The sequence below is a fragment of the Seriola dumerili genome, unplaced genomic scaffold, assembly GCF_002260705.1.
Source record: "Seriola dumerili isolate Sdu_G_001 unplaced genomic scaffold, Sdu_1.0 BDQW01001124.1, whole genome shotgun sequence".
Lineage (NCBI taxonomy): Eukaryota > Metazoa > Chordata > Actinopteri > Carangiformes > Carangidae > Seriola > Seriola dumerili.
In genome coordinates, this window is record NW_019175379.1 from 4,444,600 (window position 1) to 4,511,682 (window position 67,083).

General features: G+C 42.3%; 2 protein-coding genes, 1 long non-coding RNA gene and 1 pseudogene across 3 annotated transcripts; all 4 read left to right on the plus strand.

The window, feature by feature from the left end:
- The first annotated feature begins 8,500 nt into the window (after nt 1-8,500).
- LOC111237812 (serine/threonine-protein kinase H1-like) lies at nt 8,501-17,480 on the plus strand. Its single transcript, XM_022767051.1, has 3 exons — nt 8,501-8,772; nt 9,709-10,423; nt 17,103-17,480. The coding sequence occupies exons 1-3, from the start codon at nt 8,501-8,503 to the stop codon at nt 17,478-17,480; spliced, it is 1,365 nt and encodes a 454-aa protein (XP_022622772.1).
- Nucleotides 17,481-23,090: 5,610 nt separating this feature from the next.
- LOC111237813 lies at nt 23,091-30,667 on the plus strand (annotated as a pseudogene).
- Nucleotides 30,668-32,234: 1,567 nt separating this feature from the next.
- Nucleotides 32,235-35,389, plus strand: LOC111237906. Its single transcript, XR_002665792.1, has 3 exons — nt 32,235-32,523; nt 33,310-33,430; nt 34,364-35,389. It is a non-coding gene; the product is annotated as an uncharacterized LOC111237906 (long non-coding RNA).
- A 334-nt stretch (nt 35,390-35,723) lies between these two features.
- On the plus strand, nt 35,724-59,168 carry LOC111237936 (enhancer of polycomb homolog 1-like). Its single transcript, XM_022767254.1, has 14 exons — nt 35,724-36,103; nt 42,782-42,941; nt 45,111-45,256; nt 45,599-45,805; nt 46,073-46,221; nt 47,503-47,656; nt 48,871-49,029; nt 49,281-49,370; nt 49,571-49,719; nt 51,282-51,706; nt 55,533-55,654; nt 56,136-56,277; nt 57,248-57,659; nt 58,469-59,168. The coding sequence occupies exons 1-14, from the start codon at nt 35,951-35,953 to the stop codon at nt 58,539-58,541; spliced, it is 2,541 nt and encodes an 846-aa protein (XP_022622975.1). The 5' UTR covers nt 35,724-35,950; the 3' UTR covers nt 58,542-59,168.
- The last annotated feature ends 7,915 nt before the right edge of the window (nt 59,169-67,083 follow it).

Consider the following 67,083-nt stretch of genomic DNA (forward strand, 5'->3'; position numbering starts at 1 on the left):
CGCCTGACTGCATGAGTCCACACCCCCCCGGAGGCATATATTCCACGGTCGAGCTGTTGGGAGATGATAAGACCATGGAGAGATAGCGGCTTTCGGTACGGCGTGTTATAGCACCTGAGAGGGCATTCATTACTGTGATTATGGGTTTGACAGCAATGCTGAGAGGTGAGAGGGACAGCAAGGTATTGTAAGCAGTACCAAAGTCCCGCTATCACAGGTTATGATTTCTGCATGCTTCAGCTACATGATGGTGCGTCATCTGTGCACATCGCAAAGCAAAGCTGTTCAAATACTGTTGAAACTTGAAAAGAAAGAGAAGGAAAAGGAAGACTCATACACGCTCCTGAAAAACATACGCATTATTGGTTTTTCCCATTTCCCTCCTTCACCGTCATGTCCCGTCCTGATTTTGGTTATGTTTTCTGTTTCTTGTCATTTTTGGTTTTCACTTCCTGTTTTATTTTGGTATGTGTCTAACCTCTCCTCACGTTCCAGATTTCCACTTCCTGCCATCATGTGTTTACCCGCTCCTGTGATTGTCAACCCCGCCCCTAATGTGTTGCACCTGTGTCTCATTGTCTTCCCTTCCTAGTGTATTTAGTTTGTCCTGCGCTCGTTCGTCTTTGTTCTTGTATCAAACGTTCCAGCAGTCTCTCCGTGTTCTAGCCAGTGTGCTTTTGACCAGCTTAGTTTTTTGACCAAGAGTTTAGCCTTAGCCCATTGGATTTGTCTGCCTGTTCTGATTGATCACCGGTGTACCGACCTTGCCTGAATTAAAGACCCGGCCTTTGATCACTGTCTCTGAGTCGTGCATAGTGAGTCCTTATGCAGTGGTTCTGTCACTTCACAAAAAACTGATGAAGTAACAAATTAAGTCTGGTAAATGTCTAAATTTAGATATAGACCAACTTTGTTATCAAGTGGCAAGTTAGTCCTTAGTGACAAAACTGCTGCAAACTGCGTGTTTGAATCCCAGGGGTGTTTGTGTCCCATTTCTTTTCTGGTTAGTAACCTTGTGAATGTGATGCACCACATTCATATTATACACTAAAAAGCCAGGAAGCAAGGAAGCAGCTGAAAAGATATTTTGACTTATAGCTGTAAGCGTATCGGCAAAATAAAATTTTTGCTCTACTTTTAGCAATTATTTCTAAAAGTTATGTTAACATTTTACTCATCAATCATGATAAAGAAAAAAGAAGCATGGCAAGATTTACTAATTAGCACAAAACACAAAATACAGCTGAGGCTGAGAGGAATTTTTGGAATGCTGTTTTCTAAGTAATTAGACATAAACCAACACATTTGACAAGTTCAAATTTTAACCGCTACATGAAAAGTTATGCGATCACAAAAGATATTACCATTCATCCTGAGTGGGGTGTGAATGTCTGCACTACATTTAATGGAAATCCATCCATTAGTTGTTGAGACATTTCTCACAAAAAACACCTCTTGGTGGCACTTGAAGAAAAGTCAAAGGATCACTAGGTTTCCTCTGGAAACCATGAATGAAAAAAAGTACAAAATGTGGTGCCAATCCAGATGCAATGGCAGATGTTGATCAGCTTTTGGCACTAGGGGATCACCAAAGTCATCAGGATTCATCCTCTGGGTACCTTGAATATCTGTTCCTAATGTAGTGGCCCTTTAACCAGAACATGTTTCCCCTCTAACCTTAACCAAGTGCTGCAAGTGCCCAAACATAACATAAGAGTTTAATAATGCAAATAAGTGAATATTGTATTGCGAGATGGGATATTTTGGCTGAGTAAATTACACAACCAGTAGGAGAGGCAAAATATGAAATCACAAAGCTTATAAAAAATTAAATGTTCCTTTTAAAGAATGTCCTGAGGGGTTTCATGACTTTTATACAAAACCTTGAAATGCATGAGTACTGACTGAGAACTTTTTCACTAAGTAATAAAGGAGAAAAAACAAGTGAGAACAAGAACAATTACTGAATAGCTCCCCAGTTGGGGTTGGCATGGCAACAACAAAGCACAGCTCTCTGTGCTCTTTACAGGAATTATCAACACAGCTTGGGATCCTTCCTTCATGTATCAATCCCATACTTAAAGAAAACTGTGCACTGAAGGAAGGATTGCTGTTGTGTATTTTTGTAAATCGGGGACAGGCAAAAAAAAGTAAATTCATTAAACTATAATATAAAAAATAAATAAAATACTTGTTTTTTTGGAGTCATATCTACACCCATAAATGCACACACTCTCATAAATGCATTCACATTGTTGATCCTGCGAGATTTGTCATAAAAAGAGATTATCACACCAATAATCCATCTGCATTCAGAATCCTGATTGTGTTATTCTGAGGTGTTGATATGAAAATGAATGCCTTGTTTATTAAATTCTCATGCAGTGTCCAGTAACACCACCTAAAACCCACCACCAATACATCAATCAATGGAGGGAGGAAAAAAAAAGAAAAAGCAAAACCTTCCTTTGCTTGCAATATAATTACAGCCACTTGCATATTTCTGTCTGTCATTTAAAAATGAGTGTCTGGGAGCTGGATAATGGGAATAATCCTGCTGCCCATTTTCAAATTAAATTTTGGTGTTCATGGTGAGAGGGGTGTGTGTGTGCTCATCTCTTGGAAGCAAATCCTCCGTTTGAATAACTTCCCTCAAGGCTTGATGGATGTGATACAGATATTAGATTTCCATCACTTCAAACTCTGAAGTTTCTGCTACTGGGTGACTAAATAATTGAAGACTTCTTCCATAAAAACGCAATATATCTGCTTGAGAAAAATGTTGCTTCCTCAAATTTATCCGTCAATATTTCAAAAGTGGGGATAAGTCTTTCCCCCGCAGTATAACCATTCTGTAAGCAGAGGCTGTAAAATGACTCACTTTTCCACCAGCAATTATTTTCTAAAAGTATGTCTCCGCTTTTTAAATGAAAAACTTTCTCATTATATATCATTATAATTTCGTATATTTTAATATTATAAATTGTCTGATTTTTTTTAAATGTTTTTCTTGAATGTAATTTAATTATTCAATTCAAATCAAACAGTTTTTGAACACATAATTACAAAAGAAAAAGACTGAAAAAAAGACTTTCTGACAGTTATCAATATTTATAGTGAAATGTGCCAAAAAAGTTTTCAATTCAAAAATGTTTCAGGAAACCTACCATTACGAAGAAGGTGTGAATTAATAACATGTTAACCACATTTCACATGTGATAAAGCAACCTCAGCAAAAGGTTCATTTAGCAGCCACTCTGGAGTTTTCACTCATATCACATGATCATCATCAGCAGATGGACTTTACGAGTTGTCATAGATGGTGAGATCATTTTTTTACCAACATCTAAAATTCCATGATAACTGGGTAAACTCTATCTGCTAACAAAAATAATGTCATTTGATCAAAAGCTCCAGAACAGCAGGACAGCTACTAAATGGACCTTGCAGTGAGATTGTTTTCTAAACTGCTGTTTTGGATATTTCACATGAGATGAAATGAGGTTTTCAGGAATTTAACAAGTAAAAATATTGATAGCTGTCCTTTTTTTCTTGTTAGGGACTATATATTGATAGCTTTAGAAATGTGCACATATTTTATGGAACAGTCTTTATTTTGGGAAGGGTTTTCACATTTTGTCCTTGCAACCAGGTGACTTTAAAGGTCAAGCCTAATGGTTAGAAATGATCGTCTCTGAGTCATGGAGAGAGAAACGGCAGATGTTCACCTTTGGAGGTAAACCTTTCTCTGAGGTCAGGTTGTACATTTGAGAAGATATATCTAAAATGTCAAATAGTTTGTGTCCATACAGAAGAGTTTGTGAATATTTGTTATGTCTCAAATTTTAACACAGCATTATTCAAGAATGTTGGTCTAAGAAACAATTAACCACATCATTGATTTTTTATTTTTTTATTTAGGGGGGTGAATGAAGCAAATGTCTGCAGAGATTACTCAGGATATGACAGGATGTACAAGGCACAGCTCAGTGGCTCCTATTAGATCGCCTGACCCTTCTTCAGTTGTTTTCTTTATCCCGTTGTCTGCTGAAGAGTAATTAGCAGAACTGTTCATTAATTACACATGTGAGTCCATGGCCACACATCATGGTGCAGCCTGGGCAGGTGACTGTATCTGTCAACTGAATCCAATTTTGCCAACTTGCACGACGTCTGTGATTTGTTCAATCAAGACGTCACAGGCAATTTGTCTCGACCCCTGGCCACCTCTGAGCTCCTCACAGAAAAGAAAATTAGAGTATCCGTCAGCCATACCTAAGGGTCCTGCCTTTGGGAGATGTAGCATCCTCCCCTTCTGTTGACAGACCTGGTGCCTGCCTCACTTGTCACTGTAATTAGTTTTGTTTCGCTACCATTGTGCTCAGCAGCCCTGCTTTATTGCTGCCTAGCTGTGGGCAGCCAGGGCTCATTCCACAGTGTTGTATTAAAGTAGGCTGGGTTTACATGCCCTGTCATGAAAAAAACACATATTGTCCTCAAGCATTGATTCCTCCTGTTCCCAACAGCTCGTAATAAGCAAACATACGTCTTGTGTCCAGCTCTACGCTTATTTGTGTCATTCTCTTTCTCTGCAAAACAACAATTACAGGCCAGTGTTTCATTGATGAATCGCGGCTGGCTCTAATTAATCAGCTGTATAATGCTGCATGTGGGCACAGTGCAAATGAAAGAGGTCATGACGGGGCATGACCCATTACTGATGGGAGAGCAAATCTCGGCGATTGACCAACAGCAGTGGAGTTAGTTTATCAACCCACACACGGTCTCTGTGGAAGTATTTATCTGGTGTGCACTGGAACACTTTTGGACAATGGAATGGAAGACTAAAACCAGTGTTGGTACCATTCCTGGTACTATTCCGCTAATTTTCATATAACATTCTTGACAAATTCAAGTCGAGTTCATTACAAACCATGGGTCACTTCTCTTTAAACTACCAAATGGTTTATTGACTGAACACCAATTTTACACCACAGCTGTATGTGAAGTCAGTGCAAGGAACAAATGAATTTTGGAAGAGCAAATTGTGTTAAATGTTACAGCCTGAGTAAAGAATTTGCCATAAATGGCTTTATGATTCCACTTCATTCATGTTGATGGCCATGAAGAAAATAATAATCAGGAAAGGCATTTGTTTATGGATCTGGCTATATGTTTGTAGTGAATAAAATCTGACAGCAAAAGTCACTGCAGTGTTTTTCACAAAATTAATGCAAGGCAAAAATTCACTTTGTTTCAGTAAGATTGCAAATTTTTCTTCTGCGTCTCCTGTGGAGTACCACAAGGCTCTATTTTAGAACCTATTTCATTTTCATTATTTTCTATGTAACCTTTTCTAAATAGATTAACTTGACTTGATCTCATTTGAGTAAAGATTCAGCACATTGAAATTTGACCTGTGTATGTGTGTGTGCATGCGCGTGCGTGCGTGCGTGTGTGTGTGTGTATATATACATTGTAGGGCTATGTGACCAAACATTTCACTTATATCTGCTTATTAAACATATTAAAATTATAGGTATTAATATGCTACTGTAGACGCTACACACTTCTGGAACGTAGGTCCACTTGTTGGATGGGGTTAGGGTGAAATGGGAAAGGGCAAAACAAACAAATGATTTCCCTTAATCTGAACCAATGGGCCTAGGCCAGACTGCTTTTCAGTGTGCAGATTATATACTGGATATTAGTCCAGGTTAAGTAAGGACAAGAAAATCTTGATGAATTATGCAATCTATGGGAGACACGGCTTTTTATAATACGCTGTTTCCAATCATCCCTGCTAGTTATGATGTTGAGTGCACACCAGAAATAGTCTCTGTGCTGTCTCACCCACCTATAGCTTACATTTTCAAGCTTCAAGTGTTCATTGAATCGTCCTCGTTTTTAAAACTCAACTTTTTATTATTTAATTTTTACTTTCGACCTAGAAACAATGGCTCTTTTTCAGCCTTTCACTCACCTGTGCTTGTGAGCCACTTCAATCTGCAGCTTTCAGCTTGCTCTAGCTCCGGTCCACTCCTCTCACACAAAGGTATCACATCCTCAGACTACAATAACAACAGTAATGAACTGACTGGTAAGTGGCAGCTGCGCTCTGACCGCTCCTCTGGCCTAAACTGATTCACAGCAACCCATAATGGCTCTTACTCCCAAGGCCCCTGTGTTACCAATACCACACACATGTTGTGGGTTCATTTATAACCGAGGACAGCCTTTTAGTAATCAGATAGTGGTTCGATAAACGCTGAACTGCTGACTCCCTTGAGGAAGGCTTCTGAAGGGCGATTTACCACCTCAGTGCTGATGTGATGTCTATCCTCTGTTGGCTCGGTGTGTCAGTATATGGAGGGGCGTGGGGGTTCTCTGTCTCATGCTGTCTGTGTGTATATATGTGTGTATGTGTGCACATAGTCCTTCGAGAGGGGATAGTCAGTGTGTGACAGCAGAATAAACTGATAGGCCCAGCATCCCCTTTGGCTCCTCTGGATAAAGAAAAAAAAAAAAAAAAAACTGCAGTAGACAAGCAACTGATGATGCAGCCGGCTTCTCTGTCCTATGACAACACAATTTACACCTTTGAAAAGACACAGCGATGTATAATAGCATCTATGACATTTTTATATAAATAAACATTTCCTGCTCTTAACTGCCAAAGGATATAACACAATAGCGATTAAACCTCTACTCGTTTCATGAAAGCTTTTCCATTTGCTGCATCTAAACACTCTGCATCTGCTATAGGCCTTTGGTGGGAATAATCCTCCTGACGCACAGGAAATGCTGTATTTTTCTCACACAGCAAGAGCAGTGCTTTTTTTCTTTTTTTTTTTTTAAATAAATCCAAGTAAAATGAATGGAAGAAAATAAGTTAGCGTGAGCAGCAAAGCAATACCCATCTTAAAAAAAAAAAGCAACAAAATCAATCAATCAAGTGTACAACACAACACAAAAAAATAATTGTGAGTGTAGAGGTAGTACTTTTTTTTTTTTAAATATACTATGTCTTGTTTTGGAAAAAGGCCATGTACATCTTCCTAACTACACAAACATGCTGCACAATTTATTCATAAACATGAACTCATTATACAATACTCATATTACCACATTATTTCAGCACTGCTCAAGTGAAAAGGAATAATTTAAACCCGTTGTACAGCACAATACTTGTGGTAAAAAGGTGCTTCCTCCCTCTTTTTGATCCTTTGCTTCCTCTCCGCAGCCTTGTATGAATAAATATGTACGTGTTTTCAGTTTCTGCAAGGTTTAGCTCTTTTTAAACAATGTACAGGGCCGAGGCAGGCAGGGAGAGGAGGCTATATGTTATTGTTTTTATTTATTTAATTTTTTTTTTTTCCTTCCCTGTTCCATTCTCTGAGGATTATGGACACATGATGACAGCAGCACAATATAATGCAGAAAATAGAAAAAATAGTTTAGCACTATAGTCACAGGCTTGACAGGGACACTGTATGTAATGTACTGTGCTCAACCATACAAACAATACAGTGAACATGCATACCTATTGCGTTCTTTGACACAACCTGCAATCAGTTAAAAATGCAGTGGCATAGATGTGAACTACAAAATGTAATATGCAATATTTGTACATTATGTTTTGCTGCAATAAATACAAATGTGACTGTGGTTGTCAGGCACTTTGTCTGTAGGTGAAAAGCAAAAATCAGGACTTGTGGGCCGTTCCAAGTTCATTTTGCTTGAGGGAGTACATTTGTTGGTTTGTTTGTTACACGATAACACAAAAACCACTCAAATGATTTCCACCAAACTTGATGGAGGGGTGGCTCACGGGTCAGTGAAGAAGCCATTAAATTTTGGGGCAGATCAGAATTATTTACTATGAATTTGGATTTTTTTTCTGTGAAGTCTGGTGTGTGTTGGTTGACATTGGCTGCACTCTCTGAACACCTCGTTTACCTTGGATGATGGAAATGACCAGCTGCTTAAATAAAGAAATGTTTCACTTAAAAATTCGAAAATGTTTTCTTACACTGTGCCAATATCTAACTCCCATTATCCCATATAGAACAGAGTAACTTGTAAGCATTTTAGTGCCAAGGAAGTTGATTGAACAGCATACATGATGTGGCTACATGTGATGTTATAATGTTACTGGTGTGTGACTGGAACCTTCACTTTGTTGGGGGTCCTTCTTCCACACTAATACTTCTTTTGTCTGCTATCACTGTGGTAATTGACTCTGCGAGGAGTGACAATAGCTTCAAAACAACTTCTGTTTACCTGACACTTTTACCACAAGTGAGTGAGAGTGTGGGTTCACACACCTGCCGGTGGGTGGGGTCTGGTGGTGCTACTGTTTACACACTTAAGCATCAAGGTGCTGCTTTATCTGTGTACTGTAGCTGAAAGAAAGCTGCTGTCATGTTGGCTCGTTCTAGGCTACGCTGAGGTTACAGCAGAGGCAGGGATTGTTTGGATGGTTGACTCCTTCTGAGTGATGGGCTGTGGGAACAGTAAGGTGCTGCCTGAGGCATCCAAGAAGAGCTACGTAAGTGTGGTGCAATCACTTGTGGCCTTCAGCAAAGCACATGGTGGGGATGATGATGAGCCAAAGAAGCGTCTGGAGAAGCAAAGGGGCCCTTGGTTTTCCACAAGTGTCAAGTGTCATCAGCCGCCATCAAACAGCCAACAGCTGATAATCAGAGATGGACGACAACAGGACAAAGCTGCCAAGTATAAGGACAAGTTTGATCCACGTGTGACAGCAAGGTAAATGTTTTATAGTAATATTGATATACTAAAAAAAAGTTTTTTAATAGATAGTGTTAAAAAGCTGAGATAATTTCAAGTAAGTAATATGTAAAATTTCCTTGAATCCAGTTATACAGTATTATGTAACCTATTTGTGCAGTTAAAGCATCTGTAATAATATTTTTGCCAACTTCTGTTATGTAAGATTTGACTTTATTCTGGTAAAAAATAAATAAATAAATATTAAAATCATGAAGATTTTTATGAAAATGGCATCAGAAAAACATGCAGGTTTAATCATACTCGATGTTGGTGAAGTGACCTGATTTTGTCAAGTAACTTACTGTGTTAAAAAAAAGAAATGGGGAAGAGAAAAGAAAGAAATTATGAAACTGTTAACAAGTGATATTATCTCAGCCTCTGTGAGCTGCCAGTTTTTAACAATCGTTCAAAAATAGATCATTTGCAACACAAAGTAAGGTGATATGACTCGTTAAGAGCCTTCCAATTACTCATGAGAGCTTTTCTAATGTCACCTGCTTTCTCATTCCTGTCAGCCAACCACCAACCTTTGTGCAGTACACTTTATCAGCAGTAATAGCAGGCATTCATTTGAGAGGCCTTGTAATACCTGTAGACTGCCTTCCTGTACTTGTCAGGTGAAAACTTACAGACAATTAAAGCAAGGACTGCACGTCTCCTTCCACATCTGATTAGTCACAGCTTATGTAAAGTATTGCCATATTCATCTGTAAATCAGAATCATTGTGTGTGTGTATATATATATATACATGGATTTCCTTGGTTGACTCTGCTGCAGTCGCCTAAACAGCATACAGATCCCCTCCCATAGATCACAGCTGCAGCTGCAGTGAGAGACGTGAGTGCTTTACAACAGTGTATCATGAGATAGTTATGCTGTAATGAGTCATCTTTCCCCTTCTGCCCTGTCAGATACGACATCAAGGCTCTGATCGGTCGTGGCAGCTTCAGTCGCGTTGTGCGTGTGGAGCACAGGGCGACTCGCCAGCCCTTCGCCATAAAAATGATGGAGGTAGAGGCCCCAGAGGGCCGTGAGGTGTGCGCGTCAGAGCTGGCGGTGCTGCAGCGGGTGAGCCATGCTAATGTGATTCAGCTGATCGAGGTGTTTCAGTTCCCGCAGCGGGTTTACATGGTGCTGGAACTGGCGACAGGTGGGGAGCTGTTGGACCGTGTTGTCAGCAGGGGCCACTTCACAGAGCGGGACGCTACCCAGGCCCTCCGGATGGTGCTGGCTGGGGTGGGATACCTGCACGATCTGGGTATCACCCACAGAGATTTGAAGCCTGAGAATCTGCTGTACTACCACCCCGGAGCTGACTCCAGGCTGCTGGTGACCGACTTCGGATTGGCCACTTTTGGTGGCACAAGCATGGGGTCTGAGGTTTCTGACACTGACATGAGCAACAGGGGAGATCAGACATCATGGTCCCTGAGAACCACTTGTGGAACACCGGAGTACATGGCCCCTGAAGTGTTACTTAGGAAACCTTACACCTGTGCAGTGGACATGTGGGCGCTTGGGGTGATCACTTACATCGTGCTGAGTGGATCTATGCCATTTGAGGAAGACAGTCGCACGCGGCTCTACAGATCCATAGTGAGAGGAAAGTACAGTTTCCATGGAGATGTAAGTTTACTGGGCTTTATGTGCAGATTGGAATTTAGTGATGTAGAGTTAGTGTTTCTTAATAGCTCTGGAGGCAATGATAATAATATTATGCCTAGAATCACTTGGAAATACATGCATATTGGATAATTCCACGTCACACAATTTATATCCGATGCCAGCCAAGTGTGCAGAGATCATGAAGATGTATGGACATGTAGCACATCCAGCTACTGCAACACCTCAATGGCAAGGCAAGGCAAATATATTTATAAAGCACCTTTCATATACACAAAGGCAAGACAAAGTGCTTCACAATGAGAACGAGTACAATGAGTTTACAATGAGAAAACTGTAGAAGCGGCAGAACATACACAGAGTCAAGTGTTAATTAAAAGCAATGAAACAGATAGGTTGTGAGCTTGGGTGTGGAAGTGGTAGCAGCATAGAAGGGAAAGGAAGCAACAACCAGTAACCCTGAACCAGCCGACCTGAGAGGTCTGAAGGATTCGCACTGGGTCAGGAGAACAGATAAGATCTGATTTGTAATAGAAGTAATAGAATTCCTGAGTTGATCCTGTGAGAAACTGGAAGCCGGTGAAGTGATCTGAGGATGATGGACAGAACCAGGGAACCATGGAACTTGTGAGGTGCAGGCTTGCTATCTTTGAAAAACTTTAAATTTATATACAGTTGCGATACAAAGCCAGGTTTTTTTCCCCCCTTTTACACCAACTACATCCATTTTCCCCAAGAGGCAGCTTTTGATTTTATTGTTTGGGAGCTTCACACAAGCATTTATGTTTGTCCCCTTAAGAGTGTTTTTGTGTTGACGCTTGCAAAGAGTCAAAATAAGTATCCAGTGCAAAAACCTGAACTCCGGCTCCTGCAGCAGACACACGCTGGGGTTTTTTTTGTCAGGAATATTCTGTCATAGAAAGGTAGAAGTTGTCAGTCTGTTAATGCTCACAGATGCCTGCTCATAATGCCGACTTGACCTCCGCTTCTTTGACAGTCTTCACTCCACAAAATTCCCACCGCTGTGCCTGTCTGTCATGCGGTCAGAATGGAAACTTTGGGTCTGGCGTTGTGGATGCTAACCAGGAGCTCGCTCACACACGCAGTTTAGCACGAAAAGTTGGTTGTAGTGATTTGGCAGGCTGACGGTTAACCCGGTGAATGAAACAGCTTTAAGTAAAACTCCCATCTACCGTTTCCATTTTGACATGCAGCCCCATAATTTTCCCCCCACAATGCAGTCTGAGTCGCGTTGTGTTGTGTGTCATGTGCATGTTTAGGAATTATCACATCCGCTCGCATATGGCTGCTGCATCTCCTCGCTGCACAAGAGTGATTCACACCTTAATCATTATTATAACTTCCAGGAATAGCTCCATTATTCTATCCCTGCCGAGTATAAATAGAATTCAACAAGGTAACAAGGTGGATTTATTTTTTTACCCCTCTCTCTCTCCAGCATTGTAAAGCACATGAAGGGATATGTGAAAGTTTGTTGCGGTGTGTCGAGTTTCCGCTTGGATCGGCTCTTTGAGAATGCTTCGAAATGGGGTAAAGAGGAACCCGGGGTTTTTTTTTTGTGTGTTGTTGTTGTTGTTTTTTGGGTTTTTTTTCCTCTGTCACACGACTGAAGAGGGTATTTTTAACAGCCTATTCTGTCGAGCTCAGTGGCGAGTTTGGGCTTGTTCTTTCACGCTGATTACACCCAAGGCTGGATTATTCACTGGGCTTTAAGCCTGGCCCATTTCTCAGGGATGCAGTTTGACATTTTAGTCTGGCATACAAGAGGCTCCCTTACATAGGCCCTGGACTATTATCCCTGTGTTTACCGCTGCACTGACCACCAGCTGAACAATAGTGCAAAAATCCTTCTAGACTTTATGCAAGGGCTTATTTCACGTTTTTCATGGTGGCTTTCGACCGAGCTCATATGTAGGCCACACTGGTGGAGAGAAAATCCTTGGGAATAAACACACTTACATATACACTCTCACGTCCCAGTGAGATACAGTAAAGACATCAATCTGTAAATTCATATGATGACAATATGAAGATATCGTACATGGCTGAGCAGCGGTCCAGGGGCTTGATGGATCAGTCATCAATCACATTATCGTGGTGACAAGACACTTATTCTCTGTCATGTGCAAGTCTCCACCCTCTCCAGTAGACTGACAGCACTGCTACACACACACACATACACACACTGTGATAATAATGTTGTAATGTGTGACAAAGGTTCACAAGTATCCACAAAGTATCCTCTGCCATCACAAGGGTTCTCCATGGCGTTCAGGAGGGTGCTTCTCTGTGGGCCCAGAACACTTTCAATAGCCTGAGCAATTCCCTTCACATATTAAACTCAACTTGAAGAGTTTCATTTCAAATGAGCCGTCCAGCAGTTGAACAGAGTGACACGGCGATACTCAAAATGCACACACAATGCCTTTTATACTATGAATAGTAATGAGAACACTGGCTTCCACAAATCTTTTTTTTTTTTTTTTTCTTAATAAATCACAAGGATTATTGAAAGGACAAACCTAAGATGTAAGTTTGGCAGCAATGAACAAGGATTCATTTTTAACTAAAGGTGTCACAAGTAACTTGATTGGATGTCAATACAATACTCCTGAATATAGATGATATGATAATATGGGCAAATGCTATCAGGACCAAGAGAGCCAGAAAATGGTTCTGAGACTGATACTGGTAGTTAATTATTAATAATCATCATTTATATTCATATTGTATTTTTTTTTTGCTTGCTCTGGTTCAGTTATGAGCATGCACATGTGGCCAATATCGCTAATCCACTATGTTTTGAAATGGAGAAATTATTATATTTAACAATGCGCCGCCGCCCTGTTTAGTATGTCACACACCCGGACTACAAACTGCAGAATCGCTCTCATCATAGCCTGATCGCTCCGCTTAGTGTTGATTTATTACCACTGACGCTGGAACCATGACACTATGTGTCCTTTTTTTTTTGGAGGGGATTTACAACCCACAGTGCTAACCACTGAGACACCAAAAAAACCCATCTATATTTAACAATATATAATTACTCTAGAGTTCCATAACAAGGACGTATAAATGATGATAGCATTTGGTAAAAAGAGATGAAAATGAGAATATATATATTGAGTTATTTGTTTTGACTAAACAGTTAAATATGCCACTGGAAGAAATTTGAAATAAGCATTCAACAAAGCAGTGTGGTGAAAAAAGGGATTAACTTCAGGTGCTATCATTTCTCCAGATGGACGTATAAAGATTTTTCTCTTCTTCTCATAGTCTATGCAAATTAATTCACAGGGGCTGCAATTACAAACATTCCTCCAAAAGTATCAGTAACCTTTTGTGTTTATTGAAACTGAATAGGGACATGGAGTAAATGTGTGGGTGTGGGTGTGGGTGTGTGTGTGTGTGTGTGTGTGTGTGTGGGTGTGGGTGTGTGTGTGGGTGGGCTGGGGGGTTTTCAACAGTAAAATGGAGGTGAGACTCAGGAATGCAAACAGCCGCCAGCACCTGCCCACAAGCTGGGTCCCTCTGTGTGCCCGGCATCCTCCGCCCCTTCCCTACTCCACTTGCAACACACACACACACATGGACTCGCATTCACACACACACACACACACACACACACACGGTGCACAGGCACTCCCCACAGGTGCAACAGCCCTTGGCCTGAAGACCTGTAGTGCAGACTCACACTGATGCGTTTACTCACCAGTGGGAGGGAGGAAGGGGAGTTGGTGGGGAGGGTGGGGATTGAGAGGGAGTCAGGGATGGATGGCAGGGCGGAGGAGTTTGGTGAGGAGCAAGAGAAGGGAGGGAGGGAGGGAAAGAACGGGTGTAGCCTTGGGGGATTTTCGCACCTTATCACTCAATCCGTTAGCTGCATGTAGGACGGAGCGTGTCCCTCGCACGGAATCAGTGCATCTCATCTGATGTGTGTAAGTGGATTTCAGTGTAGGTGCGCGCGTGTGTGCATGCACGTGTGCTCCTGTCGTGGCAGCCTTTTGTATGTAAAGCACAAATCCTTGCATTAGTTCAGGCCAAACAGCAGCCTGGTAACCTCCTCTGCATTCTGCTGCTGTGTTATGGAAGCCGCACTTTCCTGACCCAACCCCAAAACATCTGCATCTTTCAGCAGCAGCAGCAGGGCAACCTGGGTAACGGTTAGCCCAGTGTGCCCCCTAGTGAGCGCCATGCAAAACACAAGCCCAGCCTGCACTTGGCCACAGTGTATTGTACATGACAGCCCAATCTCTCCTGCATCCGGGTATCGATATTGTGATTACTGTGGCTTAGATGTGACTTTCACCTGAATTAGCGACAACCCCCCTCCCCTTTGGACTCATTATGATGAGGCATATTTAAACTTGGCTTTCTTGCTGCCAGGTGAGTCAGATCTCATGTGAAGTAGTTCATTACTCAGACGTGCTTTATCCTCATGATCACATTAATCCAACCTTCTAGCGTTTTCTTCATTTGCTGCAATTAGGGCTTTGTCAGGTAAAGATGTAGCGCGCCGCAAACAGAGTCGGCGGAGCTTCTCATTCGCTCTAACAAGATGTTGCTCAATAAGCCAAGCCCTGTAGGTTTCTCCACTGCTTATGCCACACCACTCTCTCTCTCTCTCTCTCTCTGTCTCTCGCTCTCTCTCTTTCTCTCCCTCCCTTCTCTTGGGCTAGCTCTCTGCTCAACAGTAATGTATAACACCCCCTTCTTCCAAACCCAATAAAGCCTTTGTGTATTTTGACGTGAAAAATGTTCGAAATAAGGGAGGGAGATAAACTTCCTGCAGGTGGCTCGGTTCCAGGACGACAACACAGTTACGTGTCCTCTTCTTTGGAAGTTGATAGCAGACAGGGAGGCAACTTTTACTGCCTCTCAGATAATGTTTTCTGCACCATTCGCCACCAAAAAAGAACAAAGAAAAAAAAAGCTTCACCATGCCTCGTACGGAGCCGATACGCACTAAAACCTACGTGTTCCCATCTTTTCAAGATCAAGGACAAAAAGGAAAATGCTAGCTAAGGCTTGCTGCTGTCCAGTGTGTATGGTAATAGGAAGCCTCGCCGAATCACCACCAGTGCTGGATGGAGAGGAAAGCCAGACTTGTTAGTCGTGGAAGCTCAATCAAACACTTTCTCTCCCTCCCGGGGAAACTGGGCGTCACACTGCCTGCTCATCAGGTGTGAAATAACAACTCAATGAGAAGAAAGTTTGAGTGAGAAGCATTTTTTACAGCTCGTTCAGCAGGCGGCCAACCCCCCCACCCCCCCCCACCCCCCACCCCCCCACCCCCTCCCCTGGTTTATACTTCCCGCGCACCACACACTTCTCTCCAGTCAGTGCACTGTGAGAATAAGCGAGTCCCAGCTTCTTTTGAATTCCTCTCACCGGCAACAGTCTCGCGATTGTCAATTTCATGCTTGATTAATTGTCATTACTCGTCGAGAGACAAAAAAAAAGAGGGAGAGAGAAATGCATTTCAGGATTAAAATGGAGAGCGAGACCTCCCTAAAGAGTGAGATGTAGTCTGTGCGAGGTTGAGCGGAGAATGAGAGAATTTTGCACACTCCGATTTGACTGTATTTAGCTTTTTGTTCCCGCCCAGCCTGACATGGTGGAGACATTTCTCTGAGCTAATTGTCGAGCGACTGCCGAAACCTTTTTGCATCTTAAGACAATAATGTGAGATGGAAGTGATTAAGGAGGCAGTCTCTGAATTATGCGCATCATTACCTGACTTCATTCAAACAATCCCCAACTAATCATCATGGAGAGAAAGAAAACATGTTTGCTTCTTGACAGTGATAACCAGTTGTCCTGGCCACTTTTTAACCTGATGTTTAATCCAGTGTCTGTATCAGTAATACTTTATTTGAAATAAAATGGAAGCACAAAGGTCGCTAATTTCCTGAGGCAGGCTTCTACGCTGTTGTCTCCATGACAAAGAACCAAAAGCCGCGATGAATAATTTAATGATTCTGAATTATGATAAGGATTCAGACGTCTTCTCTCTCACTGCAAAGATGGCATGGCAAATTTCAAAGCATTCTTGAATGTCAGCTTGGGTCATGACTAGGGGAATAATTTGCTATTTGAATTGACAAAGAGCAAAACATCCCAATGAGGCTCATCTGTGGTGCTTTTATTGTGAAGCTAATGCCAGCTAAGAATAAACACGCGCCCAAATCCCACACATACAGCCGGGGCTGTCCTACCTCCCAGGCTCCGCATTCATTCAGCCAAGACTGCTGCTTCCCCTTCCCTTTGCCCAGTGACATTTAGCTTTCCTTTGTGTTTAGTTCTGCTTGTTAGGCCTGCAGAGCACAGGGATCATAGTTTTATTGCTGTGTTAGAATGAAATCTTGCATCCCGCTTTGAAGAGGCTTTGAGTCTATGCGGGCGCCTCGTCTAGATACCTAGCTGAAACTTTTAAAGGATTACGGGTTTTCATAGTGTGTGTGTGTGTGTGTGTGTGTGTGTGTGTGTGTGTGTGTGTGTGTGTGTGTGTGTGTGTGTGTGTCTGTGTCTGTGTCTGTGTCTGTGTCTGTGTCTGTGTCTGTGTCTGTGTGTAGGCTAACTTGACATCTTCTGGGGTGAATGCTTTCATATTCACACTGATGGCAATCACTCCGCTCTGCTTCTTCTATTCACACAGCCTTGGCCCTCCGTGTCCAACCTGGCAAAGGACTTCATCCAGCGCCTGCTGGCGTTGGACTCGGCCACCCGCCTGACTGCTGACCAAGCCATCCGTCACTGCTGGGTAGTCACCATGGCAGCCAGCTCCTCCGTGAGGAACCTCCATCGATCTATTTCCCAGAACCTGCGGCAGCGGGCGTCTCGCAGCACCTCCCGGTGCGCGAGCAGCAACGCAAGCTCCAGTGACGCTAACAGCGCAGGCCTGGGAAAGCTAATGTCATTAGAAAAAATAAAAACAGGAGCAGCATCAGGGCAGAGCATCTGGACTGATTCAGCCTCAGAGAGTCATACAACATCCAGCCAGAGGGCTCCAGGAGCATCAGCGCCATCCAGCTGAAGCATCAGATTCATGGGAAGTCTAATGAAGGGATGGGACCAGCTGCCCCAGCTCAGAGTGTGTGGCCATCACAAACCTCATAGCTCCAAACATGGAGCCAAAGTGCCTGGGACAGGTGTTGTGACAAAAAAAGTTTCCTCTCTTCTCTGGACTTCAGTCAGGCTTCTCTAATAACCCAGACTCCCCCGAAGGCTCGGTTCCATCTTCCATTAGTTTCTCGTGGTCGAGTTAAGCTGTTAGTGAATATCCTTCAGTTTTGAGATCCAGGCTTACACTGAGACAGTGCTGTCCACCTCCACAAGGTCTTTAGCCTCTGGTTATTCATACAGCTCAGACTAATGGGTTCAGGGTCTCATCTAGATGATTATGAGTCACCACATTACCTGCCTGTGAAGACGTTCGTTCCAAAAAAATGAGAAATTCATCATTTGAGGAATGGGAGCTAATCTTAGCGAGGATGATGTGAAAGTAGAAGAAAACCTGCCTCTTCCACTCTGATCCCCCCCCCTCCCCTTTTTAAAATAGAATTTGCTCCCCCACCACCAAACAGCCGGAAGATTTAGTTTCTTACAATCTGAGGAAAAAAAGGAGCAAATTCGTCCCAGTCTTTCCTTTTGTTGTCACTCCTCCTACATAGCAGCTCCCACAGTCCTGTGCAACCACTGAATGCACAATCCAGACATTTGGTGACAGGCCTCTATCAAGTTAAAATGAAGCTTTGGGTTTAAACAGCTCTCCGCTCTCCCCCAAACATTATGTAAGCTGTAAACAACAGCATTTTCAAAATAACCCTTTTTTCCGGTGAGAAGTTTTGAATTAAAATGGTAATACAAGTGTGCAACACAAGGGGAGGAAACTTCTGAGAGGGCATTGAAATGCAAGTAGGATGCAAAACATCATTACCAGTGAAGTTCAATCTCGTTCAGCAATATCACTCGTTATATGTTGTGAATTTTTCCCCATTTTTGTTTTAATCATTTATGATTAATGCTTTTGGTTTCAGATGATGAGTCATGTATTGCAGCTGGGTCTACACTCAGGGATATACACTGTCAGCGTGCAGGGTAGATTTGAACAAAAGCACTAGGAGAAGACTGAAACTGTAAACAACTCATGGAAAAAGGACTCAGAACATGTTACATTTCCTTCTGCTCTTTAGGAACAGCTTTAATTTATGTGTATGATGTTTTGTGCAATCAAGTATCTAATAAGAGAGATCTGCATGAGATGAAACACAATTTTGTCCATTTTTGAGCCTCATACTTCACCAACATTCATTCAAGTCCAAGAGGGAAATAAGACTTGTCGCTTTTTCTGTGCAATTTTCAATGTTTTTAAACCTCACTGCATATCCTTTGATTTCATTGTTGAATAAATTCAATCAATCAATAAATTGTGTTGTTGTGGCAGCTACTGTCACTGATCAGTCAAGTAGTATAGCATGAAAGATCAGCAATAGTTTGACAAAAAAAAATATCAACATCTTTAGATGGACCGTCAAGATGTTCCTTAACATAAAATACAATACACACAGCAGAACAGCACAGTTACACTCACATAGAAGCTCTCCGAGACGTAACCCCTCCCACACCCGCTGATTCCTCTTATTTCCTCAGAAGAAAATAAAGAAGTAAATAAATAAATGTACTCATACCCATAAAAGTTAGGCATAAATTTGCATTTGCACGAATTTACATGCACCATTATGATAGGGCCAGGTGAAAAATGATTTCACTTCTCATGGTCTTCGCCTGGAGGGATGGGGAAATTCATTGCATTTGTTTTATACCCATGAAGTATCCTCATCTGCTAATCAGGTGTGGTTGAAAGCTGGTAAAACTAGCTAGTTAGTGTTTGCTACTGCTGTCATTCTCTCATCCTCACAGATCAAGGCTGTGTTTAGTGCATTACTAAATTGCAAATGTGGATGATGTCAATGGGAGGAGGCTCATGCATTATTCCTCCAGCAGAGAGCATTGGAGAGTTGTTAATGGCTTTCAATTGCCACAAGTACTCAGTGACCTGAGATCAATGTCCCTTTGGGAAGAAGCAAGAACTTCTGGTGTATTTTGGACGTAATGTGTCAGAAAGTAGAAAAACACACAGTGGGATGTTAGTGGGCAATGAGGAAATCTGCTTAAATTGCTGCAGCAGGCAGTGCCTGGTTTCTCTTTATGCTTTGGTGAGTGCTCTACATTTGCTTTAAAATGAGCCACAGGCCTCAATATTTATTTATTTTCCTGAATTGTATGCATGCTGTTACGCAATTGACTCCGTATCTGCTGTTATCAAATGATGTTTGACTGCAGGGTCGAGGAAGAGCAAAAAGTGATTTGTTCTGCATTTTTATTTGAAACTCTGTCTGCAAACAAAATTCCACTCATGGACTGAAAAAAAAGAATTTGAATTGAATTAAATCAAATTGAAGCCATAATGGAAAGTGGTCTTTTTTTCTCTCTCTCTCTTCCCCCAACTATTACGACTCCACTCTCGGTGCCATTATCTTTCAATAGGGAATAACAAACCAGCTGTCGCCTCAGTGTATTGTCCATCTCGTTTCCGCACACTGACTAATTCCATTGTCTTCTGCAGTTACAGTGGGTTTAGAGTGGGCAGTGAAAGCTGCTTGATCTCAAGGAAATTCACTGCATATTTACTCCCAGTCTTTAACAGAGTGCTGCAGATAATCCTCTTATTTTACTCCATGATGCTATGTGATCATTCGGCAGTTTATTTTCCACACATCCCTGGGAACCGGCTCCTCTGTGGGATGAACTGCTATCCCACCAGTTGGATGCAAATAAAGCTGCCATTACCTGTGGATCAGCTTTCATGTTATTTATTTTACTCCTCTACCTTGTGCAGCAGGACGCTGAAAGGGTTTGTGGTGGAAAAGGGAAACTCCCAAGCCTCTTCCTAGGTGAGGTGGATTATAGGCAAGGAACTTGTCCGCAAAACTCATTTAGCTTGTGTGCACTCGGGTCAATATCTTTCCGTCCAGGCTTTAGTCTCATACAGTGGTCAGCACGGCCAAACAATTGAGAAAGCAGAGCATAACAAAGATTGTCTGCGATAGCGTTTGATCTCTAACACCAGCCTTGTGCTATATGAGGACGGGTATGACAGAAAGTGTCTTTTTCTATTTCTTCAGCTTTTCTCAGCAGAAAAACCAAGGACTTATTCTCTTTATCTTTGGCCTTAGTTGAGGAGATCATTTGCTGCTCGGGACCCTGAGACATAAGCCGGCAGATCCACTTGTGGCTGCTGTAAGAAAGAGGATAACGGGATGAGAGAGTGGTGGAGGTGGTGGTGTTGCTCATGTCCCGCACGGGATGTATACCGTAACAAACTGGCCCCTCCCCCTAGAAGGGAGATGCCTCCCTTTCCCGCTCAAGTTTGTTTCCATTCAACGCAAGTGCCTCTTATTTTTATTGTGTAAACCAAACACCCAGTAGATCAAATATTGGGGTTTTATTGTGAGCTGCTGGGTGTAGAGGTTATTTTCCTTAAACAGCAATTACAACTCCACTCCACCTTAATGATTTGAGAGGAAAGAATACTCCACATTTTCAGTCAGTAAATTGCTTTCCTTCTTTTTTTTTCTCTCTCCAGATGAACCTGCTATTTGCTGCTGTCCTGTTATTCTGCTGCAGATACAACGCCACAGGAACACAAGGTGGGTCAATACTTTTCTCATTGAGGATGCAATAAAAGTAAACTGTCTCATTATTCTTCCTACTCAGAAATTCTCATTTAGATTGTAGCCTGGATCCCACCAGTTGTGTGCCGCTCAGATTTTGCTCTTGTCATCACCTCGGGGCCCCTGCTTTAAATGCAGTGTAGATTCAGACGTGATGGGACAGCTGTTGGACGTCAGTCTGACGATGTCAGGTTGACAAACTGAGTCCGGCTGGAATCAAATTATGATTTAAAGAAACAGTCGGCATTTTGGAAAGTATACATTAGCCTACTTATCGAAACAAAAAGGCTGTCGGTATTCTAATGTCACAGCCTTTTTGTGGGTCCAATAGAGGTACTACACTTTCACAGTATCCCTGAGCTTCATAATGAGAGGAATAGTTTGACATTTCGGAAAATATGCTTGCATGTTTGCTTTCTAACCTAGAGTTAGATGAGAAGACGGTTACCATCCGGATGCCTGTGTACAAAGTATGAGAGCTTGATTAGCTGAAAGCAGTTGATTAGCTTAGCTTTGCATAAAGAGTACAAACAGGGGGAAACAGCTAGCGAAACAAACATTAAAACATTTTTCCATGATTACAAAAGTTGATTTACAACTACAAACTTGAGAATTGGAACTTGGAATTATTATATCACTTTGTGAGCTTTAGATGTGCTGGTAGGTGACTTCTGTTACCTTTGCACAGAGCCCAGCTAGCTGTTTCCCACCGTTTCCAGTCTCTGCACTAAGCTAAGCTAAGACAAGATAAACTAAGCTAACGATAGTCTTCACCACTTTATGATTTCTGAAATACAGTCACCAGAAGTAAAAAGCTAATGTTAAGCTACAAACGAACTACACCACCATTTCATGACTTTGACGTCACCACCGTTAAACTTCCAACTGGTAGTTTGAGTTAGCTCTTACCTCTTCTATAAAAGCCTTTACTCTTAGAAAGTTAATAATAGTTTGCAAAAGTGTGAGTATAAACACAATGTCATTTAGCCACTTGTTAGCAACCAGCCTATGAGACGAGGGAACCAGAAGTGCTAAAATGCTAATTGCCAGGCTGTAGGACTCATTCCTGTGGCACTCTATTTACAGTGTTTAGTACCTTTAGTGCACCTATTACATTGAAATAGTGTGAGCCTTTTGCCTTCTGATGAGTTCACCTCAAGCGGTGAAAGTGTATTTGAGTGTTTCTTGAACATGGCTGTGAGGTCTAGTCACTGAAAAGTCACAGCTTTAATCCTGAAAACAGCCAGTTTGTGAGACAGACAGTAGCTGATGTGTTCTGACAGGATGCCCCCCCCCACCCACCCACCTTCTTCCTCATCACAAGTCTGAGTTAAAATATTCAAATGGAAAGAATTTCCATGCGATTCTGAAGATACTAAATGACTTTGTGGCATCATGTGGCCTGAAAATGGACTGGGAGAAACTCCAGCGGTTGTATTTCCATGCATGTGATTTTGGTGGTAAAGCAGTGTAGAGATGTCCAGTGTGGCTGGTTGACCTCCAGTGTGACTGCATGCTGTATGATTCAGGTCGCATGCTGCCTTCAAATGGAATTTATGATGCTGCATTTTTTTTAAAAATGGAAAGTCAAATATAAGATGTATGTGGTTTTCAAGTGGCAGCTGTGAGAACACTGTTGCGAAGTGACTGACAACTAAAAAGGACAGTGATGATTGATGATTTTGTGTGTTTTGCGTTTCAATCTCATGAGTAAGGAACAAAAAATGAGTGGAAAAGAAAAGTGGATCTAAAGTAACTTCCCTTGGCTTCCAAAGTGAACACCTCAATACCAAACCAGAAGGAGTAAAGAAAACTTCACCTTACATAGATATGAAATGGTGCATTCGTGCGGCTGGATAGTAAAGCTTTTTGCCGGTTTATGTTCCACCTACAGATCATTCGGATCACGAATGCCAAAGTCAGGGGGTCGTGAGCTGTGGAGAGTGTCTGGCAGCGGGGCCACACTGTGCTCGGTATACTGAGGAGGTGAGTGGCCTCGGAAACACTTTCTGCCTCATTCTTCGAAGGGATCACTGTTAATGCAACCCTGTGTACTGTTTGGGACTATGAAGAAGTTTCTCAATTCTTCAGTTCACTTCCTTTAGCAAAGCTGAATCCTTTGTGAGTCCTTTGTGCTCATTTATTCTTATTAATTATATTAATCATATAAATTAGCCTATATTACAGTTGTAGAATCTAACATACGGACAGATGGAAAATAAGTATTTTGGAGAGTTTGAAAATTATAAAAAACATTGGGGGAAAGGGAGAATGCAATCTAGGTTTAATTATACTATGCAAAAATAATTATATTATAATAATGACAGGCAGTTGTGATGTTGTAAAACTGAGAAAATCTAGTTGATCTAAAAAATGATCTAAAACCAAGAAAAGCACATCCCTGCCATGGTAGTAACATATGTTAAAGACCAATGTTGTCTTGATCAGTCATATACACGCGCTGTGTTGTCCCAACATATATACCATAAAAACAAGTGCTAAAATGGGCCATCATATATGAGAGTGGTGAATGTGTGTGTCAATTTTAATTACTTTTATTTGCATATTGAAAGATGCAGCTGTGTCGTGAGCAAAGAGAGAACAAAGACACCCTCTCTATATCACTGTCATACACAGCATCACTGCTATTTCTTTATGCAAATAACGGTTTTACACTACAGCTGCATTGTGTATAATGTCATTTAGCATTAACTGCTGTAGTATGTTTAATTTTTAAGCGTTCTTTTAGGGAGAGTGTTCATAAATAAGGGATTGAACTCAATCTAAACCTGTGTCAAGAGTTTTCTAGAAGTGGGTCAGCACATATGGGAGCGCTGTGACACAGCCAGGGCACGGATGAGGAGGGGCTGTCCTTTTGATCGCCTGGAGGACCCCAGAGGGGCCGCTGTCCTTCTAAAGGGCCGAAAGATCACCTTCCATCCTAAAGAACAAAGACACCAGCGGCGGCACAGACAGCCCACCCAACTCCAGCCTCAGACTGTTCTTCTGCACCTCAGGCCAGGTGGGTGTCACACGAACAGTGCCGTTAAGGAAATATGTCTAAGCCAACTTCAGCCAGATGACGAGAGAACTATTATCTGTTGAGTAGTTTTTTTCACCAAGAAGTGATCTTCTATATTCATCAATCTCACAGAGAATTCAAAAACAAATAAGACACAGTTGGGAAACAATGGCTAACTAATAAAAGTACAGCATATGGAGACATTTCCAGAACAGCTCATTAGCCTACACACAGGATGTGCAGCCTCAGGAATGCTTCTGTTTTATTATTGCAATTGTGATGTTGTTTCCTGCAGACCTCAGTTCAGTGGAGGACACTGTTCCTCCACAGAAACAATCTGCCCAGTGTCAAGAAGTTGGGAGCTGACCTCATAGAGGAGATGAAGAATATTACCAGTGACTTCAGAATGGGTCTGTCGGCGTCGGTTTTCTTTTCCCTCTTACCTGAGTTGTAGGCTAGCAAAATTTTTCTTAACTTTTTATACCTCCATACTTCACTTTTTATGGAATACCCTTGTGTCACATTCACACAGTTACACTCCTGGGAGCTGCCCGGTACACTCATAATCTTACCACTGAGCAGCGCCACTGGAGCGATTGGGGATTAAGTGCTTTGCTCAAGGACAACTGGTAGCTGCTGAAAGAAGGGAGAGCATTAGTTATTCACTTTCCACCCTTCAGTCACAAAATCACTTCTCAAAACTTTACACTGCTTCTTACTCACCCCCCGCCCCCACCCCCCCTCCACCAATTCATCTCCGCTCCAAAAGGTTTTGGTGCATTTGTGGACGAGGCAGTGATGCCATACATCAGCACTGCGGAGGACACGCTCAGGAACCCATGTAAGAAGACCGAGCCCTGCCCTTGTGCCCCTCGCTTCACCTACCCCCATGTCCTGAGCCTCGCTGCCGACGGGAGCCTCTTCACGGAGCTTGTGGGGTAGCAGCAGATCTCTGGTAACCTGGATTTACCAGAGGGGGGGGGGGGCTAGAAGCCGTGATGCAAGCCGCTGTATGTGAGGTAATGTGAGGAAGCCCAGCAGGGAGCAGGACTGCAATACAGAGATTGTTGTTTTTGTGTGAGTGGGCGATGTGTGGAGGAGGTAGAAAGACTGCAGACAATAGATGAGAGGGGCATTTTAGAATTCAAAGCTTCCTTTGGGAAACTGCACCACTCAGTTTTGGGTGTATTTTAAACTCATTATGAGTGAAAATTTGACTTTAATAATTTCATAATGACAAATTTTAGACTTAAGCCCTAAAGAGCATGAAGGCAAAGTATTAGGCTACTCATTCGCAAGTCGTTCGATTACACACAAAAGCAGAAAGGTAATTCCTTGCAAAAGCCTGTCAGAAACACTTATGTCTGTCACGGTGCTGTATTTAATGCAAATTAGCAGTTCATTGACTGTTTGATGTTCTTCACTTGCAGGAGGAGATCGCATTCTACCGATGCTGGTTTCCACTTTGCTGGAGACGGCAAATTGGGCGACATTGTGCTTCCCAACGATGGAAAGTGTCACCTGCATTAAAATGTGTACACCCAAGGAAATTTCCAGGTTTGATATTGAGGTTATGTTGTTTCATTTAATGAGATGTTTTAACACTTAATCCAAACATTGAGTAAGACCACTACACACTATTTAGCATATTGTTTTGGTTTTTATGGCACACTTATTGTATGGTTCATTCAGCAATTAGAGACCATGATATTTTTCTCAGGAGTTGTCAGAGACCAAACCAGAGCTAAAAGGAGATTAAATATCAGACTTTTATTCATTAATTTAACAGAAACGGGTGTTTTTAATGGCATAATAATCTTGCTTTGGTAACAATTTAGCCATACATTCAAAGGTGGTTAGGTTCATCTCCCTTGTGGAAAAAAGCTTTGTGATATCCCATGCTTATATTCACAAACCAAAGCTTTTGCTTAACAGAACAAGCCGTCACAGCTGGGTGTGTTTTCGCTCTGTTTGTAGAATGCTTTGGCTAGCTATGGTCCCAAGGAGCATGCAGTGTTTATCCTATGGACCAGATATTGCAGCGCGTGCCAAATTGATTCTCGTCTGCAATCAGAGCAGTGAAATAGAGGTCCATACTGCTGCAGACAGAAGTCAAAGACAGTGATTTAAAGGTCAGAATCAACAGCACAGTGCCCTGGGTAAAGAAGATGCTGACAGGCACACCCTGATGGGAAACAGCTGGAGAGTTTATGGAGTAATCCAAACCAAAGCTTTCATCTCTTAATCTCACTGTGTCTGTGTTGAGATGGCTATAGGTGGCTTGGTGTGAGGGAGCTCGAATGTGTATGCGTGTCTGTTTACGTGCTTGTGCGAGTATGTCTTTGTACCTGTGTGTCAGACATCCATATAGCTCTTTTATGAGGTTCACAAGAGTGTTGTGTGTCTTGACCTCATTGCAGTGTTGGCAGTTGACAGGTAGAGTGAATATAGATACATTATTAATCTTTTTCAGTCTGAGTAAATGGCCACCCAAGGCTGAAAATGTGAAAATGAATGTGCAAGATGCGGGTGTCGCTCCACTCTGAATGGTACTTATTTATCTATTTGGAGGAAATGGAAAGAATGTCAGGGAGAGTGAATGAAATGAGCGATAGAAAGAGTTGTTAGATGGGAGGGAAAGGGGGAGGACAGCAATAGAGGGAAGAGAGAGAGCGTGCTTAACTAGTGATTACACATATATATTCTGGCCTGAGTGTTATGCATTGCATTTTCTATCTGCCCTGTCAAGACTATCCTTCAGTGACGCATGTCGCCGAAACATTGAGACAGAAGAACATCCAGATCATCTTTGCTGTCACAGAAAATGTCAGACACTTGTACGAGGTACACCGGAGGCTATCACTATTCATTTATTATTCATCAGTTTTTTTCTTTCTATTTCTTAAATGCATTCTTTGGTGCCATGGTGAGTTGTTAGTCCAGAGTAAAGCCGCAGTTACTGTGGTGACACCTCAGTTGTAAACGCATTAAATTACACTGTAGTGTATAGAAAGGGTTTCCCCTATTTTTAACAATTTTTGTGATGCTTTTCCCAAGAAATATGCAGAATGCACAAGCTGAAATCTTCATGGATTTCACTTCATCTAATTTTCCATCCAAGGTTACCGCTGGTGATAATCTGTATTTGTATTGCTGTCAAAAATAACATGAAAGATCAAAACCAACTACTTAATACTTTTATTTTATAAAAAAAAGGCTAGATAATTCCCTAAAACCATTGGGCACTGTAGTTTTTGACAAACATCACTCAAGCTGGAGTAAATAGTGCATTTGTTGGGTCTATTTTCAGTGGCGGATTAATCTACATTTGGTGTTGGTTAGTATTTATGGCAGCAAAATGGTGCATTTGATATTGATGACTCAGAATAAACTATAGAGCACAAGTATATAGTTATGAAGAAATGTGTCACCAGTGCAACAGTGTGGCTCACTGAGGTGCTTTTATTAGTGTTTGAACATTGAAGGTCTATATCAGGCTGTGACAACACAGATAATACTTTGGATCAATTCATTGTTGGTTTTGGGCTTTTATGGGATTTCTTGACAGTATAGAATATAATCAAAACTGATATTATAAGTGTTTTTTTTTCCTCCCAGGGTCCATATCAGATTCACCCACTTTCACATAGACTACCTTCATCCAGCAGAGGGAGTGATTTCTGACTGTGACCAATTCAAGCATCCATGCTTTGACAGTATATTCAGTATAAACAGTAACAGAATGGCTGCTAGAAAGAGGAGCTGACAGACTGTCAATAAGCATATAGTATATTCATGTATAGCAAGGATATTGTCACTTTGCTGCAGGGCCTAAAAAGCATCTTCCCAAAATGTGCTGTCAGAATGCTCTCCAACAACTCCCACAACATCCTGCAGATAATAGTCGACGCGTATAATGTAAGTGATGCAGAAACTCCCTTCCTACAAAGGTCATTAGCCTTATATGTGTAGCCTGCTTACACGTTCCCATCTTTAAGAGGTTAACTGCTCTATTGACTACAGGCGCTGACCTCTGAGGTTGTTATGGAGAACAGCAAGCTGCCCCCGGGCTATCACATCTCCTATACTTCACACTGTAAGGACCACAGGCTGAGGCACGGTGAGCAAGGGAGGAGGTGCTCCGACATCTCCATAGGTGATGAGGTGTGTAGCGGCTGGCTCTGTGTGTGGTAAATTGTGTAAGTGCTGCTGTTAGCATGTGGCCATTGGCAGTTGAAGCAGTGGTAATGCCAATTATGATTACCTCATTAGTGGAGCATTATAATTGTGCTGAAGGAATTCTCACCTCCCCTCTAGGTGAGCTTCAGTGTAAGCATTACAGCACCTCAGTGTGTGACTGCTTCACAAAGACCATCCCGTGTTATTATTAAGCCCCAAGGCTATAGCTTTAGGTCCTGCTGAGCCCCATATGTGAGTGCTCATGCCAAAAGTACATGGTCCCACACAGTCCTTGATGTAGCTGTGGCAACGGCGCTCTGGAGTGTGGCACATGCAGGCAGGTGAAGTAGCTTAATGGCATCGATTTTGATAACAAGCCTAATTTCAAGTCATTCAGTGTGGAATCAAGCAACAGATATTTGTTTCTATGTTACAGGTGTAAAGGGGGGAGAGTTGGAACATTTGGCGAATGCGATCAAGCACAGTCACACAGGGTGGTTGACTCGTACCTTTGCCGCCACGATAATGTATCAGAAGTGTGCGGTGGACACGGCGAGTGTGTCATAAGAGCAGCTCTGTGAATGCGGTGATTTCAGCTGTGATCATTACCGAGGACTGCAGCATGGAGGTATGGACAACACATATAGGCAACCACTGTCAAATAATACGTGTCACATATTCCAAGAGGTGATCATATCTCATTTCTTTTATCATGTTTTACTACACCAGGTCTGCGGGGTGTGTATGTGTCTCCCGGCATTCAGTGGTGGAGCGTGTGAGTGCCCCCTCAGCTTGGAGTCTTGTCTGTCTCAGGACGGACAGATTTGTGCAGACAGAGGGGACTGTCACTGTGGCACCTGCATTTGCCATGACGACCGCTTTCAAGGCCCAACTTGTGAGCTTTGCCCCTCCTGCCCCAGCGTCTGCACCTTGCACACAGTACAATGACTTTTCTAGTTCAGGCAAATTACGTGACAATTCAAATGGAGTTCTGGCACAAATTTCTTCAGAGGTTTCAGGTCTGTTTACACTGATGATTCTTTTCCACAGAGCATTCATCTTGTGCAGGGCATTCTCACTGGGCTTGAATCCAGAGGAGTGCGAAATGAGATGTTCCACCCTGAACCTCACTCTGGTAGGTCAGGCTGGTGTCTTAGCAACAGTAGCCCCCTCTTCAGGCCTTCACAAGTGTATGGAAGTAGACACAGAGGGCTGCAGAGTGCACTTCCTGCTGAGCACTGGACAAAAAGAAGACTCTATCCATGCTCATGTAGCTCTTGAATGAGGTAGGCAGAGCAGAGTCTCTATATTTTTTTCTTTTTTTTTCCATGACTGCAACAATACATCATCAACAACAGAACAGTTCAATAACTTATGCCAGTTACAGCAGCTCTAGGGATTTTTCTTTTATGTAAAAATTGATCTTCTGTATATCCTAATAATGAATCACAAAGTAGGGCTTCAGCAGAGAAACTTGTCTCTTAGATCAGTACCCTTTTTTGCATATGGTTCCCCTCTGCACCCACACAAACTGACAAAGTAGTTTGTCATGTGCAGTCTTCTAATATTACTTTAAGTCATCTGTGTACTGTAATTCACTGTAATTCTTCAAAAAAGTTACATGGTGCTGCTTGGATTGAAATAAATATTAGCAATCAATCTCAAGAGTCTGTTAATGACAAAGAGGTATGGCTTCCTCTGTTTCTCAAGATTGCCCATCAGGTCCAAACGTGATCCTGATTACCGCAGTGCTATCAGCCTCTGTTGTGGTGCTGGGTGTGGCTTTGTTGCTGCTATGGAAACTACTCACCAGCATCTATGACCGCAGGGAGTTTGCCCGCTTCCAGAAAGAGCTGGAGCAGAGACACTGGAGCAGGGTTAGCCCTGCCCAGACAAATCCCTCTGTCAGTGCTTGTCAGTCAGAGGTTGTACAGGAAAACGTAGGAATTTGTCTCTGTGACACTGGTGCAGGGACATTTTGACAACTAACATGGTCAAACAAGAGCGTACTGTAGACGTGGTACAGAGATAACAGGAAAAAATCAAAGGACAGGCATGAGACATTTGGTATTATATGCATGTGTCAACTATTTTATGCTGAGATTACAATAGAAAATGAAAAACCCATGCTTGGTCACTAATGCCTTCAATTTACCAGCAGTAATATGACACAAAATGAGTATTATCCCTGCACAATGAAACGTTTCCACTCTGTTTCAGATGGACAAGCCCATCTACAAGAGTGCCATCACAACAGTTGTCAACCCGAAATCTAAAGAACAGTGATAGCAGCCGCGGAAAGAGATCTACTTTTCAATCGGGATCCCTGTTGTGCAGCACAATGAAACAACATTCTTCATCTGAACTGTTGTCAGCAGTTGGTCCGGCTTGTTTGGCGGGGGGGTAGGGGTTGTTGAAACGGATGTTGATGTCTGACTTGCTTCCCTTGATCTCAATATGCAACCCCCGAACTACCAGTCTCCAAGCCTTCATTGCATGCACTGCACACACACAAAATCAAACAGAATCCCCCTACATAAACTACTTCTTGTATAAGGTTAGTTGTCTGTTAATGCTCCCATGTTATTAAAATCCACAAAAGCTAATTACATTTTCAGTAAGGCACGTGCAAGGAGAATCTCCCATATATGCTGACGGTCGGCTCAGCAGTGTCACTTAGGGCTCAGAAGGCAAGAGGCAGTGAGGTGAGCATTCTGCATTATGCCTTGTAATGCCAGTGGAGACACGGGTCTTTACACGGGTCTCCACTGCCCTCTAGATGAGGGGAGAAGAAAGTGACACCCTGCTGGAAATGATGAGGCAGCTAACCCATTCATGTACAATTCACACATAGTCATAGAAGATGCTATTTTTGACATCAACATGAAACCTCAAGTCTTGGTGCTTTTGTATTCCCACAGACACCTGTGAATTCATCAAACAGAGCGCTGCAGGCTTGAAATGGTGCAATATACTGTGCAACTTTAAAGAAAAAGAAAAGCAGCTAGTGTACGTGCCAGCCACTTTGCCAGTGCACTAAGCTGAATCGGGTAAGCACAGAGAAACAATGCAATGTTCAAATCTAAATGGATATTAGGGTTTTTCCACTGCCTACAGATGGTTGCTGATGACCTTGCTGGGAGAGTAGCAAAGCGATATTAATCATAGCGATGCCTCCTCCACTCCCAGAGTCACTGAGCAGGCAGGCATGCATGCATGCAACTTTAACACAGCCAGTGGGTGGTGGGAGGTGGTAGGAGGAGGTGGTGGTGGTGGTGGAGCATCAGAGAAAATGACTCCATATGCTTCCACTATGCAGCATTCTCTTTCATCTGTGTGTGATCATAAAAAAAATGTCTAGTGCAAAAACCACAGCGTCAGAGGAGGCAGCAGAGGCAGCAGCCCTGCCCTGCGACAAGTCTCATGTGAAGGGGCAGAGATGGTGGGGGGAGTGTTGTGGAGGGGGGAGGGGGGAGGGAGATGACCAGCCCTGGAGACAGTTACATAACAAACACTGCAATCATTTTGGAAAAACACTGTAGCTGTTTCTTCTCTTCACTTGTTGTGAGTGGCTTAATAATAAATAAATCTGTAACATTTTCTAAATGTCTGCCTGTGCCTGTGTATTTAGATGCCAGTATACTTTAATGTGTAGCCTTTGCTCTTATACTTTTAAATGCATGATTTATACACGGAAGCTATAAAATTATTACTATTATTATTATTGTCATTATTATTATTATTATTATTATTATTATTATAATTCGTGGGTGGGCGGGGGAACCAGTGAGCTCATCCTCCCCAAGCTCTCCACAGGTGATTGGTGGCATTCACCCTCCAATCAGAATTCGCCTGCAAAGTGGCTTGGTGGTCAGTTTGGATCTTTTTGTCGAAGTAACCTTAGCGAACTATTCAAGTTTACCGTCAGCGACAGGATATCACTTTCTCTACCCCAGCTTTTGTTTCCAGCGACCTCTCTCTGTGAGTTAACCGTTCTTTCAAAAATTGAACAAAAAATTGAAAAGCGTTTTCCTTTGAGGCGTCCTAAAGGGAGCTAACCACCGTTAGCATTGCGCTAGCATGACAACCAGAAGAAGAACTGCCATCATCATCATCCTCCCCAGTGGCTTCGCTAGCAGCAGGTAAGTTGCAACTCCAGCTCCAGCTAGTTTTTTCTACCGTGTTATCTTTGTGGGAATCGAAAGTGACGGTTTTCGGTTGCGGACAAGTTAGTTGCGAGTTCAAATTAAACTGTTGGCAGTGTGTCCGCAAACTGTTAGCTTGCTGGTAAATGGCGCAGGGTCAGGGTAACTGGGCTAAGCTAGCGTTAGCAGTCTGTCAGCTAGCCTCAGTGTCACTGTTCCTTGACTCAACCAGCTGTGTCTGATCTTTGAGCTCGAAACGAATTACAGCCCTGTTAAAATCTTCTCTGTAATCGGCTTCATAGCAATGCATGCTTGTCGTCCACATTTGCTAAGACGATTTCTGACTCTTTTTCTGCCGTGTCCTGCTCTATTTACCCCCCTTATTCTTCCATACATGGGTTTGCACTAACGTGCACTCTGAGATGTTGTAGCAACAAAACTTATTCTACCTTATTAAACAGTCCAAAGGCAATCGCGTCCAACATAAATCAATCTGTCATTTGAACACGAAAAGAGCAAATGTGAACTTGAGAATGCTACTGTGGGTGTGTGTTGTAGATAAATGTCAAATCTTGCTCCAGATTTACTCCCTGATGATCCCTTGTATTTCACTTTATGACTGTAATTAATTCCCAATCGAGAAGAAAACACAGACTGTAACAAGATATGCTGAGACATGGCTCATCTCTGGGGCTAATAAATCATATTAACCATGTATTTTGAACAGATTAATGATGCTTTCTTTATATTAGTCTGTCTTTTTTGCCACTCTGTGTTTCACAGGCCTCCATTATGGTCTTCAGATGTGAGCCTATTGCTCCCAAATGGATGATGATTATCATGTCAGCCCACCACATCTGGATCATCCACTCATGCCCACAGGAATCCTCATCCGCCCCTACAGGTTATTTGCATTCCTTATTCTACTCATATACAACATTAGTATGTATTATTTATGTTTATTGAGGTCCCGTAATGCACATTGAGGCTACCCACCCTACAAATGCCTATACACCTATTTATTTATTTCAACATTGCATATGCTGGTAATTGGTATTCAGACTATTCATGTCATTTTAAATATACTTGCAGATTTGTTGTAATAAGGGAATCCAAGAGTTTCTAATGTCTGTCTAGACTTAAGTAATGGGTTCTCTTGCATCATGTGCAGAAAACACGGTTTCTAAACTGGGGAAAAAGAATAAGATCATTCAGCAAGGAGGACATTTGTCTTGAGTGAGATTGTTTGTATAGTTTACATTCTTACTGGATACACTATATTTTTCTATCTTAAGCAGTGACCATAGAGCTGTAATATTAAAAGTAGCTTGCTGTGTTTATGTGTATACAGCTCAATGTCTGAGGGCCAGTGTTGATGTCAAGGCTACTGCATGTATCATATTTAGAGAAGTCAAAGTATGAGGAATACATTCCTCTTTTTGCAGGCTATTTACTTGTTGGATTTAGCTCAAACATAAACATTCACTAAAAGTAAAATGCCCAGCAGTTGTTGGCTGAAATATTAAGAATGGACAATCTATTTAATTTACTCGACTTTTAATGTCATCTGATCATTTGTGCCAAACACGTTGGCTTCAGAATTTCGTAAATGATCAGCTTTGGAAGGCAGTGAATGATTGTTATGAAGTAAAAAGTGATTTCATTTAAATAAACTGTCCATCCAGACAGTTGCAGATTTGTGGTTTTAAAATGTCATCAGCAGAGACAGGTAAAACATATAATCATCTAAACAGGTGGTCAAATATAAATAACATTTCAGCACATCAGTAATGTGCAGAAGGACCTCTTAGGATTCACTGTTTGCTCATTATTGAAGCTTTTGGGCCACAGCAGAAGACGACTGTGCTGAGTTCCACACCTGACAGTTACGAACAAGAAGATGATGCTACACTCGGATGAAATTACACTTGATCACAAGAAGTGACAGTCGACAAATTAAACATTGTTGCCTGTTTCTATGTATCTTGATTTCTTTTGCAAAGTGTGGTTCCACAGATCTATCCTGCCATTGTTGTGGTCATACCAACACCATAACTTACTAGTTATTGTTAATAGGCCAGTACAGATTTTTTTTCAGATGAACAAAAAGATAATGCACATGAATGTCAAGTAATGACAGTAATTTTCTCCAAGACTACTTGTTGTTCTTGTTTAGTACAGTTTAATTAATATACAGTAATATAATATTCAGTCTGACTCTGACTATTTGTATAATTTTTCCATCTTGTTAATCATAATTTTTTTTATTTCTTCACTGTAAGCTTGTTATATTTTGTTTGCTGGGCGTACTGCTCTCCAGTGCTGTTGGAGTTGAGGAATAACCAAAAGAAATGATTTTAAATGAGGCTTTAATTTACAACTTCACATTTTTTATACTAAACAAAATTATAGGTATTTACTAAATTGGTATTTACTGCACAAACATTTTATTGTTATATGTAATATTGAATCTGAGTGAATACAATCCATCATCATGTGAAGAAAAAATGATGGCAATGTTGACAGCACATTTATAGAGATTTGAATGTTTCCCCACTTTTCTAGCTGTGTCTGTTTTTTATGACTTGTGCATTAACATAAAAGTGAAGTAGAAACAGTTGTAATTGCAAAGAATTGTAGTGTGTCAGTGTTTGTACCACAGGGTGGCGACATTTGCAAAACAATAGAATTTAATTGGGAGAACGTGTCATGTCTTTGGTTGAACATTAATTTTAACACAGGACAGAAGTTTGAAATTTCGTGTGACCTTGCAAGGTCAAAAAACAATCCCACACAAGTGCGTATGAGTGGTGACCGTGTTTCACTCAGAAATATGATCTATTAAATGCTGTTGTGCGGCAGACAGGCGTTCACTGTCTATTTATTTTTATAATTTTTTTTTTTTTTTACATAGAGAATAAATATGTTTCCGTACGTCAGCATGCGCCTGGCGTATTACAGGATGAGAACATCCCGAGCCTGGGAAGTTTACGTCCCTTCATCAGCATCCAGCATCTCGCCCCCACCGTTGGTACACATCCCCCTCCTCCTTCCCCCGTACCCAAAGGGTCTCGCGAGCGCGCACGCGTGCGAAACTGCGTGGGAATGGCTGTTTGTGTGATCGAGGGGGTTGGGCCGCTTGGAGCGAGCTGAGAGCTGCATGAGTTTGTAATGTCCGCCATGTTGGCCATGGCGTATTGAACCGGGGAGGAACAGCGGAGCCTAGGAAAAAAAGAGACCGACAGAGAGCGACCGAGACCCGGGCCTGCCCGGCTCTGTTCGCGCTACTACGGACCCAAGCCTTCCCTCAATCGACCGGCTGACTCCCAGAGACCGTCACAGATTCATCCATGAGAACTCGAGGCAGACCTGCTGTTATTCCTAGCAGATCGTATAGATTTATGCTGCATCTTTTAATATAAAAATGAGTAAATTGTCGTTTCGGGCACGGGCGCTGGATGCTAGTAAGCCTCTACCCGTCTTCCGCTGCGAGGATTTGCCTGACCTGCACGAATATGCCTCAATCAACCGGGCAGTGCCGCAGATGCCAACTGGGATGGAGAAAGAGGAGGAATCGGTATGTTTTTTATTGCTGCCCGACTGGTGTTGGATCACTTTGGAAGTGTTTTCATATCGAGGGGCGCCACTATGTTGCCTGCGCAAGCTTGTGCAAAATGGCCGCCATATCTTCTTTTTAGTGCACACGACGGCTCTCGACGAATACGAAATATTACGGCCCCGTTTCACCACAGGTGTCATTATAAGGGTGTAGCGGTTTGATATTTTATTCGTGAGCCGTGTTGTGTCCATTTGTTTCACTTGAAATCGCGCCCGAAAGCACAAAGGAGTCACGTGACTTTTATCTGTTCCTCCATTTTGTTGACTTTCTCTCTGGTAAAGGCAAGCGGGGATAGGCCTTGGACGTGGTGTACTTTCCGTGAACAAATGCCAGGGGGAGACACTGAGCCCCCCCCCTCCCCAAGTCCGGTTTGACAGCTAGGTGTTGCATGTTGACAGCTCCAACTCTGCCATGTGTGCTGCACTTGGCGTCTCCTGTTTGGCACAGAAAAGAATATATATATCTCGCAGACCCTGCCCTGTATTTAATCATAACATACCTCTGCAGGGCTGCACACTGGCATGGGAGCATAATCTGTTATGACATGCATGGTATGGATAAAGTGTTTTCTTAGAGGCGGCTTCATTCACGTTTTCAGCAAGACTGCTTTGGATTCCCGATTGGTGTAGCCATATTTAAAGTGTTTTTATGTATTAATGGAAACTTGTCTTTAATAATGATGTCTGCAAGACGGTACACATTGTAACGGAGCAGTGTGTGCTTTGTGTGTGTGCTTTGTGAACAGTTGTGAGTTTAGTGAATTTATTTTGTGATGTCTTAACACTTTTGTGCGCTGAGACCATCAAAATCTTTAGGCTTTATTCATTTATTTGGATGCTAAAAGCTGTAGTTTAATAACTGATTAGTTAACTTTTTGGATAATTTTGAGGTCGTCTAATATTTATATCAGTTTGTGGAATCTGTACTAATCCGTTCTAGTTTATTTTGTTAGGACAGTACATAATACTCCCATTCAGATCACATTTAAATATAGAAATGATTTGCACTGTGGTTGAACCACAGCTTGTCAGGTTGGATAAAGCTTATACATTGCATTTGAAATTTCTGCGTAAGTCAAATGGGGTCACTGTATTCAGTTCACTCTCATTCACACCGTAGATTAGGCTTTATAACTAAAGCTCCTCTTTTTAAAGTTTTTTCATAAAATGATTCAATGTCTGTTGGATTATTAATGGATTATATTTTGTCGTTATCATCTGATCTCTGGCTGTTATTGTTTGTTGTAGACAAGGCATTAATGGCTAGTATATTATCTGGTGTTTATTACCTCCTCTGGCCCACTTGCTCTGCTGAATTGCTTTCCGTCACCTCATCAGCAGGAGAGCCCCCTCTGTGCCGCCAAGTTACCTCAGTAGACAAACACAGGGGAAGCACAGACAGGGGCCCGCAAAGTCAGCAGAAATCCTAGCCCCCCCACCCCCCTGCCAGACTCCCCCCCCCCCCCCCCCCCCAAACGTACTGTACACATGCACACAACGGCATTACATAACAGAGTGACAGAAGAGATAAAGAGGACAGTTTTACTACAAGGCTGTGCATGGCTTAGCTCCCTGACCCACATCCTGTCCAGCAACAATGGAGCATCGCTGTGCTGAGAATTATGTTGATTAAAGAAGCGAGTAAGCATGCTTTGCGAGGCGCTAGTATTGATCGCATTAACATTTATACACAAGGATGCGCTGCTTTCTTTACCCACCATTTCTGCTTGCATTGTATAGGGTTTGACTATAGGAAAAATACATCTGCTGTTGGGAATGAGCTGAATCTATAGCTGATGGACCTCTTTTTTTTGGTTTATTCAAATCATGGACTATGTGCCTTTTGTATGTCTGCTTCATCAGCATTCATGATGTGACGCCTGACAGAAAATAATAACCTCTAAAAGCACAATTTGTATGCCACCATTAGTTGCAGTGGAACTGGAAATGAGGTGCTTCGCTCAGTAATAATCTTTTGAACACAGCATAAAACAATTCACCTGCCGTGTTTCACTGTGGCTTCTGTTCACATGGTTCTGTTTTAAGACTTTGTATTTCAGTGTTATATTGCAGTTTGTAGAATCGAGAAGCAGTAGAATTAGCAAATACATTGCCATGACTAGGAACATTTTGTCCTGTTGTCTAATCAGGGAGTCTGTAATTGTTGCATTTGCTAAGTTATGTAGAGATGGTGGGGTACCTTTTTTAATTCTAAAAGAACCTCAGTACTCGAAGTAAAGAGGACTTCCTACATTAAGCACATAAGCTTTGAATTAAAGGAACACACCCTCATTACAGCTTCATAGCTAATGTGGACCAACAACAGTGTTGCATGTTTTGCTGCTTGGATGATGTCATTTTTGTTTTTCCTGGTAGTTTATTAAGGGCTAGATTTCTTCTCCTTTGAATTATAGATGTTGCTAAAACATCAATCACAACCCGGTGTGTGTGTGTGTGTGTGTGTGCCTTGACTCACTGAGCAGATCGCTGTCCTCAAGACTTCCTCTGGCCGGCATGAGCTGAAAACACCTGTTGAAGGCCTCACTTTAGTTGCTATGGCAACTTTTATTGGAGTCATCTATTTTTCTTGGGAACATTTAATGGAATGGACGTGTGTTGCTGTGAAAATAGATTTTCATTTGTCTCTCCTTTATCTGCATCTGTGGCCATCACTGAAGGCAGCGCTGCCGCTGTGAAGTCCCAGAGCATTTAGTGGAGAAAGGACAAGAGAATTGGCCGTTCAATATTTGTGATTTGGGCATGAGTAGTCCGGGATTACCCTATAATCAGTGGGTTTCAGCATTTGTGAAATGTCCTTCAACCCTTCGCTCTTCTCTTTTTTTAATTGGGAAGAATGAGAATAAAGACAACTCATGTTTCAGCACAGACAAATTTAAATGAATTAAGCTTTTCCACAAGTAAGCATATATTAGTGACATTCTGACTTTAAATTTTGATTTAAACAGATTGTTGGAGTAGTTCCTAGAATAATCTAGTTTACTCGTCCCCATGTGCCATTCACAAAACCCTTTATCCCCCAATTCCTCAACAGAGGAAATCCCAGGCTGTGAATCGTAGTTGTGAGGATCACAGCTGTGAAAGATCAGGATATCTTTAGGTCAGAGGCAGCTCAGGGAGGCCTGCTGCAATCTGCCAAGCTGATATCCCCTACAAAAGTGAGCAGAGGCATGTCTGGCCCAGGCTCAAGTTTAATTGGTTCCTTATGTACCACTCTATCTGCAAGGTTTAACTCTCTAGGCTCAGGGTTCATCGGCATGTCAGACAGTGGGGTTCACAGAGGGCATTTTATGAGGAGGAGTTTGATAACTTACACGAGAGAGCAAACCCTGCGCAGAGACGGCTAACAATTGGTTCATTTAGTTTACATAAGGTCATGTCATATCGGCAGACAACTCCTTGATGAAGCAGAAGTCTGTCCTTGTGGTTGCCAGCCTCTGTTTGTCATCAATGTTGTAACTACAGGCCACACAACCATGACAGGTGGCTGTCACTGAGTGATGGTGTATACAGCATGTAAGGATGTGTGGTATTTTAAAGTTAGCCTGTGAGGCTTCGTCTAAACTACTACGCTTTCATTTTTAAACGAAAACAATGTCCATCCAGATGACGGTTTTAAGCTCAGTAACTATCTCCGTCCATACTATCGCACCTGAAAACGCATCTGTTTTAAAACTGAAACATAGTAATGTGGATATGGTACGGGTTGGAGGGTTGGTTTTTCTCTGGGTGCTCTGGTTTCTACACAGAAAAATTGCAAAGTAAACTGGAAGTCGCCTGTAGGTCTGAGTGTGTGGTTGTTTTAAGACTGATTGTGCAGTGAGCCGGTTCGGTCAATATTTTGGTGTCCACCATACGTATTAGAAACTTAATACATCTTTGTCAAACACTTACCATGAAAAATACATTTTATTAAACTGTTTCTTGTCCAGTCTGCCTTTGGTTAAAGGTAGAAGCATACTCAAAATAGAATTGATTTTGTTGTGTTCTCAGCTGTCAAACTGCTATTAAATAGCAAGCTGAGGGAATTCCAAGTATGCATCTGTGCAAAGCTTACCTTTTTTTTTTTCTTTTTTTTTAACAATTAAAGTTGCAAGATCACTGGGGACGGAGAACCACAGCCTCTGCAGTTTTAGAGCAATAGTTTTAGACTGGCTAAGCACACAAAAATGGGTGGCTGATTGCAGGGGGTTGTGTATTCTGTGGGCAGTGAACCACACTGTGCAAAATTCTCAACAAGTTTGGCTGGGAGAGTCTGCACACACTGCAACAATCAAAGCCAAATAACCACTTTGTTTTCATCCAAAACCTGTGATTTGCATGTGTGAACATGCCAAAATCAGTTGCTTTTAGAGTAACGTGCCAGCTTAAGTTGCTAACAAATTGTAAGTGATTTGTGAATAGATGGCAGTTTGTTGTATGTGTATGTTCATGTAGAGCCACCAACAAGCCGGTCGGGCTTCAGTGGGCAATGGATGTTGTCTGAATCCTCCTGGATGAACACTTCATTTGCTTCAGTCCGAAGATCCTTGAAGTTAAATTCATGATGGTCCAGTTGACACAATAGGCTGTTATCTTTGTGTGTGTTGGTTGTAGAGAAAGTACAACACCGGGCTTGTTGATGAGCTTACCAGGGGCAGATGGTTCAGCTCTGGACACATGCTGCTTCCTTTTATGCCAGCTCACAGCACTGATAGGGTTCTCCTGTTACTGCATGCAGAGCTCCTCATGGCTTTGGATTATACTTAAGGCTCCAACCACTTAAAACTCCCACACAAATGCTGACATGTCTAAAATTGAATATTTTTCGGGTAATGAAAAATTGCCCAAGCACAGATATGGTTTTGTCGATCATTGCATTTACCAGCCACAATTGATAGGTCATGGAACACTGACCCATGTCTCAAAATCCGCCCAAGAAATCATTGTTGTGGGAAAAAATGTGTAAAATGAGTAGGAGCCCTGTTAAAGTACTTGTTGGTGAAAGATTGGTCTTAGTCAGTTTGACTGGATTGGCCATCTGTTGCATTAACTGCTGAGAATAGGCCTGAAAAGATTGTGTAGTGCAGAGAGAGCGTACAGGCTGCAGTGTCTTTGATGCAAATGCCATAACTTGGGCCGAAAGTAGGTCTGTGCTTACATTCTCATCAGTCATCCAACACTTAAGATGTTTATGAAGGCCTGTCAGTAATGTGTTACTTAGGCAAGCAGTATCTGTCATAGAAAAAGAGATGAATATTAATATATAACATTTTTGAGGTGACTATATCGGATTACATAATGAGAAAACATTCTGTGCTCGCAGAGTTCAAGAGTCAAACTGTCTGACTCATTTGCCAACGTCTTTGCGTCGGCTGCCAAGTCAGTGAGGGTTTCACGGTGATTTGTTGCAGGAGAAACTTTGCAGGTATTTCATCCATGATCCCACGTTTCTGAAAACTTTTTAGGACAGATTTTTTTCTCCAATTATCTTGCTCGAGCTGAGAGATACTGCAAATGAAAACAATGAGTCACTTTTGTGATAGTAGGGTTACGTGTGCACGGCTCAAAATGATTTCTATGCCAAGACAAAAAACACATGCTTTGAAGTGCAGCTACACTGACGATGGATCTCATCTTAATGCTCGGATCGACACTACATTTAACAGTACTCTGTGTTCAATACCCCAAATCCTATACCCTCCCTCTACTGATGACTCATTCCTCTGAGATACAGCACTGAGCGCTGTGATGGTATATATAGCCATAACATACCATGACAAATAGCATGTTCTCCCAAACCCACAGCAATTAGAGATGAGGTTGAAAATAAGAGCTAAAAAAGAAAAAAAAAAACACTGCAAGATAATCAGTAAAAGGAATTAAAAAAGAATTTAGGAGGATCTGTGACTGGCAGCCTTGTCCTGTTTTGAAATGCTTTGTGTTTTGCATTCATTTTTATGGCCTGGCTATAATTCCCCCCTTACATGGTTCAGGACTAATACTGAGATTGAAGAAAACGAATCAAGAAAACTAATTTCCATCTGTTTAGTTTTTTTGGTTTTCAAGTTTTTTACAGCTATTTCCCCGCATAGCTTGTTCAAACTGTTAAAACAAACTATGCTGCTAGTCCATTGAGAAATCTGAATTGTAATCCCTCCTAATGTGAGATGTAATTTTCCTGTGAATGTGTTGAGGCTTGTGTGAACTGACCTCAGGATCCTGCTCTGCAAACCTCAATTCAGTAACTTATAAGCACGGTTAAGTCCTGCACTTGAATGCTGGTTCTCTATTTGGTTTGTGCTTGTTGCTGGCTTCCTGTATATGTGGAAAATAACGAACACTTAATTAAACTCATGATGAAACGGCAGCATTTTTTCCACAAGCTCAATTAGTCTTGCTCATCTTTATTCCCCAGTACACACCAGCATTCTTATTTGTCAATCCATGTCCATGTAAAGTGATATTTATGAAAAACCGCTTGTCTACTGGTATGTCTCGCTTGTGCGAGCATGTCTCTTGGGGTCAAAAAAAAGATTAGTAAACAACTAAATCAAGAAAGGAATTTCTGAGGAAACTCTGCGGAGCTCCTCAAACTGCACAGTCCATTTTGAACAGCTGCTTTCCTTCTCTCCTCCAGGAGCACCATCTCCAGCGGGCCATCTCGGCGCAGCAGGTGTACGGCGAGAAGCGGGACAACATGGTTATCCCCGTCCCCGAGGCAGAGTGCAACATCACGCACTACGAGTCCCTCTACCCCGGGGAGTTCAAGATGCCAAAGCAGCTTATTCACATACAGCGTGAGTAGCGGGTCGCTTGCAACAGGATTATCCTCTTAGCTGCGTTAGCGGTCTGTGAGCACGTGGGGATGTTGTTGCTGTTTGAATGCGCTGGGCATGTCTGATGGGTTCAGCCGGGTTTCGGCTGCTGATTGAGAGATTTGTGTGTTTGAGTTTGGGGAATTAAGGGAGCAGTTAGCAATGTTAGCATTAAAACAGCATGAGTGGCTGCTAGTTGAGCTTACATTTGTTTAAAAGGAAGTGCTGCAGAGTCACATGTGAAAGAGTACATGTGCATGTCTCTCATGACACATTGTGTAATATTGTGGTAGTTATCTTTAGAGACTGTGATATCACAGATACCCTATCTGAAAGAGCTGAGCAGTCTCCACAAGTGACATAAATAAGGGGCAGGTTATTGGTGGAGAAAGAAAAGATAATCATACTGACAATGTGCTCTGTTTTAAAACAGAATTTGCACGTTAAAGAAAAAGAAGAGCTGTGTTTGCCTTCTATCACTAGTATTATTATCAAAAATTTTCATGCTTCCCTTTTTGCAAATATTTTACACACACCCAAATGAACTGTTGTCAGCATCAGGTCAACAGTTGCAGTGTAAGTGTGGCATGTTTCTTCTGTGTCTGCTGTGTCTCCCGCAGAATTAGAATCTAATTGTGGTGGTAGCTGGCGAAATTAATTAGAATATTAATGGTGAGACCATACATAAGGTGATACCTTTTATATAAGGTGCTCCGCTGCAAATATTTTAATTGCCAAGTACTGTGTCACAATTAAATAACTGAACAATATACAGCTCTCTCTCTGTTTATTCTCGATCTCACCTCCTGCTTCTGCCCCTAGCTGGCTCCTCGTATTGGCTGCTGTTCTCATCCTCCTCCTCCTCCTCATCATCATCTCCTACATCTCTTTCTCTTCATTAGCTGCAGCTATCCCTTCCTGCCCCTCTCTTGCTGCTTCAGCTGCCACAGCTGCACCGGTTCAAGCCGGGAAGTATTCAAAACAAATTAATTGGGATAGCTAATCACACTGGTCAGATTGCTCAGCTTTCCCACATGTGTTTTCTTAACTTTCCGTTTTGCTGATCCCTCTGCTCCAGACTGCGTGAAGCAAACCAATGCGCTAATGCGTAGGGCATGAATGCATGGGAAACACTGGACTGTAAAAGCTCATTCATCTGAAGAGAATGGCATTAAAGAAACAAACCAGGGTCACAATATAAAATATTTCTCAACAAGAATATTTGTTGAATATTAGAGCAAATTCCATGTGTTTGGTGTATGTTTGAATCAGCAACAGGGAAACCTTTGGGGCCACTGTTGCAGATACTTTCACCATCATCTTTATCTCTCTATTTTTCTGCTGCCTAACAGTTAAAATATAGGGCAGTGAGTGGGAGTGCTGCATACCTTCCCAAATGCTTGAGGTTTTGACAGGTTAATGTGTTGATTATAGTGGCGCTCTGACAGCAACAGTGCAGTAAACCTACTTTTTTTTCATCCATGGGTCATGGTAGCTGATGGATTACAACAGACAACCACTTTCCCCATTTTAGCAGACTAATATGTTATTGTCTGGAGATTCCCCAGGCCATTTCTGGAGATTGTGGCCAGACTGACTGGTAAAGCAAAAGGGGAAGAAAAAAAAAAAATCAAGTCACAGGCAATATTTATGAGCAAGTGGCTGGTTATGTTCCCAGCCCGGGTGCTGGTGTTTGTCCTCGAGCGCTGCTTTATTGAGTTGGTGAAGGCACAGACCCAAACACAAGCACAGTGCTTTGTCATGATAAAATGGTGTGTTTATTTTTTGTCCAACATTTGGCAGCAGTTGTCTGAAGTTAAAGACTGAGCATTTTATACCCTGTGGCTAATGTTTATTGACTTTGCATTAAATGTACTGCTGCTAAATACAAATGGCTCTGCATCATAAAATCATGACATGGCATTAAGTCTCCTAATGACATATTTTTATCTTGGGTCATCAGCCACAGTATTTATGAAAAATTAGTTTTCCTGTGAAAGTTAAAATTAAATATGTCCTGATTATTTGATACTTATTCAATGTGTGCGTGCACAACACAGCTTGCTAATAGCGTTTACAGAAGGGAAGTTGTGTTTAGTTGTTGAGTCCTGTGTCTTTTTCTCCAGTAACCAACTGCTCTCCATCTCACAGCTTTCAGTTTGGATACAGAGCAGCCAGACTACGACCTAGATTCAGAGGATGACACGTTTGTGAATAAGCTGAAGAAGAAGATGGAAATCACCTCCCTGCAGTTTGAAGAAATGATAGACCGACTGGAGAAAGGCAGTGGGCAGCAGGTATTTGTCAACCTGTGTGGGGGAAATGACTAGTTTTCAGGGTATTTGCACAAACACATTACTGGCTTGACTTTACACAGAATAAATAAGCCCATCGAGTCAGATTGTGCTTCACTCTGCGCCAAATAAAGTCGAGTTTCTCACCCTGTGTTTTGGTAATCTGAGAGGTCATTGCCTCAGTCCTTGGTTTCTTTAACATTTACAGAAAGCCACTGCTCCAACTAGTAGCTGCTTAAATTTAAACAACACCAGGTTCCTCTGTGTTTTGTTTATTATTTCTTTGTTATACATGGGACTCGTGAATACCTGCACTGACTTGGTCACTCCTCTGTTGCTTCGCAGCTTGTAAGTCTGCAGGAAGCCAAACTGCTGCTGAAAGAGGACGACGAGCTGATCAAGGAGGTGTTCGACTACTGGAGCCGCAAGAGGAAAACCTGCAAGGGTGGCTCCCTCATCCCCAATGTCAAGCAGGAGAAGAGGGACGGCTCTAGCACCAGCGACCCCTACGTGGCCTTCCGCCGACGGACGGAGAAGATGCAGACCAGAAAGGTAGGAGTCCGCGGCCCAGAAGAATGAGTGAGACGACAAAATAAATGGAAGAAGTTGAGATCTGTAAGATCTCATACAGCTATAATGCTCTTCTTCAGATATCAATAGCTGTAAAGGCAGCTTTGATGTGTAGGTTGACCCTATTACCCTAAAATTGCAGATTTAAAAAAAAAAAAAAAGTTTCAGAGACTTTATCAGAAAAAGTTTCAATATAAATGGAAACACTTGTGTTGGTGTGCGTCTGAATCATAACCGCTCCATTTTCAGAACCGAAAGAATGACGAGGCGTCGTATGAGAAGATGCTGAAGCTGCGCAGAGACCTGAGCCGAGCCGTCACCATCCTAGAGATGATCAAGAGGCGAGAGAAGAGCAAGAGGGAACTGCTGCACCTCACGCTGGAGATTGTCGAGAAGAGGTAAGAAAGATCAGAGTGGGAATGAGGACAGGAAAGAGTTTGGCAGTGGTTGTTGTGGTTGTCTGCACTGCACCAACTACCTTGTGAGAGCAACTAGCTGCTATTACGCGGCTTTTTCATAGGGCTTTAGAATGCAGTCGTATCGGGAAGTGGATGCTTCATTTGTCTAATTGGACGACAGATGTTCATGAACAGATTTATTTGGATAATATGCTGTTTTGCAGCTGTGCCCTCGTTCTGTCACTCTAGGAGTAGTTTGGGAACACTTTCTGATAAGGTTTAAAAAAAAAAAAAATCACTACATGTTTATCCCCCTTCAAGCTGAGATGGTTACGATGTCAGACCTTTTACTACACGTGGTGTTTTGGCTGGCTTATGTGGTTAACCTACATGTTTGATTAGGCTTTTGTTTACTCATCAAGTTGAAAATCCCAAGTAGAGGCCATTAGGACACTTGTCTGCAAGATTGATGGTATCAAACAGTCACCCACGTGTTTTTCTGTAAAGTCAGGCTTCGCTGCTCATGTTAATTGAGGGCACAGTCATGTACACTGTTTTGCATGCATTATCAATTTTGAGTTCACCCTGTTTATTCAGTAGTGTCAGGAGCAAATTAGCTCATTGACTTCTCTGTGGCAGTTGGAGTTTTTCTTTTCCTACTCTGTTAGGCAGTACACTGGACTATATGTTTCTTATTTTGTGTATTGAATTTATTTATTTTTTATCTCGTGAGCTTCCACTTTGAATTGTCCTTTTTTCCTCCTCAGCGGAGCCTTTGCGATCCATCTAAACATGACATCCGAATGGAATGAATTTCCTCTGAAAGTAGCTGTCAGTGTGAGCTTAAATTGGACCCTTCTCCTTGAAGTGCTTTTGATTTATAGTGACATTTCAATTTCCTCTTGTTATCCCGGCCTGGTTTCTGCCCGCGCATCACCGCCAGTGTTCACTCCCAGATTGGACCACTCTATCCTCAGTAGATAGCTTCTCCAGCCCACTGCATAATATTACGCCAGCATAGAGTGACCCAGGTGTACTGCGTGGTGTGTGTGTTTGTAGTCTCAGAGTTGTGTGTTTTGGGCTGTCCGTTGGCTCTGGCTGTATGGTGTTGACATTTGAGCATTAATTAGCAATCATGTTCCTGGATATTGAGGTATAAATCACAATACAGTATGCACAGGTGTCTCCATATGTCAGTCTTTGTAGTAAATGTTAATCTAATGTGGAAGTACGCCTCCTTTTACTCACCAGCTCATCTACACTTTTCTCTGTGCCTGTCAGGAACGCAATGCCAGACTTTGGCAGCGAGGTGATGGCAGAGGCTTTGGCGCAGCGGGCTCTCGTGAAGCCCGTCTACACCATCCCCATCATTCCCCTGTCCAGCAGCAACCAGTACAGACACCAGGACCACTTGGACATGAAGGACTACAAGAAGGTGAGGCCAAACTCACAACACAACACAACACAGTGGCTAACGTCAGAAACAACGTGGAGAATGATTTCCGTCCCTTTCAGCTCGTGAGGAGTGAGGGTGTCGGAACAGAACGTCTGCGGAAGACTGGGGAATGTTATTGACTTTGCGTTTGTCCTTCACCTGAGTCAAGAGCTGATTTCTGCAATGTACTGTACCTCACACTGAACAGTGACTGAAATGAGATCTTGGCATTTTCATTGTTGAAAAGGTGCACCATTTTAAATGGCAATTGTTATTGAAAATCATTGCCATACTGTGAGAACATTACTGGATTTTTAGAATAGAAAAATACGTTTAAAAAAGTTTATTTGTTAAAGTAAGATTTTCTTTACAGAAGTGATTTAACTTTTTTATTGAAAAGAATTATAAGGGTAAAAAAGATCTAATAATGCATATATACATAAGTATTGAAGGAAGTAGTTTACCATGCTCGTGTTGTTGCTCAGTTGTGTATCACAATGTTGATGCCCTGTAATCACACTTATGTCATTGAGGGGGAAGGGTACATAGTTTATGTGCTGAAATTCAAAAACATGTAATATAAGGCTGAGCTAATGTAAGTACTTCATTATTGTGAACTCTGTGTCACCTCTTCTCATTATAACTTCATTAGCTCCAGTGTCCAACAACCCTCCTCTTCCCCTGCAGGGAGGCAACTACCCACCCCCCCAGCCCCCTGTCTTACCCTACCAGCTGGTTGACTTTTCCCTTTTGTTTACAGACGCTCATTTTTGCTTTAACTCTGCCCCCTCCTCCCTCATCACTCTAACCCTCATTTCTTCCATTGATTTGACACAGCAGCTCTTCACTGCAGAGTCCCTGCCTCTCTGTTTGCTTTTGTCCCCTACGTCCAAGGACTGAATAGGATCTGACTAATCCTAGTGGAGTTGGAGTCTGTTCAGACAGGGAGGGGTCGTCCCACTGGGGAAGTTGGGGGTGAACGGTAGCGTGGGGTGGGTTGAGGAGGGGGGGACAGCCATCTGGCTAGGCAGTGGCATCTGGCACGTGCTGCCATCTGCATATCAATGCCTCTTTTACTCACTGTTGTTTCTACGCACACTCTCCGTTCATAGACCACCAACACTGGGCTAGCACCAACAATATCGCTTTGCATCTTGAAATGCCTTTTCAATTAAACAGACTGTTTTAACACTGTTTCACTTCCATCTTCACAGCCGGAGAAGACGGAGGCAGTACGAACCAAAAGGAAATACGAAAAGAAACCCAAGATCCCTCCTCTGTCAGCACCTCAACATTCAGGGCCCTCGGTGTTCAATCCCAAGGACCTCAACCAGTACGATTTTCCCAGCTCAGACGAAGAACCATTCTCACAGGTAACATGATTCTGTCTCAGGCGAATGTGAATGACTCTTCTTTTGTTGTGACATGATTTCAGTTCCAATTTCCATGTGGATATTAACAAATGAGGAACAAGAGGATGAAAGCTGTTATCACTCAGCCATTGTTCCTCAGCAACTCTAAAAGTCATGCTTGGCCAGCAATACACTGATAATGTCAAGTATATAAAAGTGCATGGTTTCCATTCCTGAGCTCTTCATTAACTTGAGTTGTTTTTATTGTGTAGATCCATTCAGGTTCTTCAGAGGCAGAAGAAGAGAATGACCCAGATGGCTGCTTTGCGTTCAGGAGGAAGGCTGGCTGTCAGTACTACGCTGTGAGTGCCCTCCTGTGACTCCCGTGCTTCTATTTATAGTGCCAACAGCAGGCTGACCAGTCTGGCTCCCCTGGCTGTTAAGTCTTCCACACACTGCTGGATAGAATAATGCCATTTCTTTATTTCATCTTAATTTTAATATCTGATCACCTCCTTCCCCCTGTTTTCTCCTCCCGCCTCTCTTCTTCATCATCCTTCAGTCTCATCCTGACCAGAGTGGCAACTGGCCCTGGGTAAGCCCGTCAGAGGGCGGGCTCGGCGACCCACGCTTCCGCTACTGTCTGACCTCGCTCAACATGCCACGGCGCTGCATAGGTTTGGCACGGCGCCGCGTGGGCAGAGGGGGCAGGTGAGTTCATTCTTGCTGTTTTTTGATTTCCTCAACACCTGCTGAGATTTGATCAGCGATGCTCAGATTGTTCTGCAGGTACACAGACAGAAATGAACGGGGATTGTTTCCAGGTCTTGAACATTTGGCAAAATCAAAAATTGATCAGTTTTGAATGGATGCATAGCTTCATATTTTCTAACAGTTGTGATGTAAAGAATAAGTAGTGTGCTATGATCAACTTGTTGCCCAGGTGCTATTTGCATTCATTATATTTCCGTCATACCAAAATATACAAATTCAGTGAAGAAAAATCTGAGAAAATGTAGAAATATGAAATTAAATGTGTGTAGGAATGATGCCAATACCAATACTGAGCAGGGGGGAAACTCAGCCAAGTGTTGGCAGTAGCTGCTGAGGTTGTTTACCATACCAGCTCTTTGGCAGGTTACCAGCCGTCATTTGGCGGGCGCATTCTATTATAAATATCAAGCTGGCCGGTAAAATGATGAACATGACAATCCCATTTTGGGATTCACCTGCCACTGTGGCCTGTAGACACATCAGAAAGCTGAGTTTTAAACAGAAGCGTATCCTCCAGCTTTGTCTAATATCTCCTCAGTCAGCACACAGATCATCATATGAAGCACAGTGACCGTAGGGGTGAGTTAGCCAGCAGCTAATACAGCGCTAGGTGTCGTCAAGGAGACCAACTGGGTCCGGCAGCATCTTTCACAGATGTACAACATGAGATCAGCGATGTTCTGTTTCTGTCTGCAGTCGACCTTATCGCCCACCTCGAGGGAGACTGAAGGGATTGGTTTATCCCATGAATTAAAATGCCTTCTTCAATACGATGTGTACTTATGATAGCGACACTCGATCGTGTGAGAAAACACGGAGCTTAGTGTGTTTGTTTAGCTACACTAGCAGTGTGCCTGTAGGGACTGCAGTGTTGGTCTTTTGATTTGTTGTTCTTTCCAACACTTGGCTCCAGAGTTAAATGTCTCAACAAGGATTTCTATGAAATTTAATACAGACATGCACAAGTGTATCCTGAAGACTGTGGTGGTTCCCTGACATTTCAGCCAACGCCGCACAATTTTTTAGTTGTACATCTAAAAATGCCACTGTACAGTTCTGATGTAAGTAACAGCATGGCCTTTCTGCTGGCATCAGCCTCAGGCCAAACAAAAAAAAATGTTGCCCTACTCACGGTAAGGCTCTGGAATAACAAAAAAACAGCAGTGTCATCTCTCCTCTCAGCCTCACGTGGCTGTGTGGTGAACTTATGTTCCATTATATAAGTGTTCTGCTCTGTACTCATGGTAGAACTGCATGCTTTTGCCCTGTTTTTTGTGCAGTACCTCGCTATGTTTGGTACTGGCCCACTGGACATTATAATTACATGAGTGGTATGCAAGAAACAGCCACACTTGTGCAATAGTGCAGTCATAACCAAACAATGTTGATGTTGTAATGCGCTGATAATGGCTACAGCATGTTTTTCATTTCATCAGACCTCAGATGACTTGTGGTCATGGCTGAGGATTTGTTATGATGATTCTGGGTTTGTGTTGCAGGGTCTTGTTGGACAGAGCGCACACGGATCTCGACAACATCTGTCAGAGCCTGGACTCCGACCCGGAACCCGAACCACTCGCCTCACCACTTCCAAGCTCTCCGCTCCGCAACTCTAACACCAGTACCTCAGAAACCAATACCTCGGACCCAACCAGCTCCTCCCACCTCCCCACCTCTTCATCATCCCTGTCGTCGTCGCCATCGCCAACACCTATGGACCTCAGCCAGATTCTTTTGAACATTAAATCTTGCCGCTGGAGGCACTTCAGACCACGGACGCTATCCCATCACCCCTTGGGTGGCGGAGACTTGTCTCGCAGAGGATTTAGGGATTGTAGCCGGACAGTGTCAGGACTAACCCGGACCTTGTCTGGAGGATCCGGCTCCCAGAACCGCATTGGCTCGGCCCCCACCCCTGTCCACGGTGAGTCTTGTTTCTTCCTCGACACTGCTCAGTGTTTTCTTTTGCATCTTTGGCATCTTTGGCATCTTTGGCATCGTGCGTCTAAAATTTGTACAGCTAAATATTTTCATTGGTCCGAACACAGTGGAACAGTTTATTTTATTGCTTTATTGCTTGTATGCAAAGGTTTCTTGGCATCACAAGGAGTTCATTTAACACAGCTTTGATAAACTGTCATTCCACAAGGTTAGTGTTTCTGGCTGTAGTTCTCGGAGTAAATTTAGCAAAGCCCAGTGGTCCTTTGTGCACTCTCTGCTGTAATTAAAGAAGGTGCTGAATTCAGTCTGAGCTTGGAAACAGTTTTCCCTCAGCTCATTTGGAAACTTTTGTTATCAGGTGTCAACATACAGCCGCTAGGAACGGGAGACTTCTTTCTGCCAAAGTGTTTGTCTGAAATCTTCAGGCTCTGGAATCTGTTGTTATTAATTTATTGTCTGACAGTTTTAGATCAGTTATATTTATTTGTATTGATGGCATTAGACTGCTCTTAGGTTGTCTCTGCCATTGTTTCTAGAATATTTCATTATTTTTACTGGCAACTTTATTTATGATTATACACATTTTTTCACATTCTGATCTTGTGACATACTGTGGTAGTCCATAACCTGTTATTGCTGCCTATACTTATCACAAGAGTCTTGAAAGAGAGTCCTTACCAATTTCATGATGTAAATATGATATGTTGTATTATCAATATACAAAGAAATATAGTCGAAATTACTGGAAACCTTAGAGTCTTTCATAGTTTTACAAGTGTGTGTAAGTAGATTTGAAGTTCTGTTTTGGCTCATGCAGTTAATTAAAGTCCAAATAAGATTAGAATATAAAAATTAAGCCCAAACTTTCCATTAACGGAGACCTATTCTCTGATTTGCATCATTTTCTGCCAGATAGATTTAAGAGGTAACAACCTCTGTGTAAGCGGCAAAGCAAAATCTGTTGATGGATGACAAATTTCTGGCTCTGCTACGTTTTCATTTTGAAATGGTTCATTTTAAAACGAAAATGATCTCAGTCCAGACTAACACGCCTGAAAATGCACACATGCTTGACCATTCACATACACCCAGCATGCGTAAATATAACCCAAACCTAATTGAAGTTAAATGTATAATGACAGTCTGAAAAGATTCTCCTTATAGTTTGTGTAGAGCTCAGGCAGGAAAGGCTGTTTGCATTGACTATTAGACGATCCTCTCTGTCAGACTTCAGCTCTTTATCTCTCAGTACAAAGGGTAGTAAGTACAAAAAGAGGAATTGGGAGAATTGCCTTTGTGGTGTGCATGTGGAGGGATGTAATTGAAAAATTTCTCCATGCATAAAATTATGTGAGGTGCGGTTGTTTTAATGATTTTGTGCATGTGAATCTGGAGTGATGAGGAGGGGGAGTAAGGGGGGAAAAAAAAAATTTAAAAAAAAGTTTGGCTTTCAAAGCCAGCTCAGCGGTGTTTGGTCGTGGCTTGCTGCTGCTCTTGTGTAACACTTTTTGATGAGGTGCCTCCAAGGTAGATTGCTCCGCTGCAGCCCGGGGCTCCCATACTGCTGTTAAATCACATGAACTTTCTGCTTTCAGACCTTCGTTCCATATTATAATAAATTAATTCCTGCTCCCCCTGGCTTAGGGGAGTCAATTAGAAATGGTGCTGTATAAATAGATTCATGAGATGTGCTAGGGTGAGTCTGGGCTGGTGGCTGGAGAGCAGAGAGGTTGTTGAATATTTGAACCACATTGAGCTGGTGAAGGAAGATGGCAGAATGTCAAGCAAATTACATGGGATAAAAACCTGTTCTCTAAACTTGATAATCTGTTGATACCATGGCAAAGTTTAGGGTCGAACATCTGATTTTATTTGATCAGCAATTTTGGATTTTCTACACAAATCTGAGGAGTCTGAATCTGGTCAATATAACATTTTGCAAAAATGAAATTTATATAATATTTGTGAAATATGTTAAAGAATTATTTATTTCTGTGGCATTTTTGTTGCTGTAAACCTCGGTGTTACTTTACGGTAACTTCTGTGCAAGACTTTCTGACACTGACAATTGAACTTTTAAATATCTTAAAAAGTAGTTATGAAAATGTGGCCTGCTGAAGACATCTGGTTTTGAAATTAGTATGTGTGGAATGGAGAAATTATTTGTGTAGGCCTGTGTTTGATTTTTTTTATTGGGAAAAATGCTAAATATTTTCCTATTGAGGGTTCTTTCGGTAATTAAAGTGTAAGGTGGTTGAATATATATACCTTTGTTATATAGAGTTTGCCCACAGCAAGGATGGGTGAAAATCAGCACATACAGATTTAGGAATTTAGTGTTTTTGTTTTACGAAGCCACCCTTGTTTTTTCATATGAACACATCAGCTGTACAAGGACATTGCCTTTAGTTTGCAAAATTATGATTTTAAACAGAAAATTGGTTATCAAAGAGTAAGAAAACACTGAGGTTTGATACCCAGCCCATGTCCTTGACATCTTATATTGAGCAGATGTGAAAATTTTACCCGTTTGGTTCTGGCTTGATACTTTTTTCTGCGACACAATGCAGCGTTATTTGGCAATTAACCCTTTTGACCAATCAGGTGGGTGGGGAAGGTGGGGAAAAATCATGGTACTGCTGACTACTAACAGGTAAACTAACTATTGTTGACTGGAAGCTACAAGTTCTCAGCAGCTACATCAGCACTTCCTGCGTAAGATAAGCTTGGTGCTTCAGAACAAAAGCACCAGTTGTCCCAGGTGATTCATTTCAACATAACAGTATGTCATTTAACTTAATTACAATAGTATGCAATAAATGCAAATATGACTCAAGATATACCTAGTTTCCAGAAGTGTATGATTGAGCTTCTTCCCCCATGGTCTAGTGTTTAAAAAGTAAACAATAAATCACAATAAATCGAAATAGTGAGTCGCAGTACTTGCAGACTCCTTAAAAATTGCAATACATATCAAATCGGCACCTAGATATCCTGTTAGTATTGAATCAGGACATGAGCATATCGTCAGCCCCACTCAAATATGTGCAAGTTCACACCAAAGGTAGAATACATTGAAGCGTTTACCTTTGTGCAACCAGGAGTGAAAGCTGTACAGTCAGGCCTCAGGAGTATAAACTGTGTGTGTGTGCATGTGTCTGTGGGACTTTGTGTTTGATAAACCTTCAAACCGGACTTTCCTTTTCTTTACCTTGAAGATAGGTAAGCAACACACCTACGACTACACCATTGTGTTGTTGTGCCACAGTGCTCTTGTTTTCTGAAAGCTCCCTGAGGCGTTGCTCTTGTATAGACAGTTACTATTATTTCCATTGAAAAGCTGTCTCAGATTATATTGATGGTGATGATTGTGAATGTTATTTGTATCAATTATTTGAAGTTTGAAAGTAGTTTCCACATCATTGTGAGGGGGTCATGTCTCCTTGTAGCTTTGAAATAACTTGTTTTTATTGGTTCAGCAAATATTTTAATGCCCTCTAATTTGTTCGTCCTGACCGGAGTGAAATTTGTACAGAAATACAAAACCTTCATTTTGGTTTTTGTAAAAACTGATGAATATGAACTGAGGTCAACTTCAGTACAATAGCGTTTCATGTACTGACCTTCAAAAACATGCCAGTCACACCAGACTTGTTCAGTCTGTTATTGTGTCTGAAAACATGGACAAAAGTTTCAGCTGCAAACCACCAAATTAACCCCATACACACACACACACACACACACACACACACGGATAACTTTCCCGAATCCTGCCTCTGACTGGTACGTCTCATCCTTCCTGTTCACAGTGTTCACAGCAGAGCAGTACCAGCAGCACCAGGAGCAGCTGGCCATCATGCAGAAACAGCAGCTGGAGCAGAGCCAACAGCAGCAACAAGCCAACATCCCTGCAACAACCACCAACACACAGGTCAGTCAGGATGGACACACAACTCAAAAGCCTTGTGGTAAAAGTTTTTATAACACAAAAAGCAGATAGGTGTCAAGACATTGTGGGCATAAGTGTCGTAAGAGGACAAAGGTTTTATCTCTCAGGTGTTGATATCTGGTCTGAATTGGATTTGTATCTACTTCTCCCACGTTAACTGAACTTATGGGGTCGTTTTCTGCTGCTCGGGTCCCAAATAGACGCAAATGAGCCAGAGTTCTCCCAATATGGAAATCATTTACAGTTGAAGGTCAGTTCACCCATCCCCAGGAAATGAGAGACATCCTCATTCCCACGAGCAGTATTAATGCCACTGGCTTGGTTCCTGTTTGCCAGGAGAAGCGCTGAGCTCAGCAGTTTCATTACATTGTAGCAGAGCGGTCGAGTCTTTGGCACAGACCCATATTTTCTCTCTCTCTCTCTCTCTCTCTCTCTCTCTCTCTCTCTCTCGGTTTCCATCCAGGCACTTGTGTCCAAGACGCTGGACCAGGCCAGCGCCCAGTTTGCTGCCTCGGCCCTCGTCACCACGGACCAGCTGCTGGCCTTCAAGTCCAAAGAGGAGCTGGTGCTGGCGAGCGGAGTCAACGGGGTCCTGGCAGGTGCAGGTGAGTGTCGCTTATTATATTATTGGTTAATTATGCCTCCACGCCGGCGACAGCCAGAGCCGGACTTATTGTTTTCTAGTTGTACGTCTGTCCCTACACACGTACATACACCTGTCCCATCCTCGTGGACACGATGTCTCAGTAACACCTTTTTAAGGAATTTCTTCAAATTTGCCACAAACATTCATGAAGACTCAAGGATGAGCTGATTAGGTTTTGGGGGTCAAAGGTCAAAGTCACAGTGACCTCACAAAACAATTTTTAGCCATAACTCAAGACTTCACACACCAATTGACAAAGTTGCACCCAAATGGTTGATATTTTATGTCTCTGGATAAACAGTGATGTAATTTGAAACTACTCTGAGTGGCGGAGGCAGACTGCCACGATATGGTAATTCAAATTTTACTAATTAAACTAATACTGGATACTTTCTGCCCCTTAAAGCCTTGAAAAATCCTCCAAACGAATCAATTCATGAAGAAAAAGTAGCTGCTTACAGCTTATCACACACTCACATACTGAGTTGAGGCGGTGCAAGAAGGAATCGGTTCATTTTAAGGGGACCCAAGCCAAAAAGGTTGGGAAAGTTTTATTTGAAGTGGTTAATGTTTGGAAAAACTTTACTCCAAATGAACATATAACTACACATTTGAAGCAGATGTAGACCTAGAATCAGCAGCCCCCTCCCTCTTCCCCTTGGGTTTAAACTAGGGTGGAAAAAACATTGAAAGCAATTATCAATATAATACAGTCCATTACAGCAACATCACCACCAGCAGCCTCAACAGTTAACACAGAGTTGCGTCAAAATCTGAACTTTATAAGCTTCACTAAGACGGGATTTATTGCAGCGCTGTTGTATGAGGTTGCATTAGTGCAGCAGCAGCTCGTGAAGTGGTTTGTCACTGAAAGGTGTTTTACTACACTCTGCTGCTTTTATCTCAGAACTTTTCTCCTGTTCAAACAGGTGTTTTTAAAGGCCTGCACCTCTCCAGCACAACAGCAGCGCTTCACCAGACCAACCAGTCGTCACACACTACCGCCTCCTCAGCCCCGACCTTCCTCCAGCCCTCCTCCAATTCGGCCGCGCCCTCACCCGCCAACGCCGTCCCCACCTCCCTCACCTCCACGCCCAGCGCCCATGCGGCAGCAGCGCTGGGGCTCCTGGGATGCAGCGCCGCCAACGCCACCCCCGCCACCACTCAGGTCCTCATCGGGAACAACATCTGTCTGAGCGTGCCGTCGGCCGCCAGCCTGGCCGGACGCCACATCCCCCGGACCCTCGGCAACGTGCCACCCTCTGCCTTAAAGCTGTCCGCCACCACAAACCTGCAGATGCCCAAAGTCTCCGGAGCATCGCCCATGGACATGGGCTCAAGGTGAGACTCTGCTCCACCAGGGTGGCATGTCCATTAGCTTAGCTTATCATAAAGACTAGAAACACAGGGAAACAGCTAGCCTGGCTCCTCTGAAGCTAAAACTAAACAACATATTTCACCTGGGTTTCCATTCATTTCCGTATCAGACGTACGACATCTCATCTTATCTATTCTTATAAGATCTCACATAAAACACGACAAAAGACATTTGTTTTTATTGACTTCATGCTGTTGCAGAATAAACCTACGTTTAGCCACAGTCTTTAATGAGTTTACACCAGAACTAAAGCTGCACAGACTTGAAGCCTCCACAGGTGTGGGGGCGATCAGACAGTAGTTTGATTCCCTATGGCGGCGTCTCAGACACGATGATGCACATGCACATTAACAAAGAAAAAACAAGACTATATAAATATTCAGACCCAGAGGAAAAGAATTTATTATTTAGCATAAGTTTCTCACTATTGTTGCAGCACTATGAGGTTTCCTTTTTATGTAACATTTGTTTGGATGATCAACAGTAAAGCCTTTGCATTAATAATAAAATCCCTTCTTTAAGTATTCAGCTGGACCTGGCACCTATCTAAATACTGCCAATGCAGCGTCTGCCAGAGATAATGCAGAGCTGAGAATCCACACAAATCAGCCTGAAAGAAAAGCTGCAATAACTGACGTCAGAGCTCTTCTGTCCACCGAGATCTGGGACAGTTAAAGATTTAATTTCGACAAAACAGCCGGCCACACAGGAGATCAAACGTGAAAGGTAACAGAAAGCTTAATGTCTCTCTATTTCCTGTCCCTCTCCGCAGGGATAATCACGACGAAGACAAGCCAGCACTGAACAGTATAGCAGACAACACAGTGGCCATGGAGGTGACGTAGTAGCGGTGCAGCGAGGAGTCCGCTCTTTTAGGTGCTGTGCATCGTAGCATCGGGAATGCAAAAGGGACAGCAGGACTCTGACGCAGACTGACAGAACGACGAGAGGCCGCGGCCGCTCGCTTGCAATTCTCATCTCTCATACTTTTTAAACCTTTTTTTGTTTTGTTTTGTTTTTGTTACTGTTAAAAGTAAAAGATTGACATCTGTAAATTATGAATATGGCAAAAATTAGTATCTGTACAGTAACTACATATTTGTAATATCCCCCTTGTATATATTACTTGAATACAGAACTGTCCATTTGTGATGTTTTGCACTTGGGAGTCAAACTTAAAGGAAAAAAAGTAAAGCCAAGTAACTTGTGGCGAGTGTGAGAGATGTGGGAGTTGTATAGAGAAGAGTTTTATCACTTCATGTGCATGGTGCGGAGCCTGCTGTTTTTATCTATTTATTGTGCTGTGTTTACAGTTTTTTTGTTTTTGTTTTTTGGTTTGTTTTGTTTTTTTTATTTGTACACTGTACCTTTGTTGGTTCATGTGCTGTAGTAAATGTTAGGTAGCTACGGACTCCTGGGTATTTTTGTATATTGTGAACACAAAGCAGGTCCCCCTCCACACCCCCACACCCCCGCCCTCGCCCCCCCCCATTTCCCCTTCACATTTATTTTGGGTCCCTGTGCTTCTCTCTGTTTATCATGTGAAAATCAATGGTGACATACATACAGGACCGGGAGGCCAGGAGAACCCGGAGGAGGAGGAGGAGGAGGAGGAGGAGGATGAAGAGGAGGTGGTGGTGTGTTGGCTTGAAGAGGGTGCTCCTCTCTTCCCGGGAGCGTGCATAAGCATTGTCCCAAACACAAGTAACAAAACAGGGATGAAGTCTCTTCCCAGAAGCCTTTGCTGCTTCTGATTAAAGCACTATTTTTTGTGATGTTTTCTTTTCTTTCTTTTTTTTCATGGTTTTGATAAATATCCTGATGCTGCTTTTGTATTTTGTTTTCAAAGGGGTTGTCCTTCATTTTCATGCAAGCGGAGTCCCCCTTTATATTTGTTTTATCCCACAAACATTTTTTGTAAAACAAAAACTGAGTTATTTTTGTATAATTTTTTTTTTTCTTGTTCTTGTGGTAAACTTGATTGTAAGCTTTTCATTTATTGAAAGACTTCATTCTTTTGTTAATTTGTTACTTGTTCATGCATAGGTGATAATAAGGGAGGTGAATGGGCAGTAATCGCTGTACGTGTTTCATCATTCCAGTTTTTAATAACAAAAAAATGCTAACGAGGGGTCGGAGAGGTCGTGAGAAAACAACCGTTTTTCTCCCCTCACTTCTCCTTTTTTTTCTTTTTCTTTTTTTTTTTTTCTTTTTTCTTTTTTCTTTTTCTTTGAAAAAAGAATCTCCAGACGGCTGCAAGGCCAAAAACCACAAGTATTGGGTGCCTTCCTTTGGGGAATTTTATGTTCTCTCTTCTGTGAAGAGTTAGGCACAAAGGCAGCATTACTTAGTAGTGCTTCTCGTCTTTGTCAGAATCTGAATGCCCAGTCCAATGGCAGGATATATCCTTGAGGTTTACTTGTCCCACCTGGAGGCTGAAAAGACTAAAAAAATGTGACAGAACTCTCACTAAAATAAGACAATAAAGCCCAGGGCATTAAATGTGAACTGTTTAGACTCTGGCGTCTTCTTATATGCGTGTGTGTGTGTGTGTGTGTGTGTGTGTGTGTGTGTGTGGTTGTGTGTGTGTTTGTGTCCTCAGATTTGAGACTGCAGAAACTGTGCAAAGTGAGGAAGTTGAGGTTAGTTTGGTTTTATAAGTTAATGCATAGCATAGCATCACGGATGTAAGGATACACTCACTGCAACATGTCTGCTACGAATCACGACAACATGATACACCAGTGAACTCGCTTTATTAAATTTGATTTCACAAGAACACTTCACCTACTGCACAGCCACAGCTGTTGAGTTTTTGTATCAAGTATCAAGGCATTGGCCATTAAAATGTAATATTTCAAGTGTTTTTACATAATGGAGACCAGGTCCTTTCAGTACGGATGCCTGTGAAGTCACTATTGAAGCTCTAAGGTCATTGAACGCCTGCTGCTTATTGTGTTATTCTCTTCTTCCATCACAGGTCAGATCACAAAGAAAATATTTAACTTAATACTTTTTTTTTTTTTTTAAAGCTGAATATGATGTGTTAATTAGTGAGCTTTGAGATGCTGCTACCTTTGACTCACCGTCTTTATGCTAAGCTGCTGCCTCCAGCTACATATTTAGAAAACAGACGTGAGAATGTTGGTCTGCTCGTCTAATTCTTGGCAAGACGAGCAAAGCAGGCAGAAAACAGACTCTTGCCTTCCAGCACGTCTAAAGCTCACTAATAAACATGTTGTATCTCGTTTGTTTAATCCGTAACAAAAACCAAATTGTAAAAATGATAAAATAATATAAGTTGTGATTTTAATGGAGACCAGTTCTCGTGGGACTCATTCTTGGACGGGTGCAGTTACTTCCTGGAATCTTGTCATCATTGTGAAGGGAGCCAGACAAGTCCAGGAAGTCACTTCACTCAGCCAAGAAATAAATCTTATTATGCACCAAAGAAACAGTGTTTTGCACGTTTGTCATTGTTTGAAGGCACCACAAATTTCCTGTATTAAAATTATACTAATGCCTTGAAATTAGTCGCATATAATAGAAGTTTTCTTCATAATAAATCACAGCTTGTAACTAGACCTGAGTCCGGTCCCCGGCTCCACAGGTGGACTCAGGAGCTGTGCGCCTCACACACTCCGCAGTTTGTTCTGCATCAGAAAAATAAAACAACTTCAAATTCCCCTGTAGCAACTCAGCTGCATGCACATCACTTTCTCATCAGCGGCCAAATCACTCCCCAAGTTTTTCAATTTAGCCGAGCTGGAACGCTGCCAGCAGTGTTCAGCGCCGATTATTTATGTTGCGGAGGAGAGATCAGTCAGCAGTGAGACAACCGGGCCCACCTCACAGTCTGCAGGGTGGGCGTGACCTCTTCCGCACGCTTTCTCATTACTACAGTGAGCTGGACCTGGAATAAAGTTGTTTTTCTCATCAGCGTCTCTGGGTTTTCTCTGTGGCTTTGTGGCTAAAATAAATCACTAAATGTCTTCTGGGGAAGATAGCAGCATATCTTGGGAGTTTTTCCATTAAATTCACTATACATTCTTTTCCAGAGGATGACTTATATGCATGCAAGCATAGTCTATAGCTAGAATTTAGTCTGGAACAGGAAGTAAGCATGCGTGAGTCCACTTGCAGCCGGGGGTTCGTTTTTTTTTTTCTTCACTGTTGAGTAATTCATCTCCTCAGGCCACATTCCCACAAAGATGACTATTATTCAAACTTGCATTTTTACTTTAAGTCTTTCGGTTTCTGCTCACAAATACTTCTGCATCCATGGTGCATTCAGGGCCAAGCGGGGGAGATCTGTAAGTGTGTGTGTCTGGTGTGCAGGGGGAGTGCTGAAAAACACGATGCAGCTGTTGGCCACCACTGGATCAGATATCCCCGGTCATGGGTTGCGATTGGGCAGACAAGAGGGCCGAGCCTGTTAACACAGCTCACACTGCGGTCTGAGACGACAGGTGTGAGGCCGGAGGCAGCGGTTTGGTTTAGGCGGCGGTGACTGTCAGTCTGGTTCTGTGTAAACTGACTCCACTTTTCAAGTAATGAAGAGCAGGAAACGGCACACACGCCTCAATTACAAGTCAGAACAAGGACGACAGAGTTTGGAGTTGTTGGTTTAACGGGCAGGCGTGCTGAGTTTGAGAGTTTGCTTTCTTTCATCTGCGGCTGTTTAAACACTGGAGCCGGTGCAGAGGCCCTGCTCCTCTTTCTGCAGACTTTGAACTGTGGCTGAAGCGCTCAGAGCCTCTGCGAAAGGAAATGAGTCACGCAGGCTGTGGACGGCGAGGTGCAAAAGCAGCAGAGGCAACACAAACACAAGTGGTACCTTTCCACCAGCACTTCAGAGAAACTAGAGGCTGAAGAGCTGCTCATAGAGGCTCTCAACCCCAATGATGATAATAATGATAATGTGATTAGGGCTGACTTCTGATTGCAGCATGAGATTCTGCACAAATGCTGCTAAAACCGCAGCGTCTTGTTTAAGATTTCAGACTCTGACTAAACAGGATACAGCAGGTGAATGAGACAAATGAGGAGTTGTTTGGAGGCATATTTTTCTCCTTTTGGTGAAGCAGCTTTTTAAATGATACAACACGCCATACACACATAATTATGCTATCGAATTTCATGTTATTTTATGTTTCAGATTTAAACGGTGCTGCCGCTGAGCATCAGTTCAATCAGGAGGGCGTTTACTTCATAAGCATTGTCAAACAAGAGAGGAAAAGTGAGAGTCCCATTGTGATGTCATCATATTTGAAAGGGGGGAGGCGGGGGGTGCTGTGTGAAGTATAGGAAACCCCTCCTATCGCTGTCTGGACACTGGTGTTGGTGTGAAGTGGACTCTGATGAGCTCGACCTAAGCGCTGGATATGAAAACTGAATGGGGTGGAGGAGAATCGCAGCAGGTGACAGCGGCAACGGGATTGGCTGGTTGAAATCGTTGCAAAATCTGATTGGTTTACCGGAAAACACCTGTAGTCAGCTGATTACCAGAGGTTGGGTGAGAGAGTGAGAGAGAGAGAATTGTGAATGAATGAGGCATGAAGATAGTCTTCCTGACTGAACTTGGGCTTAGCTTCATTTCAAAACTGCAAAAATAAAAAAGTGACCAATATCACATATGGTGGGAATAATGCGATATTCAATATTATCGATTATTCAGTAATATCGAATATCAGCCCAAGCTTTGCTGAGACAAAGCATATCTGACCTAAGATGCCAAAACTGTTTTACTTTTTGTCCGCATCTAAATGTTTTCTGACTGTGCAGGTTGAGATGTGAGACAGAGGCTGGATGCTGTGCAGGAAAACGAGTCCGAACAAAAGTAGGATCTAAGAGACTTGTCACAGTGCTCGGCTTGAGTCAGAGTGAGGAACACACAGACAGACACACACACACACACACGCCTGGAAACACGCTACATGCATCCACAGCCTATGCTACAATCTCTATTTCATGCCAGCGGCACAAAGGTCCACAATCACTGCAGCATTCAGCCTGCCTCAGAGTCAATAAAGTCTAGTCTGAATTGGTTCTCGTATCAAACAGCAGAGGCAGTATGCTAATATTATCCCTCAGACAGACTCCTTGTTCCAGTGTTTGGCTCGGGCTTAGTGTTTTTTCACCACGCCAGAAACGAGCTGCCACTTTGATGACACATTAAAATATTCTGACATGAGAGCGGAGAAATCCAACTCCCCGCTGAGAGCTGCCACTCGCAGTCAAGGCGAACGTATTGTTGAAGGTGACTGTGGGGAATGTTAATGAGAGACATGCTCTTGTAGCTCTCCTCCATTATGCATCCACAGGACTTTGCTTTGAAGGTCTGATAACAGTGTAAAACTTTATTGATCAGGTCAGAGAAGTAGAGAAAAGTGGATGTTGAGCTGGAGGGAAAGCCTCAAATAAGACTTTCACACAAAACTGATGCTTCCTTTGTAATGCAACAACTTTTACATCTGAATCATGTGGGTGGTGGTGTAACAAGTGCACTCATATCTTCTCTATCACATCTTTTATCTGGCATATTTTAAGTCCATTTTCAGGTCGAGGGACGTTCCTTATTGGTTAACATTGAACTTTTTGGTCTTAAAGGTCCAATGTTTCGTAATTTTCCTGTGTTTTATTTGAAGTGTTGATCCATAAAAAGATATATTCGTGGTTTTAAGAACCAAAAACCATCTCAGTGTAGTTTTACATCTCTCTCAGGCTTCTCTCTGGAGCTCAAGTACCAACAGATTGGTGAGCCAATCAGAAGAGAGGAGGCTCTTAATCGCTCTTCTGATTGGCTGACTGCTATACAAAATATGGCAGATTTCAGGTAAACACTCAGAGAAACTAAATCCTGCAAAGTTGGGTGGTGGGTGTGGGTGGGCGGGGCTTGGGGCATGGCTGAGCGCGGTGATGTTTTGTAGTGTTTTGACGTCACAAAGTTACAGGAAGATTGATCTATCGATCCATCTATCTATCTATAAAGAAAAGATGTGCAACAATTTGCACCCAACATGTGCTGCTCTGACTGAATAGAATGACTCAGTTTGAGTTTGAAGAGGTGTGGTGCCACAAAGAGTCTAAATTCAAACAAAAATCGGTGATTCATTTCCTTTATTTGTATCATATTTGCTGTATGGCAAGTTTCATACATTTTATTCCACATCAAGGTTAATGTCCTCCTTTTTGTCACTGAACGACCTGCGTTGCTTCAATTTTCTGACACTGTTCAAAATTTCCGGACAAAAAAACCCCACAACACGACGATTGCTACAACCCTCTTTTATAAAGCAGTCAATCAGAATATGACATAAAATGACCCGTAACAGATTGGTTAACAGACAGCTTCACACTCTGTACGCACACTGTGGCTGCGTTTTCACATCGAGAGCAGAGCAGAGGGATGACATGACACGAGTTGAGTGACATGTCTTTGCTTGCATCTCTTTAATTTATTTATTTTTTCCTGTTTGCATTGTAGCTCTATGATTCGCCTGACGTTCATTGCGCAATGCCTCAGAATACTTTTATGAGACCCATCTCACACACTGTGGCTGGCAACGAACTTGTGAGGTTGTTGTTATCACACAATCAATAATTCGCGAGAATTCGGTTACATCACATCTCCTCCAGTCGAATCAACATGTAGCGCTCCGCCTCAGTCCTCCTCCTGCTCCTCCACCGACCCGTCCGCCTCACTGTGTGTTAGAGAAAACAGGGTGCAGTTAATGGTGAGGCTCAGATTAAACCAGAGCATCCTGTTTTGTTTTCATTTCCACCTCATCATCATTTTCACTGTTTTTTTTTTTTCTTTTTCTCTTTTTTTGTCTTGTTCTGAAAAATACAACCATTTAAAATCTTTGCTGTCAGTTGATCAGACAGGTTCGGCTCTATTCTATCTATACAGAATGGCTTGTAAATGTGTACAGCCTACTATAAATAGTTCATCCATTACATATTTCTAGTCTTTTATTGTATATTTACAATGATTGCTTTGCTTCTATTACACTGAAGCCTGTTCATTCTAGTGGCTTCACTCATTAGTGGATTGATTTACTTTAAACTGAGAGTAAATGTGTATTTCAACACACACTGTTGAAAGCCTGAAGGCTGGAAACATTTCATGCTTTTGCCTGTAACATTAACATTCACCTTTGTGTTCACCTCCGAATAAGTGCTATTATGATGTGGTTCTATGTTTGGAATTTTAAATCTATCCAACCAATGATGATTAAGCTGTCGTTAGCCACAGGCATTCTCCTCTGAAAATGAGTTCATGATTGCCTCGTGTTGCAGGGAAAGACTTTTATGAGTGGAGACATTTTGCTCAGGAGAACAGAGCTCAGGACTATAATAGATGTTTATGTCACAGACGTGTGCCAGGGAGCATCACAGCCCCGTTGTTTACCACCTCTCTATTCACAAACCTGCTAACCTCCATCTGAAAGGTTATAGTCTTGCTGCTAAGACAGAGGTGTATTTTTCAGGTCGTGGTGCACAGGTCTGGGAACTCCAGAGAAAGAGCTTTTTGTTTGTTATTCATCACCTCAAAAGGAAGATAACTGGAAAACAACGTCAAAGTTGAAACCTGCCTGAACTGTCGGTGCAGCTGCATAAAATCCACAGTCAAAAAAAAAAGCGAAGTGGGTCACGGTCCCTAAGGTAGCGCGCTGCTGCAAGGTTAGGTTGTCTTTGCTCACTTCACAGGACAACAACAGTTCAAAGCAGATTCTGCTGCTGATCATGGCGCAGGGCCTTATTAGCTGTCTCTTTCCAGGTCTGTTTAATGAGATGCAAAGTTCAAAACATCATGTTACACCCCCATAGGTGAATGTAGTTGTATGTTGTGGGTTAGGGCTGTTATCTGTGCTGCTCCTCAGATGCTGCAGGCCTCACCTCTGGATCCTCCCTCCTTATTAGTGGAGCTGCAGCTGATTAGTAACCTGAGCTATACGAAGCACTGATGAGCTGCATTTCACGCCCTCTCTGCCATGCTGCTTGTTGCCTGTCTGCCTACCTGTTTTTATGATTTGTGTGATTTGTGAAAGCACGTTCTGTGCCAGCCAAGACTTTTTGTTTGGTAAATTTGTTGAAGTTGTTTGACTGAGAGGAAGCCAAGAAGCCCTGTAGAGGAGCTGCCATTTTTGTTTTAATCCCTTTTTTTTCTTTCCTGTTTTTGGTATTGTATCCCTTTCTTTTGTGTTACTATCAGATTTGTGTTTGTTATTTTGGCCTTGTCTCTCACTGACATTACAATGTGCTTCATGTTGGCAACTTGTGGTCGTAACACATCACCAGCATCACTAGTTTGGACTAGCAGATTTTAACCAGGAAATCAACAAATCCACTAGCCCACAGTGATATGAATATAGGAGCTCCAGT

Excerpts from the sequence above, each read along its gene's own strand:
- LOC111237812 (XM_022767051.1), top strand. The coding sequence starts at position 8,501 with ATGGGCTGTGGGAACAGTAAGGTGCTGCCTGAGGCATCCAAGAAGAGC. Across the intron at positions 8,773-9,708 it reads GATCCACGTGTGACAGCAAG|ATACGACATCAAGGCTCTGA; the intron begins GTAAATGTTTTA and ends CTGCCCTGTCAG. Across the intron at positions 10,424-17,102 it reads AGTACAGTTTCCATGGAGAT|CCTTGGCCCTCCGTGTCCAA; the intron begins GTAAGTTTACTG and ends CTATTCACACAG.
- LOC111237936 (XM_022767254.1), top strand. The coding sequence starts at position 35,951 with ATGAGTAAATTGTCGTTTCGGGCACGGGCGCTGGATGCTAGTAAGCCT. Across the intron at positions 42,942-45,110 it reads GCAGCTTATTCACATACAGC|CTTTCAGTTTGGATACAGAG; the intron begins GTGAGTAGCGGG and ends TCCATCTCACAG. Across the intron at positions 45,806-46,072 it reads AGAAGATGCAGACCAGAAAG|AACCGAAAGAATGACGAGGC; the intron begins GTAGGAGTCCGC and ends CTCCATTTTCAG.